This window comes from Anser brachyrhynchus (genome assembly GCF_964034855.1).
Source record: "Anser brachyrhynchus genome assembly, chromosome: 2".
NCBI classification, from domain to species: Eukaryota; Metazoa; Chordata; class Aves; order Anseriformes; family Anatidae; genus Anser; species Anser brachyrhynchus.
In genome coordinates, this window is record NC_137695.1 from 122,900,467 (window position 1) to 122,972,555 (window position 72,089).

General features: G+C 41.6%; 1 long non-coding RNA gene across 1 annotated transcript; it reads left to right on the forward strand.

Annotated features, from left to right (window-relative positions):
- The first annotated feature begins 8,481 nt into the window (after positions 1–8,481).
- Positions 8,482–39,091, forward strand: LOC308188694. The gene is made up of 3 exons (XR_013945702.1): positions 8,482–8,957; positions 11,129–11,263; positions 34,973–39,091. It is a non-coding gene; the product is annotated as an uncharacterized lncRNA (long non-coding RNA).
- Positions 39,092–72,089: the final 32,998 nt, after the last annotated feature.

Genomic DNA, 72,089 nt, shown 5'->3' on the forward strand with positions numbered 1-72,089 from the left:
AAAACGATTTTGGTATATAGCTGATATGTAATAGGGTTCGTTGCTGAAGAGAAAAATTAGTTGAGATATCTTTATGGATAATGACCTGCCAATGATTGTAAATACAAGGTGGCATCTTTAAAGATAAGGACATTCACAAATCGATTAGACAAATCAGTTAAGCAAGGCCACACAGATATATAGCTGTATTAGGACTAAAATGTCCTACTGTATGAACACATAGATGATTGCAAATATTGTAATGTCTTCTTTCTTGTGTCCATAAATAATAATAATAATCATAATAAACGTGCTCCTGCCGACAGCCTAAGCATCCCAGTAATGTGAATTGATTGTTAGCATTTTGCTTTAAAGATAGATTAATTAAGGCTGAATCATATGGCAATCCTTACAAAAGTACAGTACATATGACATCTAAATTAATACCAAATGAATTCATCACAAGTAGGGTAATTACACTGAATATCTAATGAATTAATAATGATAGATCATTTATGATTCATGCATATATATACACATATATATAACATACACACACGCAGAAGATAGCAAATTTTCTGCTACCATATATAAGAGTGAGATCTGTGGTTTTTAGCTCTCTGTGACAGACTTCCTACTGCTTTTCAGTTTGCTTAGCACTGTAGTATGCCTACTGCTGGGCAAAATGGAGGCAGAGAAACTAGCTGAAATAATATCCAGGTACGGGTGGTGAGTCACTGTCATAAAGCTGTGATCCTTCCTTCCTGTGTAACAAAAGATACTGGCTTAGAAGCAGGAACACCATTTTCATGTAGTTTCAAAGTCACCCCAGATGGACTTTGGATGCTTTTTTGAAGGTGTGCAGATGGGATGTAGAGGCTGGATACCTCAACATCCTCTAGCAGCAGAGAGAGGTCTGGTGTGATTGCTTGGTTGTGCCAGGAGCCTCCTTTCAATACTAAAATGCAGCAATAACCCTGTATTTTGCTGTCATCTGTCCATTAGCCTCTACAACTTATCTCTACTTAGTGTGAGTGGGTTTTCAGTTTTAGAAATGCTAATAGCACACATGGGCATGAACAAAGACCTGAAAGTGTTGGCCTCCTCCCTATCTTCCAGATCACTGATACTTTACTTTCCCAACATTTAGATTTCTTTTCCCTGTTATCTGACCCACACCTTATCTCTCCAGTCTCCTCAGTCTTTTAGAATCTAGACTTTTCCTTTCTCAACAACTTCTTCCTACCTTTGCCTTCAAACTGCGAAAGTGCCTCATACTGCCGCTGCTTGACTTCCATTGAATCTTCCATCCATTACTCTGTCACAGGGCCGAAATAAGGCACCTTCACCCACTAAAAAGGTGTTTGTCAAGGCCATCATGACCTTTTCCTGGCTGCTGCCCAAGGCATCTTTCTATTTTCATCTTCCCCAGTGTCTGTGACTACCGAGTTACCAATGATAACTACAATAATTAATCTCTCATTGATTATTCTCTCCTCAGACATCTTTGATCGTGCTTTACCCAAGTCTCAGCCTTTCCTTTAGGACTAGTCCTTCAGGGATCCCTTGTTATTTTGGCTCTGTCTTTAGCCTATTCTATATTTCACCATCTGGTAATCCCTTGGTAGCCCACTCTCCTGTCCATGCATATAGGTCACAAGACTATGTGAGCTTGTCTCCTTGTCCACACCCTCTGCCTAGCTGTTATGTCTCTAGTCGTCTTCCATGGCCCTGACATTACTACAATGTCCTCATCAAACTCTGCTTTGTAGCATCTGGATCATATTTTTACCTTTTAATTTTCTTCCTTCTCCATTGCCAGTATGAATTCCCTGGGCTCCTTGGGAGAGAACTGGTCAAATGCACGTGACATGGACTCTCAGCAGAGGGTCATGATAGTGTCAGGACTCTGGAGCCTATAAATCTTTATCTTACTGGATCTGAGGATAGGATAGACCCTGTTCATGGCTTTCGGTGTCTACCCTGCACGTCAGGAGCAAGCCTCATGCCTGATAGCAGAGTAAACAGGAGGGATTCCTCAGCGTAACAGTCCAGCTCTGCAACTGGTACCTTCCCTGCCCAAGTCTTCTCTGCAGTTGTTAAGTCTCCTCATAACTCACCGAAGGAATATCAGCCTTCATCTGGTTTGCATTTCATTTCTTCAAGGGTGCATGATGCAGGTAAAAAAATCTCTGTGTATGCACACACACAGTTCACTTAAGTGCCTGAAACTTGACCGATCTTGTCTAAATAATACAGAAAGCATATGAATTGGGGTAAGGTTAATAAAGCCATGAAGCTTTCATTTCCACTATCTTGATTTTCTCCTTATTTTGGATGCAGTCTTTGGGCTCTACTCAGAGCCATTTAAGAACACAAAAAATATTTTTCCTGTAACTCTGAATTATCTTTTAAACCAAAAGTTTCATTCAGTTCAGTTTAGTATAGTTGGTCCAGTCAATAAAGAGGGTCTTCTTAGTACAAAGGCATATCTTCTTGTTCCCTTCTCTTACTTTAGGCCCTCTGTCTTTGCCATCTCAGTGAGTATCTTCAGTGTATATCTTCCAATACCCGATTCCTTTGTTTTGCTGCTGGCTCTTCTTTCCTTTCCACTTCACCCGCAGACTAGCTGGAGTAAAGTGCTTCTCCTTGCTTCTGCTGACCCCCTTGGCATTGTCTGTATAGAGTAGAGACATGAAGATCTCTATTATATACAGTCTGGGAAAGACATACTTATGGCCTTGTGAGTGAATACACAGTGCCATTCAATGATACAATAGTTTTCATAGGAACAGTTTCATCATATCGAACACAACTGTGAATTTACGCTGGCAATCTTTGACCCATTTTTCATCTCCTCTTTCTCTTATTTCCCTTCCATCAATATACTTGGCTGATGCTCAGCAGAAAAGACAGTACAGTAACCTAATTCTTTCTCCCCCTTTTTAGCTTCAATGTGCACTCCCAGTTGCTGCGATACCTTTGCGTAGTTGTACAGCCTGGGACCCTGCCGTACCTTGAATCAGTACTTGTCATGTGACTTCAATCCAGGCAAAAAATGTGTTTACCATCTGGCAAATTATCTTCCTCGACTACCACACCCACATAGAAATCGGGAAGGGAGCTCAAAAGGTCATCGGGCCCATCACTTGCCCCAGGGCAGGATCAGCTACATCTACAACATTCCCAACAGATGTTTATCTGGCTTGTTCTTAAAACCTTAAAATGTGGAGATTTTCCAAGCTCCTCATGCAGCGCTCAATTCTCCTTGCAAATTCTTAATGATCCTTGGTATCCTGAGCTCTTCAATTACAACCTCTCACATTCCCCCATTAAATTCAACCTGCTTATCTGCTCATTCAAAGGCTCTGCACAGCTCTGGCTCCATCTGTCCCTGGTTCTTTATGAGAGTGTCTTCACAGGGTGTCTGGGTGCCTTTGCCCTCTTACTGATTAGCCACTTAAGCCATGTATCTCTCCTCACTTACATTCTGTACCCACCCATCTCCCTATCTCCATCTGTCTGGCGTCCCTTTGCCCCAAAATCTCTTCGTCAGGCTTTCATTTTCACTCTCAGGAACTTTCCCTTTCTCTTTTTTGAATAAGTGGACTCTAGTTCACTCAAAATGTGCTTTTTTAAGGAAGCCAACCCCCCTCTCCCTTCCAAACCCAGAAGTTACCATTCAGTCTGCCACCCCTGTTCACCCAGCCAAGTTTATGGTTTTGTTTGCCTTCATTAGCCTGTAAACTCATTTTGGGTGGGGCTCTTTTCTGCCCTTTGTTCTCCACTGTGTTGAATGTGCTGACAGTGCTGAACTCTCAATAATTAATAGCACCAACAAAGCTTATAAAGGGATGGATCAAAGGAAGGAGAAAGGGAAGGCAGAGGGAATATAAGGTTTTGTTTAAAGCAGCAAGGAAGCTGCAGGATAAATGTATCCCACTGGGATGTGTTGAACACCTGTTAAGGAGAGGTTCGGTGTAAGATTGTTGAATAATCTGAATGAAGGCAGTCTCTGTCTCTCTTTAGAGAGAAAATGCTCAGAAAAAAAGTCTCTTCAGTGTTACAGGTAGACACTTTGTGTAAATTCATTTAAGCAAGGGAGACAGCTAGAAAATAAATGAAACTTGGAAAGCTGGCAAGAGGCAAATATGAGGCAGGAAAAGCACCACTGACCATCGGATTTACCTTGGGCTTGGACGTTCAGGCTTGCTTGCATGTGTCCACTCAACTGTACCTCTCTTACACCCCATTAGTGATGTCCCCACTGTCTCAACACTGAGACTTCTGAGATGCTGAAGCAGATCTAAGTGTTTCACACTGTAGTCCTAAAGGTGGCTGTCTATTCTCCTGTGTGGCACTGCTGAGGAAACACACGCAGTGCTGATCCTAAAGGGAGAAAAACACCTCTCATCTCTCTGCCTTCAGGAGACCCAAAGAAGGTGTGAGACAGAGGTGACCAAAATTGGTGCAAGGTTGGAGACTGAAAGACAGCATGGGACATAGTATAGAGCTCCCTGGTGGTGTTCAGAGGATGCTCACACCCTGGTGAGTGGATCACACAGACTGCTTGCCACCATCAGAGCTTGGACACCTCTGGCTGCAGCCGTGAGGGTTTCCAAGTCCATCAGCGCTGACCACTGACTACAGAGCAGGAACACAAACACAAAAGGACTCGGAAAGACCCACCCTATGTATTCAGGAGGGCCAGAACCTCCAAGGAACACTGTCAGGAGTTTGCTTAACTTCTTCAGTGTTAAGACACTTCAAACCCAGTGTCTTCAGGAAGTCCAGAGGTAGATTTCCATCCTCCTCTGTCAGCAATTTGCTCCACACCACTGCAAATCCGTCGCTGGCTGATATACTGTTGGCAAGCCAGATGTCAGTGCTGTGGTGATAGAAGAACATGAAGTCTATTATCGCTGCTTTTCCCACCAAAATCATGGTTAGTTTGAGGAAGTAAAGCACCCAAATTCTGCTGGGAATATCAACAGCAGAAATATATTAATTGCCTGCCTCTCTCTTCTGTGTGGATTGAAACCTGAGAAAATACTGCCTGGTTGTTATCCATTCTTTGGACAATCGTCAGCATCAATGTGGGAAATGCCAATTAGTTACAGCCAACAGAGTGGTGAGGACTTCTGGAGTTAACCTGTCTGGTCATGAAGAACTGTATTATCTTGCAGTAACGCTAATATCAACGGCATGTCTGCCTTGTTGTTACTAAAGACAGCAAGATGACCATATTTTGCGTCAGCTCCTGGAGGTGGACCTGGATGGAAGAGCACCCGGGAAGAAGTGGCTGCACAAACCTCAGTGGCTGGGGACCCTGCACCTGGCTGACTGCTGGTGAGAGTGCTGGCTGCAGACCTAACTTTTACCCCGATGTTTCTAATGTTGTTTGTACTGTGAGACTTGGATCAAGAAGGGAAGGGGGCCTCCACCAGGAATAGGAGGATTTAGATGGTGCTGGCTCACAGGCTTGGTGTAGGCAATCAGGGAGTGCACCTGTCATCACAGGAGCTGGGTCAGGAAAGCAAGGATGTTGCTTTGGAAAAAGCAATTCAGGGAAGTGCTGTAGTACACTTATCAATCTGTCTATTCACTATTATTATTATGAGAATTTATTAAAAGTTTTAGTTTAAACTTCCTGCCTCTATTTTTGTAAAGAATCACATAATCGGTAGATTGTGTAACCTAGCGGGTTGTATAAACACAGACATCCCTGCCATTGCGATACAAGGAGTGTGCATGTTAATAAAAGCAAAAGGTTCAATGGGCAAGGACAAATGACAGAAAATGCCAAAGAGGCCAGACCGCTGAGTTCCCCTGGGCTCTGGCATCCATGCAAGCACGAGAAAGGCATGAGCAGGGGCTGTCTGGCCATGCTTGCCTCCATCCCAGGAGTTCCCTGACCCACCAGTCCAGGTAAAAGCACCCTGTGCTTGCTTTGGCTATGGCACATGATAGCAGCAATCCAGAGCTAAAGGACTGTTTTGCCCATAGTTCTAGGGGAGATCATTTGGAAGACATTTTTCCAATAGGATCTCTCTGTTTATGTTAACTAAAATTACATTTCAGACACTGTTTTACCAGTCAACATTTTCACCTCAGTATTTTCTAGGGAAAACAAACAAACAAACCAACAAACCAAACACTAATATTCTTTGGTTGAAAATATTTTGTTTTGAGATTAAATTCAACACGATATTAAAAAATGTGGTAAGGGATGATTTTGAACTTCAGATGATTCATATGACTCAAAGTAAGCTACTTCTGAAAAGTTTTGTTTTGCTAGAAAAATGTCATCCTATATAAAATAATAATGGGTACCCCTCCAGGAAGAATGGAAAATCTGTGAACAAGCCTTCATTTACATCCATGCTGCTAAGTGGACACATTAGTACTAATGTTAGCGTGAAATCTAGGTTTAATTTATATCACCATCTGAGTAACCAAGCCCATATTCAGGGCACAGACACATCTGCATGAAGACTTCTGTGCCTAGGTAAAAGGAATTAATGAAAATCTGGCTCACAGGCTAACTGCAGAGAAAATGTGTTCCCAAAAGGCTGGGGAGGGGGAGATGCATAGCAGAGAGGAGTTGGAAGAGAAAGACAGAGAGAGGGAGAGGGAAGATGTGTGCATTAGGGAAATTGCCAATAGGGTGGTTGGAAAAAGATTAATTACAGCAGTAGCAGCATACCAAATACAAAAGGACCGAATACTTGATGGCCCTATACGATGGATTTGTGAAAAAAAATGAGATCAAATAGCAAATTCTGCTTTAAAACACAGCATTGGGAATCTGTGCTACTCAGCTGACATCAGTGGTGTTACTCCAGGTTTGCACCACTTTCAGTGAGAAGAATCTGTCTCTGAGTCTCTGACCTGTGCCTAATATGTCACACACTTTCACTCAGATACCCAGGTGGGTCTCAGGTGTCTCTTTGGAAAGTGGTGGAATTTTCCCAGTCGATACCAGCTGAGGATCACCTTCTGAAAAGGATGAGATTGTTTTAGTGACATTTGGCTCTGTATTTAATTTCAGCCTCTTGAAAGATGGATGCCTCCCTGGTTCTGGTGAATTATCTTTGAGGCTTTATCCTTTCCCACTGAATATTCCCCTGTAGTTTCCCAAGCATGTGTTCCTGGAGAATCTATGCGGAAATGTTGAGGGCCTGGTGTAAGTCTGAGAGCAGCAAGTATCCTGATCAGTGAGCCACATGCCAAGTAAGTTTCATGAAGCTAAATGAAAAAGGAGCTCAGAATTCAAAGGATGGCTGCTCTTCTAATTAACGGTATCTGTGATGTTGCAGTGCACCTTCAAATTACGTGTATGCCTACAGTTCACCAGAGCATCCACCCTTCCTTCACACGGCTGATTAATGATTCTTTTGCACATGCATTTGAAGCTTGAAGAGTTTCATTTCCTGATGATAATTTTCTTTATCTCTGCTGTCAGTGGGGGAGTACTTCTTTGTCCGGGGCAGAACCTGGCAAGAGAGGAGTCAGGGCTGTGCCTGGTTGCTTACACCTCCCAAACGTGGTAGGGAAGTCCCAAGGGACACCCTACCTGGTACTGCAGCAGCCTCTAAAACTGGATTTCAGCAAGGGCTAGTGCTCCTGCCTGGGGACACACTTGGATGGAGGTAGGAAGGAAGGGGACAACAAGGATGGTGTTGTTGTCTCCAGGTTCCTATACACTGAAGAACTTTTAGGATTACTGGACCTCCTTTTGGGGTGAATTGGTGTGTGTAAGGCACTCGGGGCATGCTCCAAGCATGCACTGCTTCTCCATTTTTATGGCTTGAACCTTTCGAAGGGAACAGGATCTTCAAGCACAAGGGCATTTCCCTGAATGCTACCCCATCTTCAGAGACCAAGTCTCCAGGTTGCACCTTGTGAAGACTGTGTTCAGTGTTCTCAGACCACTTGGCTCTTCCCAGGGTTTAACATTTCTGTAGGCTTCAAACCTCTGTGCAAATCTGAATTTAACCTGCAAGCACATAACTTTGCTTAAAGTCCACCAGAGGCTGAACCCTGAGCACAGGCAGCCTCTGGCACATCCATGGGCATCTGCAAGATTTCAGAGGGAGGACCCAGTTCTGCCCAAAGGGCAGAAAAAGTCAGAAAAAGTCAGAGAGTGAAAGATGAGATCTTTTCTCTTTTATTCCTTAGGACACAAAGAGTTATTTATTTAAAAGACTGGCTTAGCATTATTGTAATTTGTTTCACAATGGGTGCCTGGATGTTCCAGACTGGATCAGGGATCTCTTGTTCTAAGCACTAATCTTAACAGTATGACTGTAAGTTCATTTAATACCTGGGTTTATCTGCCTGACTGCCTGATGTTTTTTTTTTTTTTCTTATAAGATAAATTTACATTTCAGAGTCCATTCACATGTGCTAACCTAGTTATGAGCCAGTTTCGCTCTTCATGAACTTCCTGCCTACAGGCATTTTTTGTAAATTGCTGTAATATGATAACTGGAAATCCTTTTTACTATCTCAAAACAGGAAATAAACATCCTGTTGTGAGAAGAGAATTAGAATTATGCATGATACTTCTTTTGTAATTTACTCAACTTGATAGCATATATTATGTAGGAAAGACTTTCAGGGCATTAAAGCAAAGATGACCAGCCATAAATCAACTTCTAAGAGAAAGTATGCTGAATCCCTGTTGACTAGCACTTAGATCATTCTTGTTCAGTTTGAGTGTTGGTAATCTTTTGCTTTAAGGCTAAAGGAGAATTAATGAGAAAACATTTAGAAATTCAGCAGATTTTTGGGTCTGCATTTTGCTGATCTTCAGGTGAATGCTTGAATGGTTTGGACTTTTTGTCACATACTGCTTTATGTTTAGAAGGTGTTTCTTTAAATGTCACAAGTGTCTGCCTGCAGAATGCACCTGGGGTAGTCTTTTGTGAGATGATGTCCCTTTTCAGCAGTGGGCAGAAATCTGAGGTCTTGAGGTATGTATTCTGCTTTTCTTCCTTGCGTTCTGTGACTGATGTAAATAGAGTTCCTCTTCTCGGTTTTCCTAAATCTGTATTTTTTTTTCTCTGTTGGAATAATTGATATGTAATGTCTCTTTCTCAAGAGAACCTTTTCCTTTTCACTTAAATTATTCTTAGTTGCATATATTAATGCAAGATATTGCTGGAGATCTTATGAAGGTTTTATTTTAGTTGTCAATAAGAATTTTAAAGAATTGCTTCTCATTTTACACATCTCACTGATCAAGTTAGTGATGAATTTCCATTTAAAAGAGTAAAAAGCCAGGCACCTTAGTATAATTTCTGAAAAGTATCTTGATGATGATTTGTGACAGAGGAATGTTACGATATCTCTAAGTTACGTAACATCAGAGAAACTATACTAATGTCAATGTTTGGATTTCTGCTGTCATTACTGAGATATCTTTGATATCTCCTCCAAAACATTAGGGCAAATAATCTTTTATGATATTCATTCTGGAGTGATGCTATATGATTATTTATGAATTTGGAGTTCCTTGCTATACTAATCATAATATTATGAGAGAAATAATTCCAGTTTTGGCATCCATTTATAAACACTGTTCAAATGTTTAAGTGCTTGCAACAGCTGTAGGATGGATTTTTTGGACTCCTTCTTTCTATGCGTGGTCTTGTTTTTATGTTTTAGATAGTTTAGTATAAATGGTTTTTAGAACAATGACAGTGCACTTAAACAAGGTGATCTTTAAACCTGAAAAGGGGATTATTGGTCTGACTTTATTCAGATGGTGCTGGCCAAATCAGATCGGAGCTTTTTTTTTTTTTCAGGTAAAAGCTGAGGTTTTTCTTAAAATCGACTTTTTTTTTTTTTTTTTTTTTTTTTCTTTTTCATTTTAAGAATACAATTTCAGTGTTTCACTCAGGCTCATTTTCTGAGAAGTGGCTGGTGGTTAAAGGATAGGTCTATGAGTCAGATATGGTACTTTGATCCGATGTCTCCTTTTGAGTCATTCAACTTTGTATGCCCTGACAGGCAATCACATCTCTGCTCCACCACACACCAAGCTGGCCCCACAGTGCTGGGGCAGATGTGTGAATTTGGTGCTAAACCCGTACAACTCTATCCTGCCTCTTAGCATGGCTGATTACAAACTTATAACCACAGCTCTGATTACACAAGCCATGTACTAAAAGCTTCTCTCTCCAAAATTTGCAAGACACATCCTACATACCTCAGGGAGCTGGAGCTCTGGGAATGAATGCTTCACAGGAAGGAGATAATGATGAGTTATCTCCCCACTCTATTACCAAAGGGAGTGGGTCTGGGCATTCATATGGTTCCCAAGGCAACCAAGCAATATTGACTTTATCATCCTTTGATGATTTGCCTATTGCCACAGCTGGGAACCCAGATTACTCCACAGTCCCCATGGCAGTAGGGTCTCACTGCTGCACATGAGTGCAAAACACACTTGAACTGATCAAGAACCACAGCTGGGCCACTTTGGGCTTATTACCTTGGACTTGTGCCTACAGAGCTCCTGGGCTGGGGTTGGTTCCTGTCTATCCAGCTCAGGAGACAAGCAAAGCAGATGTATAACTGTCAGCACCTGTAGGTCCCTAGCTCTGAAATCAGGCAAGCTACCAACATCTTCCTTCCTGCACTCACTTGTGAAAGAGGTTTCTTACACATTAGGAAGCTGTGATTCCTAGTCTTTATTTGCTTAATCTGTGCTTTGACGTATTTTTCAATCATATTCAGAAATGACTGCAATCACTACATGCTGGCATCTTTAAAAGTGGTTAAAGAAGAAGTGTCTCTGCCTTGAGAGTTTTCTGATAAGGCCCCAGTTCTGCATCTTGATGCAAGAGGGCATGCCCTAACGTCTCTCTGGAACGTCAGACTTGTTCTTCCTTGCGTATGTTTGTCATTTTAAATAACAAAGTATTGTCAGCAGAAGTTTGTTTTGCTCTTTGTATAAGCATATAAATGAACACTCCCTTTGAGCTCAGTGGGGTTGAGGTTTCGTTTGTGTAGTTAAGAACTCTAAGGAGGTTCTGTATCTTAGCTAGCATGCGTAATGTCACTCTAGAGGTGTAATTGAGTTTTGGTATTTTCTTGATATTAAAAATGTTCTGGTGTGCTTTGGATTTATTGGTTACAGCTATTTACACAGTGGCCATTTTTGTCACCACAATCAGCTCGGTCTGAGATGAGCTTTTGCAGTGTGGAGGCTGCTGAAATCAGTTGCTGATCGGAAATCCCTGTAGCTTCTGCACACATCTGGATAGACAAAGGGGTGAGCTTTCTCTCTTACTCTGAATTTCTCTGAATTAATGCTATTTCATTTTCACTTTTGTACCCTTTTGCAGATGTTGGAACCTTTTTTCCTCCATCTCTCACACCCATTGTTAATGGGATGTATGTTCACACTGTCCACCTCATCTTTTCTAGCTTTAATGCTGAGAAAGAAATGACATCCTCCACCATCACCATAAGTACTAGCAGGAGAAAGTGCTGGTTTCTTTCCATGGAAGTACAGAGCAATCCTAGTCATTCAGCAAGCTGATTATGCAGAGAATCAGTTTTATTTCTTGAAAATAGTTAGTGTGACATCTCAGCGATGTAAATGAGTGTGGCAACATTGACTCAAAAGGAGCAATGCGGTTTGATTCCATCTTAGGGTCTGGTCCTTGTACTCGGTTGGTAAAGGCTATTCAAATACTTACATAGTAATAACGTTAAGGGATGTGCACAAAGTCTAATACAGAATTTGTTGACTTCCCCTAGGAAGCCCCCTTTTTTTCCCAACTCACAACAAGTTTCAACGCTCATTTTGTCTCAAATACTGGATTGAGAAAACAAATGTCATTTCATTTTTTTTCTTCTTGTGAAGTGCTTAAAAAAGGCTTGTCTGCGTAAGCACTGCTACTCACTGTTGCGTGAGATCAAAGCTGCTCATCTGCATGGCACATGTCCTGCAATGTAGGAGGCTGCTGGATGTTAGTTTGCTCACTGAATAGAAAAGCCCTGAGATTTTGCAAGAGGAGGGCGTGAGTCTCCTTGGTGGAATCAGAAAGGGGATCTGCTGCTGCTGGTTCCAAGCAGCTATTACATGCATCAGCGGTATGACTGAAGTTTTAGGAAGGACCCAGCTTCACCTCATTTCTTCTATAAGGACAGAAAATGCTTCACTAACATACATAATCCACATTGTGGATCACAGGCTAAATACTGATTGATTCACTTAACAAAATATTCTTTAATTCCAAGAATGCAAAGAAATGCAGATTTGGGTACAATGGACAGTCAAGAGGCCAAGTTTCAGTTGGCTTTATATGAGGAAAGGCATAGACAAATCCATAATTCTGTTTTCCATATAATGGACTCAAACATACATGTATCAGCTTCCAAAGGGTCAGTTTCACAAAGCAAAGAACTGTTATGAGTCCCTAGACCAGAGGAATAAACAAGTAAGCAGTAAAATGAGAAAGGGTGCAGATAGCTAGCACCACAATTTTAAGGCAAAAAAAAAAAAAAGTGGTGGAAAATTGATTAGGGAAGGAAAATGATACAAGTAGAAATGTGTAGGCAGAACAAAAGGAATTTTACAGGGATTCAGGTATAAAGCCTATCCTAGACATGGTATTAATCCATTTATTAGCTGGTAGAAATCTCAATAATAATGCAGAAAAAGCAGAATTGTCCAATCAATATTTCTGTTCAGTATTTGGGGAAAAGCCAGATGACTCCAGACAGGAAGATGATGAAATGCTCTCCATTCTACCAGTAGCTAAGGGAATGTGTTAAACAGCAGATACTAAAGTTAGATACATTAAAATTAGTGGGTCTGGATAATTTGCATCCAAGATTTTAAGATCGATAGTCAAGGAGCACTACAGACCATTAATTTTGATTTTTAACAAGCCATGGAGCATTGGGGATGTTCCAGAGGACTACAAGAAAGCTAATGTTGTGCCAATATTTAAAAAAGGTAAATGCAGTGACCCGAGTAATTATAGGCCTGTCAGCCTGCCTTCGATCCCAGGCAAAATAATGGAACGGCTGATATGGTGCTTGAGTAATAAGGAATTAAAAGAAGGTGATAGAATTAATGACAGTCAGGATGGTTCTTGTCAAACTAACTTGATATCATTTTAAATCAGATTTCAGATGGGGTGATTTAATTTACAGTTTTGATGCAATAGATTTGGCTTTCTGTAAGATGTTTGTGAGGCTTGACATTTTGATTATTCATATAGAGGCCAGCTCTGCAAATAGTGATTAAAGAGAGAAGTTAGGAGGAGCCTAGACATCTGAATCTAAAACTGCAATCCTGAAGGTTCAGCTCCGTGGCTGCCCAGAACTGCTTAATCTCCTTGGTTTTCAGCTGGACAAGTTTCCTAGGCAACTGAGGTTCTGCTTATGTGCACTCCCAGAAGACACCTCAATCCTGACAGGGTTGAGTGGTTCGGTATCAATGTCATAACTATACATTTGTCTGCCTGTTTCCCATATAGAGCTTGGTCCAAAGAGCATGCTCATGGCACACTTGAAGGATCAGCCTGTGCACAAAATGCAAAAGCAGATGTAGCCTTGTTTTAACACATGACCATGGAAAAGGCTTTTTATTCAATTACTTGGTGGTTAGAACACTCACTTGCCCAGATTAGAAAAACTGTTGAACAGATTTCAAATCCACTTATCTCACTGGATCTCACCAATCTACGGTGATGATAGAGCAATGAGGGCCTGAATACACATTAACAGGAGCAACAGTCCTGGCCAGAGTTGAGTTACAGTCACAATGGCTCTCATTGTGAAGTGCAATGAATCTTGAATATAAATTCTGAAAAGAAAAAAAGAAAAAAAAAAAAGCAAGCTGTGTCAAGAAGGAAAGCGAAGAACATCATGTAACTGCTCCAGGATTATCCTAGAAGTGCAAATAAGGATAAGAAGTTTATCCAGGGTCCATTTATAGTCAATATGGGCACCGTCGGGGCTGTTTTATCCTATCCCAAGACAGATATCCAGGACCTTTGGGATGAATTCCTGTATTTATTTTCCCCTTTCTCTCTGTTATAGATGGATAGGTTAGGTTACATGCAGAGTTAAAGTCAGGAAAAAGAAGTCCCACCTTAAATATATACAAACAGATCAGAGAGGGCTCTTGAGTTCAGCAAGGATAACAGCCAAAGTTGGAAGCATCATTATAGCAGTGAGAAAAAAAAAATCTAGAAAATATCAAGCAAGAAATACAGCCCCATCTTTTATCAGTGAATGGTACTGATCAGTTTTTTACCAAAAACTACACTGGATTTGTGGTTGTTTTTGTTTTTGTTTAGGTTTTGTTTTTACATTCAGTGTATATATATACATATATATTCAGTATATATATATATATTTCTTCTAAAATCTGTCTGTGTGTCTATTGCAGCTGCTTAAACAGGAATTAATTCTGGGAGCTCCCAGGACTTGTCTTGTCTAAGGGGTCATGACCAGATGATCACTGTGGTTCCCTCTGGTCTTAAAAGATCCAGCAAAAAGCGCTGAGGACAAACAGACTGAAAACCCAAGCCCATGCAGTAAGATGCTTTCTGTGCCCAGAAAAGCAGATAATCTAAATAGACAAGACAGACTGGAGTGAGAAAAAGGATGTGTTATCTCTCTTTCACAGATGGGAAACAGAGGCACAGGGAGATTAAATGATTTACACAAGGTTTGTGTCAGAGCCAGGAATGGGAGCCAGATCTCCTGAATTTTGTGTCACTACCTTAACAAGAAGGTCATCTTTTTTTTTCTTTTTTTTTTTTCTCTTACTACAGCATTGAGATGAAAAGGCCTGTACATAAAATTGTACCATTGCTTACAGAGTAATCTCATAAATGATGGAAATCCTATACAAGTAGTGTACATCTGGTATTCCAATTTGTCTTCTTCTCTCAGACTGACTCCTCTTTCCTTCAGCTTTCCTTTTATCCTCCCTTTCCTTTGTCTTCACTGTCTGTTGCAAAGGACACTGGTGTCAATTATAATAGAAGAAAGCACCACTGTCTGATTGCTGGGCACAAAAACAGCATATTCTGACCATCTAACCTTTCAAAGTACAATAAAAAATGTACCAGGCATACCTGGGCATGTATCTTTTAAGACTGGGTTTGTAAACACAGAGGAAAAAAAAAAAAAAAAAAAGAAACAGAAAGGATGTTTGAGATTTGCCTGTCTTATTACAGCCAAATCTGAGTATGTTTTCAAGGGAGTCAGAGTTGACCTCTATGGGGTCTGCTTAGCTGAGTTGGCTAGGTTCAATGATGTCTAAATCCTTAAGCCTTTCTTTCCTCTATCTTCTCATTTCACATGTGATTTTGGCCTCCTTTTCTAAGCCCCTTTGGGTAAAACCATTCCCTTTTTCATACTGATAGCCAGATCCTGAGATGGGACAGTACCTTGGGCAAAGCCTGTAAACACCCATCCTGTTTCTGTGGCAACTCTGAAAGTATTGGTTCCTCTCTTGGTCTATGAAATTATTGCAATAAGGTCTTTCACCAACACCTCAAAATCTTGCCAGTTTGCAAGAGGCAGAAAGTTAAGCATGTAATAACATTGCCCATGCACAGAAGAGAAGAATATCCAAGAGTGTGTCAAAACACTTGCGTTGTGCCTACACACCACGGAGGGTCAGCCATGGCTGGACAGGGGAGGACAGTTTGCCCAGGGCCCAGTGCTTGGAGAGGTTAGAGAGGGCCCCAGCTAACTGCCTAATGATACACAAAAGGTCACAACCTCCACCTTTGCCCTTGGCCCCCTGGAGCCACCTCTGTGGCACGGGAGACAATGCTCAGCCAACATCAGTGCTTGGCGCTTCATTTTGGACAGGCAAGCAAAGGCCGTGGCAGCAGGAATTCGTGTCGAGCATGCCACAGACAGCACGGTGGAGCCTTGTGTGTGTGTGTATGGCAAAGGTGACCCCGGATGAATGTAGCTTTGGGCTCTGATGTTTCATAAAAAAATTCTGGGCAAAGCTCAGAGCACCCGAACCTCTTTCCAGCCAGCTGTGTGCTGGGAATAGGTTCCCAGAATCAGGTTATCCTGCTGGCCTCTCTATTAAGGGAGGCATAAAGGATAGTGCTGGGAGAATTACAATGCCATTTTATGGAAAGATCAATGGCATGTCCGCAGCTAGAATGCTGTTTTTAGGTAAGGGTAGTTTCACCTCATAAAAGATTATATGGCTGACATATTTTTAAGTCCGGAGAAGAGTAACAAAATGCGTGATGAAGAGGTGCGGAAACACTTTGAGATAAAGATATGAACGATTGAGTAGTGGAAGGTGGCAAGTAAGAGATGTCAGCGCAGTATATAAAATAATAGATGGTACAGAGGGGTCATCTGGTCACTCCTGTGTACCCTCTCTTGTAATAAATATCGGGCAGACACTTGGAAATAAAAGCAACAGGTTTAAATCTGAAACAGTAAATGCTTTTTTAACACAGTGTCTCTGCCGTGGCCTTGAGAAAATACGGAGGCAAAGAGCGGAGCAGGATTAACAAATGTTGGACATTGCAATCAATATCAGCTACATCTACAGTTAAACTACCCAGGGTAAAAGTTAATCTATTAATTCATATTTTAATGTAATATTATGTTAATGACTCAAACCTATGCTTCAGGGCTTGCGAAAATGAGTGCTTCCTGCTTGTAGGGAAATCTGGCTGCCGGGCACATTTCTGGATGGGCATTTGTCCTTTGCAGGGGGGGGTCTTCTGCATTTGTTCCTGGCGAGTGGCAGAGGCAGGATTTCAAGCTAGCTGGACGTCTGATCTGATCCACTCTGGCATCTGACGCTGGCTCAGCCGAGCTCCCGGGGCGCTGCCCGAGGCCGGCCCCGCTGGTATTTCTGCTGCCAAACTGGAACTTGCAAAACCTGGGCTCGGCTTGGCGGTGGCGAGCGTGGCGTGTTCAGGCAGCTTTGAGGTTTCACCCAAATTGCCCGCCCTGCCCTGGAAGACACCACCTGTGCTAAACTAGCCCTAGGCAGGAAATGGAAGAACAAATCAGACCTAATTCAATTAAAAAAAAAAAAAAAGGCCTTAAAACAAACTGTGCATAGTCTTCTCTGCACGCCATCTGCATAGGAACAGGGGGGATGTGCTGGATGCATACTGTGATTCAAATGGAAGTGAGAGTAAATTGAAGGCTGATATATATCAGTGCTGAGGGCAGGATTTAGACAAGTGAACAGTTGTTCCTACAACAAAAACAGATAATGTTGTCAAGTTTGTTCCCTAACCAAAGGATTCAATCAAACGCTCACCAGACTCTAGCTAAATCTCCACAACCTTTATTGCTTCCTGTACACTCACTTAAATCTTGCCTAACCCCTTCCTGTCCCAGTGCTGGTTTCCTTCTTCCTCCCTGGGGTGGTATTAGCGTCTGCCCACTAAACCATGTCAGCAGGTGAAATTTATAGATGGGCTACAGCCAGCTATTTATCATCATTTTTGTAATTTCCGTCCTCATTTCTTATTAAATGCAATAACCTTTTGGGCACTTTAAACATGAAATCCATTGCCATATCCAAGATTGTTTCTCCTTCTAGCACGTGAACAACATGGCAACTCACTGCCACATGGCACTGCTGCAGGCACTTAAAGGTGCTTAGGAACCTTTTTTTAGAAAAAATAAAATAATAAAATTCACCACAGACTTGACTGAGGGCTTTTACAGGCTTTGAAAATAGGTCATTCCCCTTAACAAGTCCCTTTATTGAGATAAGCATTCACAGTCACAAGGAGAAATAGTAATGAGCATTTCCTCCAAGCACTTGGAAACCACAGAGAGCTTGTGCCATCCATCATCAAGCGTGGATCTCCAGGAAGTAGCACGCACACTGCATTGCTTCCTTATGCTTGGTGTCCCAATCCTCATGTCCTCCATTCACATTTTCTTTCTAGCAAGCAACAAACACAGCTTTTTAAAAAAGATTTCTTAGGAAGACAAGCAAATGTTCACTCAGAAAGGTGTTGCCTTATGCTCACACACCTTAGCAAGCAAAATGATCACGTGTGGGGTGCATTTTCCCTGTTCCCAAGCACACCAAGGCCCTGTGCCAGCAAGGAGCAAGCACATCATTGCTGGTGAGCAGCTCCACCCGTGACTGCAGGGCAGAGTCACCTCTGTGAGACTGATGGCTTGGAAAGTCCACTCCCTGTGGATATCTCCATTGCTTACTCTGACTCTGCGGCTCTCTTCTAGAGTGGATAACATAAGCTGACACCTGGGTGTGACAGGAAGATTGATTTGTATGTAAGAGATTACTCGTGAATAAATAAAATTAAAAAAAAAAAAAAAGAAACAACTCTGAGGATAATAGAAGGAATTTACTGGGGAATTACATGGGAGGTACACTTAGCTCACCAGGTGGCAACATTATTTTTTCTCTGTTTTTCACTTCTTAATGTTAGCCTTTAACTGGCAGAAAGAACGAAAGAAATGGGAACTATCCCAGGTGTTACAAGCAGAAAAAGGGCAGTTTCAGAGAGAGTTTGCTCTTGCTTCATTGACAAGATAGACTAGAAGAAAGGGCTGCAGGGACTGTGCAAGAGATAAATACGTTGGGTGAGTTTTATTTCAAAGATTCTTGCAGCCAAATGAGGAGTCTAAGAGTGAAAAGCACACATTGATATCAATATATGAGACGGTGTGCCCTTAAACACGAAGCAATGCCAGTGTGTTGGTTTGCTAGCAGGCCTCAGAAAAATCGAGCAAAAGCACTCCGCTTCCCCAGTGTAGACATGTTCTTGTCTTTGGACACACTTCTCATTTCCCTTGGCAAACCCAGGGAGGCTTGAACTTTCAGTGCCAGTTTATGCCCCCTCCCCAGCACATGCCATGTTACTGGAGCCAGCAGAGCCTTCAGTTTAAGCCAGATTGTATCCTGCCTGTTCGCTCTGCCAGCACACAGGGTCTGGAGACCATACAGGACTGCACGCTGGCTGGTGGCTGTCTTCACAGGGCACATAGCTTGCAAGGAAGCTGGGCAAACCTGTCCAAGCAGCCAGCTCCGCACTGTCCTTTAAACATGGAATTTAAATATTTCAACAAAAGAACTACTATGAGCCTTAAACCTGGCTCAACTTTTGATTCATTTCCTTCTTTGCTTCAGTCACTTCCAAACCCTGCGTTCTCTGGCCTTAAAGTCAAATGGGGCTGCAGTGAACAGGAACTGTAAAATTTATCCCCTCAGCAACTGCTTAAATCTCATTTCTAATCCTCTAAACTCCTTGGTTCAAGGTAGTTTAAATTGTTATAAATATCTTGGTGGTGGATTATACTGCTTAATTGCTACTAAGGGAATAATAATATTATGTGTATGTGCATACATAATATAATGTACATACAGAGACAGAGGCACAGACAGAAAATCATCCTGGCAAAGAAGGTATTAAATAATAGTTTAAACTACTCAGGATTTGGGAAAGCCTGTTAAAGGGATTAGAAACTAAATCCAAAACTGGACAAGGGGTAAAGGCAATAATTTCCACTGATGGCAATGGTAGAAATACCCTATTTCCTTCTCTTTCTATACCTATATTTTCTTTATATGGGAGAACATGATCTTTCCTATTAAGTTAACCTCATTAATGTAAAGAATACTTACATTTGAGGAAGCATACACACTACTCTCCCAAGAAGGGAGGCAGAATGTCCATTGGTAGTATATCTTTCTTTAGGAGGAAATAGTTTCCCTTCATCAAAACATCAGAGTTGTAAGTCCAGCTGTCATAAACAAAATAATAGAAACCCGAGAAAAAGTACATAAATATTGACTAAATATAACCTCTTAAATGTGAGTAGTCCTGCTGAGTTGCTTGTGACCAATGCACTTGTGCAGATGCTGAGACAACTGGTGCCAAAGTCTTTGTCCTGGAAATGTGGTGTCAAATATAAAGCCTCTAGAGAAAGTAGTTGTGATAGTAACCCTTCCTGAGAGTGGGAGAGAAGGAGTTTATTAAGATTTTAATTTTTAAAACATTCATAATAAGAAATATTATGACAGGTGTTCCTATAAACTTGATTCTCCTGTGCATGTTTGTCATAGCAAATGTCTGCACTTCATTTTTGCTCTTCTTCTGCTCTGTCCTGCTCATGAAATGCTGCAAATGCATTCTCCTGCAAGCAGCTCTGGTTGCTTGTGTTGACCTCAGACATGGGCTGGTGTCTGCCAGAGTTCAAGGAACCAGCTCCAGAACACAAATACAAAGTGTTCTAAGGAACTGATTTCAAAATAACTTTACTGAAATGTTAATTACTGAATATAATAGCTCAAGCCAAACACATATTGCATAAAAGAAGTAAATACTTATAGAAAGTAATAGAAATAAAAATACTTAATGGAAAGAAAGTAATCTCAATATTGAACATTTCAAAATGGTAAGAAAATGCAATAGTTGTATGTGCTTTAAGAAATAGCCCATGTGAGAGCTAGTTCTTACTCAAATTTCATTCACCATGCAGAAGCAAGGGTCTCATTGCACCTGTAAGTTTGAACTCAAGAACACAGCTTCAGTTCAAGAAGAACTGTGCCCTAGGCTATCTCCTGCCTTTTATCATCTAAAATAAAGCTGCATTATTACAAATACTATAATTGGGTGTACTTAGTCTATTACACTCTTTCTAGGCACATGAGATCTGTTTTTTAGCTTAGTGTTTATACTCTGTGATTAAACCAGTTTGGTCTTGTTCTGTGGTAAGAACAAGGATCTTCTGTCTGGAAGGTAAAATACACAATCCTTGTACCACCTCTTGCCTGTTGTTTTGGTTCATCTTCACTCGATATCTCTTGATCCCAGCCTGACTAAAAGCCTTAATCTATTAAACACTGTATGGAAAGGTCTATAGAGCATTAATGTAATTGAAACCATTTAGCTTTCTTGGTATACATTTCCTATGTATTCTTCAGACTTGAAGTACTCTTTCTATCCTGTGTTTGTACTACACCCTGGAGACTGGCTTTGGTGCATGTTTTGTTCTGCTTGGATCTGGCCAAAGATCCACACCTGTGTGTAGCAAAGCCAGCGTAACACACATAGAGCCACATGTGCTTGTGAGCATGCTAAGGCCAAGGTTGGATGTTGTCTGGTGTGATCTGTGAATGTGGCAGTGTGGACTGTGGTCCAGTTGCTCCTAATGTAGCTGAGAGAAACAAATCTGACTGCTGTACTTGAGATCAGTTTTTAAAGAGCTTGCAATAAAAACAAGCACCTCTCTGCAAAGCTAAAAGTTCACCTTGTACACAGAATCTCTTGAGACTGTTATTTGGCTTAGATATACTAAGATTTTTAATATTTTATGCCTTAATTCAACAAAATGAGCTTAAACACAGCTGGGAATTACTTATGTAGCTTGCTGAACAGGAATCTGCAAGTACTTTAGAGCAGGTCCGTGGAATAACTGGGTGTCCTGCAAGCAAGGGGAAGCAGGTGCCCACCTCCCCAGAAGTAGCGCCGCCCAGGCCCTTGTCTCAATGGCTATGTTGTTTCCATCATGCATGAAGAGACTTGCACTCTTAGCATGACTCTCTAACCATATACACTAAAGTAAAGAAGAGCCTGAAGGGCAGCCACCATGTAAAATAAAGCAGTTTTAGATAGCTACCAAGCTGAGGGAAATTGGTTCGACTGGCTTACTAGGTGCTCATTAGGAAAGGGAGGAGACAAGGCTTACAGTACTGGACCTTTTTCCCTATTGCTTAATTGCACTTATTGATAAAATGCAAATGGTTTGAATGCTTTGTACTTTTTTATGGGGAGCGGATTTTTTCCTTGTTTTCTGCCAACCTCTGGCCTTGACCGTGCATGAGACATTTGAAGGAAGAAACATTTAGTTTAGCTGTTTCATCATTACAATCTTGTTCTATTGATCTCTTCCCATTGCTGTGTTTACTAATTTCTTGACATACACAAAGTGTGTTCCTTTTTTTTTTTTTTTTTTTTTTTTTTAATAAGGGAAGCTAGCAGTTCTTCCCATTCTAGAGGGAGGAAAACTGAGGCACAGATGTGGGAACTGGCCAAGAGTTTGAAGAGTTTGTTGGAAGAACTGGAACATAAATCTAGTAGTTACTATATGCCATCATAAAGCCTAGAAGAATTTAAAGCAGTTTCCAACCTTTCCTCTCCCCTAAATAAAACACAAGTAAATAATGTCCTCAATGAGTATAATTGAACCTAAGATAAGGACAGATCAGAATATTGTCCCTGAAAAAAATGACTGACTCATGTGTTATCAAACTGTGTATTAAAAAAAAGAAAGACAAAAAAAAAAAAAAAAAGAACACAACCAAATTTGTGATATGCACTACAGAAGCAATATCTTCAGTGGGGCTGCTTGAAGATGCTTGAAGAGCCCATCCTGCTGCTTGGAGAGGTCTGGCTATGTAGAAAGCAAGTGCACATCAATTTATATCCAAACAGAGCATAGATGGAGTCTGTCTATGCTCCAGCTTGGGATTTTGGGCTGAAAGGAGGGAAAAAAAGGAGAAACACCGACGGTTGTGCAAAGAAGAAATAATGTTTGTGTGGAAGAAGTGATCTCCAGAGGAAGATACAAGGTAGAAAAAATCATTAGAAGAAAATAAGCTGTATAGGAGGCCAGATGCAATAGTTGTGGTAAGGACCACACAGGCAAAGCAGAAAAATTGGCACATGAAGAGTCAGAGCAGACATTGCCCAGTGTTGCTTCTGTAGTTAAGACTGCTGAAAGGTTATCAAGATGTTTTCAAAGGACTGGGATATCTTCCAAGCCCATTTCACCTTGAAATAGAGACAGTGATTCAGCCAGGATGGCATCTGCATCACTGCGTAACCACTGCACCAGGAGAGAAAAAGAAGACAGCCAAAGAAGTGAATGGAAAGAAATGGCACCAGCACTGCGGTCACAGCATCCCCGGGCAGGTACCTGGCCTGGGAGCCAGCCTCGACACGGACAAACACTTTATTCTCATAAGCCTGAGCAACCTCATCAAAGTACAACAAACTGCTCGTTACCAAGTGCCTGCAATGAAAGACACGTTACCTGACTTGGCAGAAGCAAAAATAGCCTCAACACTTGGTGCCAAAGATAAATATTGGCTAAAGCTATTGGATAAAGAAAGCAACTCACTACATCTTGGACACCAGCAGGTAGCTACAGATGGTGGAATATGCTGTTTTGGATGAAGCCTGCAGTGGAAGAATACCTCTGCTGCCAACAAGATGCGCTAACAGGACTCACAGGGATCAGAGGTGTGGATGATGGCATTCTGCAGCATAGACGCAGAGACACCAAAACGGAAACAGTCATAGATCACAATCTCATTTGTTTGCTGTGAACAGCCAAGAAAATAAATCCGTATTTAAATACTAATAACAGTCTTATCCACAATAAAAACAATATTGTAGGTAGCTGCAGCATCAGACCCAGGACACTCAGATCATGGCAATGCAAGTGACATGCAGGCTGAACACGCCTGTCCGGGCTGGCCAGCAGTTGTGTGGCATGGCAGAAATAGAAGTGATGCTATAAGGTGGTGAGAATGTGTTGGGTGGTGAGAATGTGTTGTCCTTCCATGGGAGTGGAGCAAAGTCGGAAAGGACTTCCCAAAGCAGCCCACCTAAACTGCCCCATACTGGTACCACTTAGATGGAGGGCCTGTGGAACTACTGCGTGCCACCAGAATTAAACAGTTCGTCTCAGCAGCTGAGTAGTTTCAAGTCCAAAATTTATTTTCAGGGATTTTTTTTTTTTTTAATTTTACCTAGGGATGAAATCTCAGTCATACCAGGCCATACCAGGTCACATTGGGTCTTCCCGAATCACAAACCAGAGCAGCTAGGAAACCTATTAAAATTCCCAACTGTGGCTTTAAGAAGGTTCAAGAAGCAAAAAGCGCAGTAAGCCAGCCTTGAACTCTAAAGGAACTCTGTCTCTAGTATCAGTCCCTATAACACTCAGTGTCAAGATGCATCTCCATGCCATTGCCTGTGGCTAGCAGCAGTAGACAGAGGAAAGGAGAAGAAAGAAAAGATGTGCACAAACAATGTGGTCCATCACAACAGACAAACCAAAGACCTTCCGCATCAGTATCCACAGATGCATTTACAGGTACAGCGTCCCTTGGGACACATGAGGCACTTGGAGGCAAGCTGCATGGATCAGGCTGTGAAGGCCTGCTTTGGGGAAGATAGTGGGGAATGGGCTTCTCTGTCACTGCCACCAAAATTCTGTGAAGTTTTATAGATAGGCTGGATTCAGTGCTATGTGCACTCTGCTGAGTTTTGATCAGCCAAACGTCAAAAGCATGCAGGCTGTTAAGTGATCAACTACAGTTCCAAGGCATAAACCGTTCACCCCACTCTTTCCCCATACCGAAGGGAAGAATCATTTTAGGCATGGTTGTTTGGTTACAGTTCTCACATACAGACTTCAGAGGGGTATACTGGTGAGCTAAATCCATAAGCAAGTAAAGACAGTGATGTTTAATTTTCTACTGGGACGTGGGAGATCAGTGACTCACTAGGTGGTCAAAGAAAGTCTTTTTACCCCTCCAAGCCTTCATTTCCCATTTGGGGAAGAACTGCTGCAATATTTGCTGATGTAAAATGTGCTACTTGCAACTGGGCATTATCATCATCTCAAATTAATGTGACAAATGGAATGCTGTGATAAACAGCTTCATCGTCCCCGAGTAGGGAGCACAACAGCGTGATTGTGTGGGAACTGTGAGAACGCAGCACATGACCAGAATCATGTATAGGCAACTGCAGTATAGGCAAAGGGAAGAAGAAAGCCTGAATGTCACCCTGTTTTGGAGTTCTCTCCCCTTACGCATGAACACCGAATAATAAGGTTGGCTGTGATTTAAACCAACCCAAAGAACAATTCCTTATCTCTTTCCATCTGGAATTTCATTTCCTGGGCATCTCACATCACGTTATATGCGTTTTTCAGGATCAAAAGTCACATTGAGACAACTCTAATTCCTATCACACAGTAATTGTTTTTATCTGGGATAGCGCTCAGGTATCCACATTAAATTATTTGCATTTTTCGTTAATCGCTGATGTTTTCCAGCAGGAAACGTGCCAGCTGCTTACGTGACTGGGCGAGCTCAGGGGCCGTGCACGCAGCACGGCAGCGTGCCAGTTGTCTGGGTGGCTACTTTCCACAAGGGAATGAGTCACTGCAGCAGTTACCACTGCTCCACCCCTGATATTGGTTTCTAATATCCTACGCTGGAAGGAGGCCAAGAATCCTGCAGGACTCAGGTTTGGGTCTGGGCTCCTCTCCCGTTTCCTTCCTTTGATGGCAGCTATGTATTTCCTGCGCTACACTCCCTTTCCTCCCCAGTTCTGTATGGAGGCTGCCATTACGCAGCTCTGACAGAATGGGTCACCAAGCAATGCTCAGCATTACCACTGTCATGCCACTCATTTGTGTGTTTGCAGAACCAGACTCATTACACAGTGATTTTTAATTGCTGTGGTGCTGTTTTACAAACATCACGCAAGACCATAGCACGTCAAAGCTACAGCAGGCCAGAGAGGCCTTGCTCTTGTCAGTGTGCCCTGTCTGCAGCAAATCCTTGACTGACACACAGCGGCAGGAAGACTCCGGGCTGCCTTTTGCAAGTTCTGTGTCTGCTGTGAGTCAGCGCTCCCTTGAAGCCTTCCTCACACCCATCGGCAGTGCCTCCCCCTCAGCGCGGCAGCTTCAACGTGAAGCAAGCACTTTGGTGGAGGCGTCCCCACTGGTGCCATGTCAGCGGGGCAGGGAGCCACCGCAGGCCTTGTGGGGCAGGCTGGCACTTGCTGCTGGTGCACACCAGCGTCGCAGTGCTTCTCCTGGCCCACGTGCATGCTCAGCAGCCTGTGACGGGACCAAAAGTCTAAACGGATGCATTAGGAAAGTGAACGGGAACCTGAGTTCTCCAAGGGTTGCTGTTTCATTATTTCTGCTCATAAAGCTTCCTGAGAAGTGTGAACATTTCCTGCTTTTAGACAGGCTCTTAATTCACGCCACATTAGGCTTGACCTTAGCTCCCACCAGCCACTTTCCCTCTGCCTCCCTCCTTCCCCAAACCTGCTCCTGCACTCTGCATGGCCCCTATTAGTATGGCACCAGGTGGCTGTGCCCTGCACCAGCCCCCCAAATCCATCTGTTGATGGCACACGGTGATGGCTCATTGCCCCTGCACACATGGTAGTAGGTGTCCCACATCTGCAGCTGAAGGAGAAACTCAAGTAGCTCCATTGCATGGAGCAGTGGGAGGTGTTCATAGATCCTCAACCTCTCATCCAAGATGTGCTTCAGCCTGTTCATCCCCTCCCTCCTCAGATATAGGTCCTTCCCTGACCCATCAAGGTCTGACCCATCCTTGCTGCTCCTGCTTATCCCCATTTCTGAGATCCTGGGCTAAGAGTTCTCCATGGCCATAGTTCCTCTCACACACAAGAAGTCCAACAAACCATTTTAGTTTTTATTTCTTTATTTTCTGTTTTGCAGTGTGTTGCCCAAATCCTTTATGAGTGACAAATTTGTAATATTGATAGCAAGTTTTTCAGGATATCATACAAGCATCACACGCTGGCGATTACAATCTGGTTCCCTGAAAGGCTGTCATTACATATATTGCCAATTTGATTTTTTTAACAACAAATTTACATGAAGGAGTATTTTTAGTTTAAAGAAATTGTATTTCTATTTACAGTCTAGGAAACAGATGTCTTTAAAAATCTAACAGAATTATTTGCAACAGCTGGTTTAGCTTATGAAGCTGCTAGCTGTAGAGAGAGTGCTCTCTGAGACAGTGATTTTATACTTCAGAGCACTAGTAATCTGTTTGTCCTTGCTTAACTTCTTCTATGCCATGCCCTGGTTCACATTTGGAGCTATATTTTATCTCCGAGTTCCTATTATTTCTTATAGGTTAGCAAAACATACGACCTATGACATCGCAGCAGTAAAGAAAGTAGGCACATGTGATTTTTCTCTTTAGTTTTCATATCTCAGTTCTCTGGCCATTCAATTTAGTTTCCCAGGTGCTGACAGCTGGTAATGCTCTTAACTGCTCTCCCCTGTTGGTAAGTTATGGATATTTCCTAACTGACGTTTAATTGTATAACTTTACTTCACTCGAAATGCCAAAGGTCTCAGGAACCCATTCCTCCTCTAGGCTGATTATGGCACTGAAGATAATACTGTTTGCGGACGGTGAACCTAAACCACTGCTGAGTGTCTTCTAAGACAGACTGACATTTATTGCATTCCTTATTACAACATGACTGTCCAGAGCTGGCCTGGAGGACACGAAACTCTGATTTTTAGGTTACTTCTTCCATGTTTATAAAAGCAAGTGTCAAAAAAAAGATGTTTGAGTTTATCACTGATGCTCAAAGAAAGGACTGTAGGAATGAGAAGTTCAACTGAAGTTGTGCAGGTACCTACAGTCCATGTACCCCAGCTGTCCTGCTGCCCTGGTGAACGGTGACATCGGTGATACCACATCTCCTCAGGCTCCCAACCTCTGGAAGTAACCTGGCCAATGGACCCACTGGCCCCAGGACTCCTTTGTGAGAAGGTGCCAGGTCCATGCACACCGCCTGCAGGACCTCAGTTAGGCTATGCACCAGTGTTATTCAGCACCAACCTTTCAGACCCTTGTTGGGAACTAGGAGCCCAAATGCCTTTTGAAGCTGCCACGAAACCTGTCCATGGCTTTGCTCAATGGGTGAAATGTGCTTTCTCTTCCTCCCCCAGGGGTAAACTGAGGGTAAACAATGGGGGTGATAAACTGAGGGTAATGAACACTAAAATAATGGTGAAATGTTCCCATGCTGTTGCAACAGAGGCTGCAGTGGGGAGGGCAGGACTGACTGATGTCCTCATAGAAGGATGAACTCACTTTGCCTAATTCTGTGACTATTGAATAATTCTGCAGTCACAGCAAGCAGGAGTAAGACAGAGGGAGAAAACTCAACAAAAAAACTAATACAACATCCCTTTTATTGTGTCCCCACCCTCTATTCATAACTTTTGTCAACCTGGGAATATCTAACCTGTGCCTGGCAGTGCCAGTTTGGGTGGATGAGGCTGCTTTTCCCTAGCAGAGACTGGAGGGAAGTTTGTTATGGGAACCACTCTAAACAGAGTCCACCAGTTTCACTGCAAAAGAAAAAAATGTTTGTCAAAACTTGACCTCATTTTATAAATCCTCAGCAAGTTGGCCAGGATTCATCTTCTTTATTGTTGTTACTTTTCAGCCTTCACAAGGCTCCTCAGTCCCCTGCAGCTGCCAACTGACTGCTGCCTATTCAGCAGCCGATGGGAAAAGAGTCGGGCCGTTTCAGCCCAAGGGGAGAAGGTGCTGCAAACCTCCCCGAGCAGCTGGCGCAGCTTTGCTGCTTGCTAGAGAAGCCCAGAGGGGAAAGGGCCAGGGAGGATGAACCTCCCCAGCTGCCTTACATGAGGCTGCTGTAATGCACAGGAAGAGCAGTGATGTGAAGGCTGCAGACGTGCTGTGGTGGAAGAGAGGACCCCCGTGCATTGGGGACCTGAATCCTTTGCATGCACCGAATCCCCTGCCTTCTTACAGACAGCCTCCTGGACAGATGAAAAACTGAACTGGTGTAATGCAGAGCCAGTCGTGAGGCACTAGGAAGAAGCAGGCAAGTTTTTCTGGCCCGCTTGGACAGTATAGACAGCTGGCTGCTAGTTACCATTAGCATTTCTGTAGGAACAATGCAGTTTGAAGAGGTCCTTGTCCTTCCCAGTGCATTCCCTCCCTCCTTTCCCTGCTGCAGTTGACTGTCCCCTCCCCCAGTGATGCTAAGGCAGCTGTTTCTGAAGTCTCAAACAGATCAGTGGGTTTTTTCTCTTGTTGCTAATACCGGCCATTTCACTAATTTAGTTTAAAGGGAATCAGCACACTTAGGAGTGATAAATGGAAGGGAGGAGAGAGAGTAACAAATAGCTGTGAGTGAGAAAAGGCAGGGACCTCCTTTGGCAGCTTTGCCATTAGATAATTGTAGTGTGGAACAGCACCTTCAGATGACCACTAAGAAATGCAACTGCATTTGGGCCCTGGCTCCAAAAACCATGTAGGAATGTGATTCACTGTTGATCTGTTGCTTAATTCTCAGTAAATAGTCAAGCAAGCACATGTCCGAGACAGCCACTGGCTGGTGATGTGCTGCCAAACTGGGGCTTAGAGAGGAGAAAAGCAAATATACCTAGCTCTGGAGTGATGAGAAACCTATTTAAAATAGGCAATGCAATACTTTCAGCAGAACCAAGATATACACCCCACGCATCCCTTCTGCAGGTAATGTTGTGGTGCAGTGTTTTGCTGAATTTCCTGTGGTTTGTGCTCTAACACTCATCTCTAGTATTGAGTATACACACGTAGTTAGTCTTCTTGCTTCTGTTTAGCTGCCAAACTCTCACTCTTGCAAGAGCTTTGTGGGCCTGTTTCTGATTTATTCCACTGAGTCGTTTCACTTTCTTTAGTGAGGTTTCTCTTGATTTCTGCTGGTGAAGTGGAACTGAACTATAGATCTAGGTGCACAGGAAAATGTATACTGGAATTGCTTCAGATACTACACGGTGCTAACGTACTTTTGCTGAATATCCTGATTGCTTAAGGATTACCTGATTAAACTTATGATTTAAATAATGTGTGTCTTGATAGACAGGGTCACATTTATGTAGCCTGAAGTGCCACCTAGAGTCTTCCTTCATGTATCTTTTATAACATTGCTTCTAGTGCTGTTTGAAGGTCACAAGCTGGATAGTGGGGGCAAGATGAGCAAGCGATCATGAGTGGTTTAAGAGAAAATGAGGTAACTGGGATGAATACAATGTCTTCACTGGAAAAGCCCCATTTTCTGTTCCCTCTCCCTTGCCAAAACCTTTCTCTCAAACAGATGTGGGCAGGCATTGGGGTCAAATGGAAAGGACCATGGGGCACAACAGCTGTGGGGACTCCTTTGGGCACTCAGGTCAGCAACTGGATCCAGCCATGGCCAGTGCCTGGGTCCAGCCTGTGCCTCTAGGCGCTCTATTTTTTCCCCTCCAAAAGACCTGTGTCCTGGAATAAAATTAGCCAGCTAAGAAAGCTGAAGCGACATTTAAATCCCCTCTCTGGGGACACCATGTGCTGTGCAAGCTTTTCCACCCCTGACACCTCCTCCCCACCTGGTCTCACTAGATGCAGACAGGAGGTGTGTTCATAGCCCTCCCTTTCCCACCCATCCCCATGCAAAGCCAACCTCAGGTCTCTGTCCTTGCTCAGGGCAAGCACATGGGACTAGCTGAGGTAGGGCTTCTTATCCTGATTTGTTTTTCCTGCTGGTGTAGGTAGCTTCCCCCTGTGTGCTTCTGGACATCAGGCATTTCACAGAACCACAGAATGGCTGAGGTTAGGAGGGACCTTCTGGAGGTCATCTGGTCCAATTCCAGCGGAGGCACCTATAGCAGGTTACCCAGGACCAAGTCCAGATGGCTTCTGAAGATCTCTCCCTTTTCCTTTTCCTTTCCTTTTTCCTCTCTTCCTTCCTTTCCTTTTTCCTCCCTTCCCTTTTCCTTTCTCCTGTGTCTACTGAATTTGCATGTTAAATTTGACAGATCTTTCTGAGACCTGCAAATCCTGCCACTGAAAGTGAGCGCCTGTGGTTCTTGAAAGGGAAAATGCCCCCTCTTTTATGGTTTTCTAAGACATGGTAATCGTGATATCACTCTGTGGGAATACTTGAATTCATAGGAGGAATGAATATGTCCATAGCTGTGTGAAAAAAGACATATACCCCCAAATTTCCCATATATAATATGGGAATCTGATTTAGTTTGTAGCTATATTGAGAATAAAAGCTTTCTCTTCACCTAACAGAATCAATCGGCCCATAGTGGGTCTTTATTCTCATTTAAATTAAGGGCTATTCCATACCGAAAATGCACTAATGTAACTAAATTGATTTCTAACTTGATTTTAGTTAAATGGGTGTAGTTCCCTATGGGGATACACTTAAATCAGTCGAAGAGAGGATAAATTATGCATCTTTGTATATTTCTTTGTGATTTATCTCAATTAGGTTGTAAAGGGGTCTCACAGTGCCCAAAGCTCCAACCGCACCTAAAAACAAACACGAACCTCGCATCTTATCGTGGAAATAAGCTGAGTGGCAGCACACAGGTCTGATTCTCCGGGGCGCTTAGCAACTCTTGGGAAGGGCTGGATGCTCTTAACTCCTGTCATTGAGCACTGAAGGTGTTTGGTGCCTCACAAGTGTTCAGTACTTCTCGAGATCAGGCCCCGCATTGTGTGTGCTTCCCCCTCCCCATATTTCCTCGCCTATAATTACCTCCCCCCACCAGGCACAGCCTTGGCTCTGAAGCACCCTCATTGCTCTGAGAGCCGAGGCTAAGTGCAACCCTCTGTGCATTGAGGATCCCAGCTGATTCGGAGGGAGGCTTTTTTCTTATTGGGCTCCTCCACCGTCGCAGGGGAGCTTGTCTTCCCTGAAGGGAGAAAAGAGCAGAAAAATGAAAGAGAGAGATTTCCCTAGCAAAGGAAAAGAAGCCATGCTGGGCTTGGAAACAGAATGATTTACAACCTAGCGTGCAGCCGGCACTGGGGAATGCCTCCCGGCTCAGCCCGCTTTCGGCTGGGTTTCGCTGCCTCTCTGAGCATCCTGGGCACAGCGCTTGGTTTTGCGGTTTTTCTTTGCTCCCAAGCAGAAAGCTGCTGCCTGTTCCCTTCCCAGTGCCTGCTGCTGAAAAGGACAAGAAAAGGGGGAAACCTTCAAACCAGAGGCTCTGGCCTCTACATGCCGGGGTTCTTACCTCCAGGGGGTACTACATGCTGCGTTATAGGGGCAGCAGCTCTTCAATCCATTCACACTCAGCATTCCTGCAAACCGCGGTGCTTAAAAATAAATCAATGTTATATTATTTTAATTGTTTTTAAAATGGATGGATTGTAAAGCCACACAGGCCAAACTGCGTGTAACCTCTTGAAAAGAAGCAGAAAGGGGGGGGATGACATTCGCCATCACTCAAGGATATGGATTCTGAAATTTCTTTGTCTAATTTATGGGAGAATATATGCCAATATCTAAGTTTGGTAGACTTCTGACCTTTTGCCATTGACAAAGGCTGTAGACAGGTCTGACATACAGTGGGGTAATGGAAATATAAGCAATGGGTTCCAGGGTAGAGGCCAGAAAGCTTTGAGGCTGTGGTCATTCTTCCAGGAATGACATGCAGGCTTGATTGACCAGAAATGTCTCTGAGAAAGTGAGAGACCCGAAGAGGTCAATTCCCTCTCTTCAATGGCTCTGGCTATTTTCTCTAAATTAAAAAGAAAAATGGGACACTCTAGTCCTTTGTGTAATTTTATAGCCTAAGGAATATTTCCTAGGCTTACTCTGCTGTGTGCGTTATAAAGCAGGATGGGGTATAAGCTCCTGAATTTTCACTCTGGTGGTTTTTTTCCTCCTGTTCATTTCTATTTACTGTATGATATTGACTTCTAACTGTTCTTCATATTTTAGGCTTTTTATAAATTGAGGATTTTATAATAAACCAATGGAATCTTAATGTCAGTGTTTGCTAGCACTGTAGGCACATGTACTATTATAGGCACATGTACTATCATACAGATGCATTTCCTTCCTTCCTTCCTTCCTTCCTTCCTTCCTTCCTTCCTTCCTTCCTTCCTTCCTTCCTTCCTTCCTTCCTTCCTTCCTTCCTTCCTTCCTTCCTTCCTTCCTTCCTTCCTTCCTTCCTTCCTTCCTTCCTTCCTTCCTTCCCTCCTTCCTTCCTTCCACTCTCCCTTCCTCCCTTCCTTCTTTCACACAGCCAGTTACAATTTTTTGTATATATTTTTCCACGCTTTCTTTAAACCTTTGAACACAGGGAGGTTCCCAATCACCTCCATGTAACATCAGAGTAAATGTACCCAGTGAAAGATGCTGCAGAACTAAATGCCAGTGGAAACACCAGAAAGGTGCTTTTGGCTCTGGGTGTAGAGGACACCATTGTATTGACTCATATGGTGACTGCAGTCCTCTCCTCTCCTCCTCTCCTCTCCTCTCCTCTCCTCTCCTCTCCTCTCCTCCTCTCCTCTCCTCTCCTCTCCTCTCCTCTCCTCTCCTCTCCTCTCCTCTCCTCTCCTCTCCTCTCCTCTCCTCTCCTCTCCTCTCCTCTCCTCTCCTCTCCTCTCCTCTCCTCTCCTCTCCTCTCCTCTCCTCTCCTCTCCTCTCCTCTCCTCTCCTCTCCTCTCCTCTCCTCTCCTCTCCTCTCCTCTCCTCTCCTCTCCTCTCCTCTCCTCTCCTCTCCTCTCCTCTCCTCTCCTCTCCTCTCCTCTCCTCTCCTCTCCTCTCCTCTCCTCTCCTCTCCTCTCCTCTCCTCTCCTCTCCTCTCCTCTCCTCTCCTCTCCTCTCCTCTCCTCTCCTCTCCTCTCCTCTCCCTCACCAAGTCCACTTTTGTTTCTATCTGCATACCACAGCTCTTTCATGCCACTACCTTTCTTCAGTGAACTACCCCCTGTTAAAGACACCCTTTCTTGTGGGGTGACCATCAGGCGGGATGGTCAGGAGCGCTGTGGGCCCAACTCCTTAAGTTGATCTTTTCACCAAAGCCTTCATATCATGAAGCTACACCCTAAGGAGAAGAACTTAACTGCAGCAATGATGTTATAGCCAGTGAAACATCCCTGGCCTTGTGCATTCAGCCATTTGTGGGAGTTTGCAGGAGGGAGTTGCACCTCGTTGCTCCCCAAAAGGCTGCCCATCACAAGGTGCCCATTTGTAAAGGCACATTTTGGTAAAAAGACAGCTCTGGCTTCCATTTTTTATTTTTTTAATGGTAGTGACAATGTACCTCATTATAATCTAGACAGTAATAAAAAATCATCATTTTTATGTCATTCAGCAGAAACGTATGGTAAATGAGATTCAAAGGATTAATTTACAAAGGAAATGTCAATGTTAATCTATAGACAGTTCCTTTTGTCCTGCTTGTCATAAATTCAGAGGAAGAGAGTTTGCAAACTGGCTTGGGGAGGGTAAAGTTGAAGGATTAAACAACCATAAGTCAACCTTTCTGTGCCTTGAATTTTTACTTTTGGGGCATTTTCCTCTGTACTTTCTATTAAAAGAACATATAGCTTCATCAACATGGAGAAATTGCAAACATTAGACCACAAAAGTTGGGCTCTCTTGTAGCCATGCTCTCACAGGCGGGCTCTAACTCAAATCAGCTGTGCTGGTTTAAAGCCGTGCTAGTATCCTTTATTGCTAACGCTGAGCTACTTGGGTTACTCACTGTTGTGTCTTCTATGGGAACCTAGGAAGAAACAGGCTGGCTTTGTCTGCCTTCTGACAGGGAGGCTCTGTATCTACATGTCCTCAGCAATCAGATTATAAAATTAGAGCTTCATGATTTTTTTTTTCCCAGATGAATGTTAAATTTGTTTTGCTTCCCAGTATTCCAGTTCAGCCTTAGAGGAGGGTGTGAATCTCTGGATAATGTGATGGACAGCTGAGGCCTGATTTGCTCTGGCTGAAGGGCTTAATCTTGCAATGGGACTCACAAGGGCAGTATTTTCTTCTCATTCATTGCAGTCTGCATGGTGCCAGGCCCTGCCCAACTTCTTAGCGTAGGATCAGAACCTCAATGCATAAAATGTTCATTCAATTGCATGTCTAATTTGTTCACAAATTTTCTGTGAGTGCTGAACCAGATCACACTGCAAACACTATGCCTAGTTATGTGCCTAACTCAGCATTTGCACACAAAATTGCCTAATGAGCATGTGCAATTATGGCAATTAGACATGTGAATTAAGCATGCAAATACCCTAGCACTTGGGTTGGAGAATCATAGCCTATATCACTAGAAATAGCATAACCTGTTTTAGATATGGTGAAAAAGCACATCCATCTTTTCTCTTTGTTCTTTTTCTGTTTTCCAGTGTGACCACAATCATGAAAATAGAGTATTGTAAGACCTTCGGCTTGGAGAGGAAAGACTGCAAGCTCTGGGCAGAGACCATCAGGAATGTGCAAATGAAATCAGGCTTTAGGTGCTTCTGCTTCTCTGTCCCAGGTGTCTTTTGCTTGTAATGAAATACCAGTGCACTTTTACTGAGCATACCATGTCTTAATGGGGTTAGTTATTCTGCATGCAAGGCAGCCCACAACTCCATCAGCAAGAATTGTCGTAACAAGGTGGAAAACTTTCCTTCTGTTATAGTCCTTCCTCCTACATTCACCAATAGGACACAATGCACAACTACCCTATGATGTCCACACAAATATAATTTGAAGGCTCTATAAACAGGCAAATTTGTTGTTGTTGTTGTTTGTTCATATTTTTTTAACAGAATTCCACTTTGAGACATTCACGTCCTCCTGAGAGAAGACACTGCTGACTGGCTGGGACACAAATCAGGGCGTAAGGTGTGAATTTGGATGGTGGATGCCAGCAATGGGAGTTTTGCATCAGTTATTGCTGCTTTAGTGAAATAAGGTTAGCGAGCACAGAGGTGAGCAGGTGGTCAGAGATAAACAGGTGAGGGAGAATATTTCTGGAATAAAGAAAGGTCTTGGTAGGGAAACCATTCCCCCTTAAATTTCTGCTTCATTAAGGTGATTTCAAACTCGCTGTGAAATCAAGGACTCGGTAGCTGATCAGCGCAAACAAAAATAATCCAGGTGGCAAGTCTGATGAGATATGACCTTGTTCAAAATCAATAGACTGTTCCCCTTCCACCGAGCACAACTGACTCTCGAATGAGTTTACTTCAACGGAGGCATTTCCCTCACAACATTAACATTTTAATTGCTTGTGCAGGATTTTCTGGAAAATTAACCCGGCGATGGTTGAGCACAGACCGAGGATGCTCCCCAGAAGGTCTGGGAGCACAGCCGGTGCTGCGGGGAGCTGTAAACTCATACTGCCACCTAAAGGAAAGAAACCTGCACGGAAAAAGGAAAGAAAGCTTCTCCCTCTGCCTCTATCAGAGCTTGTTAAAACAAAGAGTCTTAATTTACTCTTTGCAGCCTGGCTCCATGGTGCCTTTGGAGCAGCCTCCTCACTAGGGAAGAAGGAAGGCTGCCATCAGGATTGCATAAACCTCTGTGTTTCTGAACGGGAAATGTGATGGTGAAGGGTCTGAGTGCTGGTGCTTGATAACTTCTGGAGGTTTCCCAACTTCTTTGTGGGTGTATGAGGTCCTGGAGCAGGGCTACACGTGGGGTTGTGTGGCCAAGGAGAGCTGTAGTGCCTGGGGAAGGCTCTGCTGGTGAGCACAGAGTAGGTGCTGCAGCGCCTGGGCTGCAGCAAGTAGGTGGTCTTCAGATCCTGCCTGATTTTACTTCATTATCTGATGTAGATTGCATAAATGCCAAGGGGACAGAGAAATCTGCTTCAGACCGACTGAGTACCTTAACTGCCGGGTGCTAAAGAGACAGGCCTCTTTTGAATAGACTTTTTCTGGCTGCATAAATCCCACATTCCTGGCTGCACAGCAGAGGCAGGCAGAAGAAGAAACTGTTTACAGAGCACATGTTCCCAGCGAGTATTCCCAACCAGTTCATGAGCAAAGCCTGTGAAAATAAAGGCATGGGGGAGGGGAGAGAAATCTTCCCCCTGACTTCAGTGAGGGTTTGGAGCACACAGGGAGGAACGTCTCCAAAGCGCATACGCAGGCAGTGCCGGGCCACAGATCCGTGTCCTCTAGCTGTGGCTGAAGTGTCAGCCAGCAGCCGCTCACTCAGCAGCCACTGTGCCAAAACACCGGCAATAAAAAAGGGCGAGTTTAGGTACTTTCTGCATTTGGGAGTGCCGGCTGATTCCCAGCGAGTGGCTGCCAATATTGTGTGGTGAGCGCCACAGCTGGCAATGAGGCGGTGTTACTGACAGGCTGAGCCACGGGGCGCAGGCCCAAGGGGTACAAAGGCACGTGAAGCTGCACCCTAAAAGCAACCTGTATAGGAAACAGCTGGGGTGAGGGGAGCTTGTGTGCACAGCAAGCCTTTTTGGTGGTTTGAAGGCAAAGCATTGGTGTTTTGAGGCACTTCTGAAGGGCAGGAATGTTTCCTTACGTGCACACCCACCATTATGCACACATAGTGCCTACCGCCTAAACAGTGGCAGCAGCCCATCATCTGAGGGCTGACTCCAAGTCATGGCTGGCACCCAGATGTTTGGCATCACACATTTATGTCCCGGATGGTGTTCCCGGCAGGCAGGAGGTTGCTTACAGAAAGCACCACCCTGCTGAGTGGCTGTAACCAGCGCATTCCTGGGATTCCTGCAGGGCTCTCCTGAATCCGCTACACCAGGCTTCACCAGCAAGAGGACTTGGTTTGGTGGGACACTGGGCCTCTCTTCTCCGAGGTCAGCTCTCCAATAAAGCTGAAAGGTCATGGACGGGCAGAATAGATACTGTTTTCTCTTATGCTAGGTGTGTTTTCTTTCTACAACTGATCATGGTCTCAGCAGCCCTCTTCAGTGTGCCCATGAAGTGCATTTAGGAACTGTCTTTCATTGCTCATGCTGTTTCACAGCTTACTGACTCAGCTGCGATATGAAAAGTGCTCGGTGGGAAGCAACTTTCTTAGAATGAAAGGAAAATTAATTAGCATGGCTTTTCTTTGTACAGAACTTTAATTTTACTTGTGATACGCTCTTCAAGATTATGTAGCTGTGTTTGGGGATTTTTTTTTAATATTGTCTTGCTTTGAATGTTGTTACTGAAATGTATTTTTTCCTGTTGATGTATGCATATATTCAATTTTATGAGCCAATGAACATCTGTGTGCAAGTAGGGATTTCAATCCCATGCAGCATCTGCATTTCCAGTGGAAGGCACTAGCATCTTGCTCTCTTCTGTGTCTATAATATTGCTTAATGGGTTGGAGGTAGGTGGAACTGGGTAGGGATGAAAATAAAACATGGATTCTCAAATGAGTTAAGGGACTGTAAGGCACTATCCGAAAATCTGAATACTGCTTCTCATTAATTAACACTATCGTTGTATGGATGTGGTTATTAGTGCTGGAAGGGGCACTGTCCTGCAGGGAGAGCATTTCATGATTCTTCAAATAGCTCTCTGTGTAGTCTTGAACAAAAAGATTTATTTATTTATTTATTTTTCCTGCATGACTTATTTTTTACATCTGATAAGAGACATTATGATTAAAGCTGATGAAACATTTCAGTTCAATGATTGGAGAAGTTGATTCTGGTAAAAGGAAATGAAGTTAAATGAAAATTACTCAGCTTTTCCTCTGTGTGGATCACGCCAAGTTCTTCATTTTTATAACACAAAAATATTTATTTGAACTTTATCTTTTAATTTCATGTTACACTCATGTACAAATTACCATATTATTCTACTGAATTATTGAATATAGGCTATATACACTATATGCATTTAAGTATTTTCATATCACGCCTCAACATTTATATGTGAATTCAGTGATGTACTTTTCTTTTTGCTAATGAAATATTTGAAATTTCTCAGAGATAATTTTTTGTTTGTTTGATTTTTTGTTTATTTTCTTCAAAATTACTGGAAGTTTCCTTTCTGCCCTTTACATTCTGATTTTGAATAATCTTTGGAAATATTCGATCCCCATTTGCTGACATTTCTGCTACTTGCAAGGGCGTTGGAGCCAAGAATTAGGTGCTTTTTATATATTTGAGGGCTATGAAGAAGTGCACCCAATGAATGTCCTTCAAGCAAGAAGTTGGTACCTCTCTGGCACCATTTGCAACAGTAATGGTTCAGGCTGAATGGTTGAGGTTGAAGGGACCTCTGGAGATCATCTAGTCCAACCCCCATGCCGAGCAGGGTCACCTAGTGCATGTTGCATAGGATCCCATCCACGTGGGTTCTGAATATCTCCAGAGTAGGAGACTCCGCAGCCTCTCTGGGCAACCTGTTCCAGCGCTTTTTCACCTCCACAGTAAATAAGTGTTTTCTCGTATTCATCTGGAACTTGCTGTGTTTCAGTTTGTGCCCATTGCCTCTTATCCTGTTGCTGAGCACCACTGGAAAGAGTCTGGACCCATCCTATGACACCCTCCCTTCAGATATTTAAACGCATTGATAAGATCCCCTCTCGGTCTTCTGTTCTCCAAGCTAAGCAGGCCCAGAAGGATTACTCCTTTACATGCCAGCCACCATCCATTTTTTCTGTCATCACTTCTGCCAGTACAAGTCATGGTCAAGTTCAGAGACAAAAGGCTTGATGTGACTTTTCATAAGACCGCTGGTCCTAACATTATGAGTTTCTTGGAATGGGGACAGGATTTATGAACTCAGGTGCAGCCCTTCTCTGAGCAGGTGATACATGCAGGGGCACAGCTGGTATGTCTGCATGGTGCTGAAAAACATCATGTGGGTGCTGTGGCCTCCTGGCAGTCAGCACAGGGCTCCTCATCCCATGCATGTTGGTGATGTTTGTCCCAGCTGGTGAATTCCATGGAGTGACTTCAATGGGCCCTGGCAGAGATGAGAGACAGCCACAGCCTGGATTTTCCTTCTCGTTTCTCACCATAACTACTTCACAGCCATGACTAGATAGCCAAGAGGTGGAAAGCTGTGTAAGAGCACCACATACACCTCAGAGGAAAAATCGTCTTTGAAGAACAGAAAAGGTGGGCTCCAGGGAATATGTATCTGTGATTAATCTGTTCAGCCACTGGGTGCCAATGTTGGCTCATATTTGATAATCGGAGACATTTTTCTATGGGAAGAGGAATTTTTGAAATCCAAAAGAATATAGTTTCAGAAGGCTGCGGAGTCTGAAATAATATCCCCAAGAGTGTGAGACTATTCGAAACAACCTGGAAATGGGGCACCAGAAAGGCGCCTGTGAAGGGTGGGGAGATAGGGAAGTCCTGGGTTAACAAAAGAAAGAGTGGAACCCTTAATGAAATTGGCTTGCTGAGAATTATGAATCTGTGAGCCTATGTCTTGTAGTGATTAATGATGAACCACTGTTTTAACTTTGGATCAAATAATGGGTTGCCTCTGAAAAGCTTCATTAATCACCGTTAGAAATAGGCCTGCCAATTCATTACTTCAGGGTAGACATCAGCTGAACAGTTCAGCAAATTCAGAATTGAGTGAACTCGAGGCAGGGGCTGGTTAAAAAGAAAGCAGGGGACTAATCTGTGTTTCAATGTGTTGGGATTTAAGAGCTAGGAATATCCTCCAATTGGCAGTTTCCCCTTCTTTCCCCTCCTCTCCCTCAAAATCTTTTTGCTAATTGTGATACGGACACAATGGGCAGAAAAAGCATGGCATTCAGACCTGTGCTTGGCCAGATTCTTCCTCCAGGTACACAGATGTAGCTCCCATCCAAATCACCAGAAATCACATTGTGTGTCTGAGGGCAGTCTGGATGTTTTGAGCAGCTGTTTCTCACTTTGCAGCTTCATCTGAGACCAGCGCTTTGCCTCTGTGGATTCAAGTGCAAGAGAACACTGGCAAGAAAAACATTTGCCCCCTTTTCAAGAATTTGCTGTTGATAGTGAGAATCTTCCATGCTTTGTAACCCAAGATTACATTGTCAATCCAACAGGGATACATTTTAATTGCTCTTCCAGGAAGCAAAGGACTGGGATACCCAAGAAAGTGCAGCTGATGCTCCCTGCTTGGGAAGAGATAGGGCAAGAAAAAAAATTAGCCAAACATGTTTTTCTCCCAAAACATTAATTTTCATCAACGTAAATATACTTCAAAGATGTAGTGGGACCTGTCTGAATTAATTTGGCTAGATATCCTCCCTTTACTCCTGCCAGAAAAGAAGAGGAAAGCTACTTCCCCTACCCTCATCTCCACCCCTAAAATCTGAAATGCTTTGGTTATGGTTTTTTTTTTTTTTAAGTCACTCTAGCATTTGATTTACAAATTTACTTCACCTTTTATTTTCTAAAAAAATTTACAGGATTAAACTCATCCATTTTTCAGTTTGTGCAACATGAAACACTCACCCAAAAAGATAATTTACGCAGTTTTGGTTTCCTGGAAAATATGTTCAAGATTGACTGAACTTCCTTGAAACAAACAAAAAAGTCATTTATTCGCACAGCTGGAGATAGAGAGGGAAAAACATCTGGATGTGAGAAGGGGGAAAAAATGTGCATGGGAAGGGAAAAAGTAGTAAAAGGACAAAAGGTTATAAGTAGAAAGAGAAAAGGATTGATATGGGGGTTGCAAAGTGTGTCCAGGGATTAAGTGAGGAGGGCTATAGAAAGTGGGCTTTGAAAGAGAAATGTAAATATGTTGATGGAAAGGAGGAAGGGAAGACTGAGATGAAACAAGAAAAGACAATGAATAAATGACAACTGAATAAAATACAATAAAAAAATGGAAAGCAAAAATAATGAAAAAAAAAAACCACCAGCAAATTATATTTGAATGAAACAAAAAGAAGGAATAAATGTGAGAAGGATATGCGTAGTCCAAGAAGAACAAAGCTAAGAAAACTTACAAGAGTAAGGGATATGCTGAAAAAGGCCCAGAAATTGAAGAAATACACTGTAGAAAAGGAAAACGAGAATCGTTTTTAGCAGTACTGTTGAAAACTGTCAAAATCTGAGCAAAGAAATAGGCCTGTTAAGGTGTAAAAATGGTCGCGTGTCCTTTTTTGTCACAACATTTTGAACTTTGACTACTTCTCACTCAGCTCCAGCCACAGCGAATGTGTTGTTGGCACAGCAGTAGCTCCCAGCCCCGAGACAGCAGTGTCCTCGTTGCCTAAATCCACGTGTGGGAAAGGCAAAGGCTGACAGAGAGCTGGAAGTAACATGTCAGCACCTGGGTGCCGCGTTAATTTGGTGCATCAGCACCTCGGTCTCTACCCGCTCATTGCTTCCAGATGGTGCCTGAGCTCTGAACTGGTATTTGAGGCATTTAAGGTAGCCTTCATTGAGTTTTCTCGGGGACAGGAATGCAGAGCTCAGCAGCAAACTCTTTGGTATGTTGCAGTACTGCCAAACTGCTTTGCAAAATTCAGATGGCTTTTAAGCAAAACGATCTGGTATTTATTTACTCACCAGCATCTTGCCTGAAGTTGTGTGGAGAAGGGAGGACACTGTTTGGTGCTGGGCTCCTCTGCCTTTGCAGGATTATACCCTTGCCCTGTTTTCCATCTGCTTGTGTTCACGAGCTGAGATCTCCTCTCTGTGATGACAACCCCAGCTTGGACCTGCAGGGATGAGATTCAGGGATAAGCCAATCTTCCCTCCTCATTCATTCTGAGATGCAGCCAGAGGGCAAGCCAAACATACGTAATCCAGCTGTATAAATGGCCATGCGATTTCAGGTGGCAGCCCAGACACTTAGAGAAGGATAGACCTCAGGGTATGTCTATGTATCTCCCAAGGCCATGGGGAGATCCAGCACAAATAATTTAGCACTTTGAACTGAACTCCCTCCTTCCCTCCAAAGTCATGATGACACCTCAAGGCCATATGTGGCCCAGAGGGCGTCATGCAGGACACAGTTGCAGGTGGCTCTAGAGCAGACCAGCCCTGAGCCTGCAGCAGTATGGGCAGCAGCCACCCCAGACAGTCTGGCTCCTTGCAGCACAGGCCTTTTGCAGAGAAGATATGGTCTGAAGTTACATTTATGGCAGCAACTATTTGAACAGCTTTTTGTATTTCTCCTTACCCCCATCACACGCCTTTGTTCTGCATGGCTGAAATTTTAAACACTTTTTTGTTAAAAAAAAATAAATATTGTTATATGTTCAGGTTTGCTTCATGAACATTTATAGCCTTAAACTTAAAAAACTGAAATTCTGAAAGAAAAATAAGGATGTGAAGTAGAGAATAGGAAGAAGCATGAAGGCAGAGAGATGTCTTTAGGTGAGGTGGAAAAAAGACGAGACAATAAGCACTGCATCTTACGGGGATGACTTGTTCCTTTTGACTGGCTGTAAATAACCCAAGTGACCAGAGCTGTGATTCAGTGTCAAATCCTAGCTGCCTTCCTGGCAGTTAATGCCATGATGTTATCAAAACATCAGGCGGAGAAGTGAAAACAATCATCTTGCTTTTCTCTTATATTGTTTTATCTTCACCATTATGCATTGATTACAACCCTGTTCTCATCAAAGGCTTTTGTCATTAATTTCAGTGTGTCTCCAATTGTTCACAGACTTTAAAGATAATGCTATTTTCTTGTACTGTCTAAGTTAAGGGATAATCAGGAAGAGGTCTAAATTCTTAAAGTTTTTGAGGGCAGTATGTTCTCAAAGGGAATGAGAAACCTATATTTAGCCCTTAGAATTTAAGTGTTAGTCAAACATGTATATTTTTGATTTCCAGACAAAGCCTGGATCACTAACATATCCTGGCTGTCTGTTTTTTTAGTGAAGAAATTAGTTTGTAACCAAAGATTTTGTCAGTTCTTTGTTGCAACTTATCTTACAATTAAAGGTGTTGGTCATAAGAATCAGCACATACATGATTAGATCACTCCAGATTTAATGGTCACACTGTGAGAAACTGCTGGTAGTTTGTGGAAGCCTGTATTTCTATATAGCATTCAGGCTCTGAAAGTATCACCCACATATTTGTCATCTTTAAGAGCAGCATGTGGGAAATCTTCACCTAACATATATAGTAACTCATAGTAATGTGAAAACGTGTTATGACCCTTTCATCTGCAGGGTATGGAGACAGCCACCTAGTGGGAACAGGTATCTACACCTCCCTGTTTTCAGGGTTTTCATAATTAAATATCTCAGTAATTCTAAAACTTTCTGACATCTGAAGAAATCTGATTGAAAATGTGCCGCAATTGATGATATGTTGTCAAAATTCAGAACATTAGATTAAAGCTTACAATTAAATTCTTAAAATATTCTTAATTAAGTTCTATTAATTTAATGAAAACAGGCAAACAAGGAGCTATTCTCTTTGCAGTTGTAAAGTAATATATATCTATCAGAAACAGCTTGCAATCAATGGACACAGAAATTAGTCTTTTTAAAATCAAATCTTTCCTTGTTTTCTGAATTGGAAAAGAATCTGTAACATTACTGATATTGCAGAAAATTTTTGTCCTACTCAGTTCACATGATATAATTTTGAAATACATAATTTCTGTCATATTGCTGTATACATGTAGCTTTGAGCAATACGAGAGCAGACTGGTTAGTAGTCAAAAAACTTGGTGTTTTCAAACTAGAGGGCCCTGATGATCTGCAAACAAGAGTACCTGACTCATGACATTTCCAACTGAGGACTACTTGAGAATTTGTGAAGGGTGGCTATGATACTATAGCCCTAGAACACAGAGCCTTAAAAAAGGAGAAAAGGATATCCATTATCCTAATTTTGATTGATTTGAATCATGGAATCATTTAAGTGGGAAAAGACCCTTAAGATCATCAGGTCCAACCATCCACCTAACTACCAAGTTCACCACTAAACCGTGTCCCTAAGCACCACATCCACATACTGGAACAAATATTCAGAGTATTTACTAGTGCTTGGAACATAAAAAAAAAAAAAAAAAAAAGAGCAATCGAAATGGATTTGTCGCTAATGAAGCACATTAAAGCATTAAACCCATCTCATTGTCTCAGACTGTAGCACACTAGGCCTTACCAGTAAAAGGAAACTGTATTTCACACAGTCACTGAATTGTAGGGGTTGGAAGGGACCTCAAGAGATCATTGGGTCCAACCCCTAAACTCCAATATCATATACAGTGACTTTAGCAAAGGTTTTGACATTGTTTCTCATATCTTAAGGTAACAGGATATATACATCTATGTAGTATAGAGTAAATAAAACACTGTCCAGAAAACATACTAGTTAGAGTTTAGTTGGCTGTGCAATTCCCAGCCAAAATCTAAGGATATGTAAAGTACAACTTTTGCAAGAGCCTCATATTATTCAATACTTTCATTAATCATTGTGTAATCCAATAAAGTATAATATGCTTTTTTAAGGTTTCAGATATTGTCAAGATGGGAAGCACCAGGGATCTCTCACCCCTTAAACACATATACAAAAACACCTGTTGGAATAAAATGTTTTAAAAGATTGGAGAAGTGAAAACAGAATAAAAGCAATAGAAAAAGAGCATAATACCATGTTTAGGCAGAAGTAGTTTAAAAGATGTGTATAGGGTACGATTAAGTACCTTAACTTTGATTGGTTAAGTATCAGTTTTCTAGAAAGGGTCTGGGGTTTTGTGAGCTATGATTCAGCAATGGTACATTACCACAGAAAAGACAAAAGCACGGCATACAAGAGAGAAGTCTACAAGTTCTAGGAACAAAGATTTTTTTCTTTTTCTGTTCTAGGACCTCATTTGTAGCACTGTGTCCAGTTTCAGATATGGCACTTCAAAAAAAAAAAAAAAATCTGGACTAATTGGAGAAAGCTGAGAAAGCAACAAAAGCTCAGAAATCTGTCAAAAATTGACAGATAAGGTGAAATGAGACTGATAGTCTAAAGAAGAGAAGATGATGAGGTGTAGGAAAGAAAAGAGACGGGACATTATAACAGTTTTGAAAATATAAAAAACTGGTTCAAAAAAAAAAAAAGTCTGATCTGAGTATTGTGTAGGGAGAAGAAGTAGTATGCCTGAATATAGCAAGGGAGCTTTAGAGATTGTAGGGAAACCTTTATATTGCTAAAGCCCTAGAATAGATGTAATGGTTATGGAGCATGTATCACTGAATATTTTTTCCAATGGATTTGATGGACATCTGTCAGGAATAACTGTGTGTTTACTCCAGTCTTAAGGCAGAACAACAGACATCCACTTCTTCAGATGCTTTGGCTTTGATTTTATGGAACTTCTTTGTTACTTGCACAGCAGTCACCTTGCTGTTTTCTCTGTTGTCACATTTCTTAGAAACAAGAATTATTATTCTGATTCAGTTCATTTGCTTGTGGTCCTACATTTGAAAATCAACCACCAACAAACATTTCCACGAACTGTTATAAACTGTTATAAACCTGTCAGTAATTATTACTACCTTTACTGAGCCATGAAAAATCATTTCCTCTCTAATTCCAGAAAGCAAATGAGCGTAAAGACCATTCTTGCTTCTACTGTGTATCATGACTTGATGATGAACACTACTGGTTAAATATAAGCTTGTCCCACCTAAAAGTACAGAAATAATATTCACACTTGGCTGTAGATTATAGTATCATGACCAGTCTGTATACTCCATCCCCTCTGTGATTTGGGCCAATGGATTCAGGTACATATGGTATTTAGCCCCTGGTAACTACACAGGTGAAAATTATGATCAGATATCAGTAAATAGAGAAGTATTTTTTGAAGTTTACTAAAGCAGCTCTCAGTATGCATTCTAAGAACATAACTTTTTGCATTTCCTCGGCAGCTAAAGTAAGTCCTACATTCAGACTGCAAGAACTTGAGACTTCGTTATTGTTGTTTCAAATGTAAACTGCTGTTGCTTGAGTTCAAGTTCATGATTTAAGGGAGATTTAAGCCCAACAAAATCTTGAGGAAGATAGCACAAATTCAGCAACTTGAAAGTGCTTCTGGGCAAGGGAATACTGTTCAAGGTATTCCTCTCAGTTGCTTTCTGGTCTTTTTTTCTGGATAAATTTCTAATCCTCAAACACTGAGTTCAGTGTGGTAATCAAAGAAGTTTCCTATTTTTTTGAAAAAGTTTTTCATCTCATTTCTTGTCTCAAACTCCCTTCCTTTAGCTATAGGCTCCATTTCTGTTTCCCATCCTCCCACATGTCAACAATGTCTTCAGTTGTTCAGCACTCTCTAACAGAAAAGTCCTCTTTACATTATTCTTTTCGAGTGATATTTCTCAGGATCGAGCAAAGTTTCTTACCAGGAATCTGGTAAGGAGCTGTCTTGCTACCATTTTCCAGACCTGGACCTTTAGTATACACTAAACCATTGTAATAAAACATTAGTGCACAGCTGTGACAAAGGTTTGCTATTTACATAACCATTAATTAACCTTTCTAGAAGTTTTCTTCTTTCTTGCCCTTTCCTTACCCTTGCACTAAATTACAAGTATAAAACCAGAAGTCTGTGGTAGTATCATATTTTAACAGGCAAACCTCAAAAGTGAGGCTACAGAAATGGCTTTTATTGCAGCTCTTCAGTTTGATACAGAATAAGGGCAATATGAAATGAAAAAAAAGTGTTGTTGTTTTTTTTTTTTTTAGCCTCAAGGTAAGATTTTGTAGAAAGAAAACACTACTTTAGAATTTCTAAGGCTGAATTCTGCATTGAAAGCAAGGTTTAACCAACCATTACATTGCTCTGCAAGCCTTTGATTAATTGATTCAGCCTTTTCCTTACTCATATGACAAATGAATGAAGGGATGGCCACTTAAAACAAGGGATGGGGGGAAAGATCATTCTTTCTGGGAAACTGAAATGAAAGAGCAATTGTACAGGCAAAAGACAAACAAGGTTATAATTTAGGAACAGATCATTATACAAGTGCTATTTGATAATTATTGGTGTTTGGGCTGTAATTCTACTTTTATCCTATCATTAATGACCAAAAAGAAAAAAAAAAAATTAAGGTCTTTTCTTTCTTTGGAGAAACTAACATGCTAATAACACTCCTTGTTTCCTTGTGAAGAAAGGCCCAAAGAGAATAACCAAAAATAAAGCAGAACACTCTAAGGTAACAGCAAAGGACAATGATGTTAATTAGAGGTCAAGTCCTGAAGCAATAAATTCATTAAAAAATGTGGGCATTACCTAATGTAGAACCACTAGATTACAAGATACTGCTTTGTTTTGCACAGTGAATCTTGAATTCTTCTTTGTGCTGCTGAACAACCTTGACCAAAAAGGTGCTGAGAGCTGGCACCCACCTCCTCGCTGGGCTGACAGAAGGGAGAAGAGGATTTGTTTCCCTGGTAGGAAGGAACTGAGTTTGGTTTCAGGGGAGGAGAGTTTGGTTTCACCTGCAGGAGATGTGTCCAAAATAGTGAGTTAGTGAGAGAGGGGTGTGAGACAACACATGTTCCTGCCTTCAGAGCTTTTGCTGAACTATCTGTATGCTGATCCCTGCCCTGTGCTCTACCCTATATAGGGTCACTTCTGTAGGCACCAGACTAGGTCCCTGTAGAGGTCTCTAAATCCTTCCGGGGTTAGCTTACTGTCCTTGTTCTGGCTTCCTCCAAGCCTTATGAATGCAGAATTCCCAGTGAAACATCAGGAGTTATTCTGCAGAAAATGAGAGGAAATTTTTTGTGTACCTGGAGAGAAAAAGACAGGAATTTAACCAAAAATGGACCCTGGAAAATGCCTGACATGCTGACTGTACCTATGCAGAGCTTTGGAATATTTTGCTAGTCAGGAACCCTTAGCCAGGGATGAATCTTGTTCTTTTGAACATTTGAACTTTTGCATGCATGAAAAGGTCAGGTTAAACAGTAACCCTAGCCAAGCGAATAAAGCTGCTCCAATAACAATAGGAAGGGTAATACTGGAGTGACTGGACAAGTCGAGACTGTCACGATACAGATGACCAAATCATTATGTAGCAAGCATAACTCCCCAAGTTAAAAATAGCGTGAAATAGCATATTTTGAGTAGGAATGGATGTGAGCGTAGGGAGGGAGATGCTCCCATGCCTCAAGGTGTCACAGAGCATAAGGGTTATGGCTTTGGGGGGAAAGGCAAGCAGGAAGCTTGCTCGCGTTCGGTCTGTGGTCGTGCAGCAAAGCAATGAAGAAGAGCAAAGACAGTGAGGATGGTCTTCTGCCCCTCAGAGCACACCAACAGCAGAAACTGGCTTCATCATTTCCTCACATCACGGAGCTACGGCCTTTCAAAAAACCTGCCTTTTACCTCAGTCACCGACACGTGTCCTCCTGTGCGACAACAGAAGGATTAGACGGATGTGCGAGAGGGAAAAAGAACAACAGAAGGGTCAGACGGATGTGCGAGAGGGAAAAAGAACAACAGAAGGGTCAGACGGATGTGCGAGAGGGAAAAAGAACAACAGAAGGGTCAGACGGATGTGCGAGAGGGAAAAAGAACAACAGAAGGGTCAGACGGATGTGCGAGAGGGAAAAAAAGCAGAGCTTTAGCGTGCTGCAGGAGGATGACGGACAAGGGGATGCCGTCCCTCCTCGGCGAAGCACCAGCAGAGGTCAGCACAGCCAGGCGAATGGAGCAGCGTGGGGATGCTCTGCCCGCACCGCCCCGCTGTGTTTTGGGATTTCCTGCCAGCAGCAGCACAGCTCTGGGACGAGGTGGCATTAGGCACAGGTAGTGCCTTTCTTCTGCCCTACTGTGTGCTTTCGGGACTCAAGAAACGGAGCTTAACGTAGCTCTTTGTGTGGGGGAGAGAGAGAGGAAAAAAAAACCCACAACACACTGAGTTATTTCACGGCAATAAAACTTAATCTACAATTCATATAATACGGAAGAAAATCTCATTTATCACTGTCTGTTAAGAAGCCCAGCTTGATACACCTTTTTCTTTCATGATGCCAGCTCTCACAGATCATTGTATAAAAGCCAAAACATCATTCATCAGACTTAATCAGTAAAACACTGCTTCTTGGAGCTATTTGTTCCAGGAAGACTCTGTTTCATGAATCATTTTATATATGGATTCCTTGATTTAAAGCTATTGCAGCAAGCTGGATTTCCTTAATGTAAGGTGATGTATCATGCCTGTTTCTCCTGAGAACAATGCTAAAACTTGGGTTCCTTCCAGAGCAAATGATGGTAAATGCCAAAATGCACAATGAAAATTGAGGTGTAAGGAAGTGAATTGCAGAAACACCCACAGAGTTTGCTTCTGAAGTAGAGCAGTGCAGGCAGGAGAACATTTGTATGTAGCAGAGTTTTATGAGTGAGGTTACTGGGTTTTGGAATGAATGAATAACCACAGTCATGCGTGGCTTACAGTAATGCACAGGACTAAAGTGATATGATGCCAGTGATTTCCTGGCCAAAGAGAATGGCAATTGATTGACTGCTTTGGTTAAAATCACGTGGATCCTTTTCCAGATCTAAAGAGAATGAGTTTCTCTAACATCCCATAACCACACTATAAATGGAAGCTTGACTCTCTGTTTCTCCAAGTTAAAGTGTGAGACACAGTTATTTTCCACAGTATACATAGACATGATTATAGAATTGTGCAAATTTACAGTGCTGAATATAACTGCTGGTCTTTGAGACAAAGACAATAAAGAGACACATAACCAGCATAAATTTTGTGCAAAAACAGCTGGGTTCAGTTTGAACATGCTGGCACACCAGTACGGCATGATGCAGCACAGGAAAGAGATACTAACATATCCTGGAGATACTTTATCTGTGCCATCCGTCTCCTTTGATATTAACCAGCTCTCAGTAGTGTTATTTAAGCATGCAATATCTCCATGACTAAATTGCTTGCTATTCCAGAACTAGCATGTCTGGGACTAACTTGGACAACTTTGCCAGCCACTGCATTACACAGTATAGGCATCTCCCTCACATGAGTCCCTGGGGAATAGATGTTACCAGCATTCAGAGAAAAAGATTCATTTCTTACAAGCTTGAGGTAACAGCAAAATGGACATCTACTCTGTGCACCCTTTTGAACTCAAAAGCTTCTTGTGGACTAACATAAAGTTGGTCAAAGGGAGGTGTTGGTTGGAGTTGTAACCGTAGTAGTCTGTTCGGAAACTTTTACTTTAGGCTAAATCCATAATAAACCCTAATAATTGTAAGAACCCAGTCATTAAGAATTAGGAATATTTATAAATATGTTTATAAATACCATGAGTATTACCATATATAAATCATAATATCAGCATGGGTTTACTGGGGAGAAATAATCTCATCATATACTGGGATTTACAAAGGGAAATCATGCTTCACCAGCCTGGTAAAATTCTACACCAAAATAATTAGCCTGGTGGATGAGGGAAGACCAGTGGACACCACCTACCTGTACTTCTGTCTTTCACGTTGTCTCCCATAAGATCCTCATAAAGAAGCTGTTGATGTATGAGCTGGATGAGCAGACAATAAGGTGGTTCAAAAACTGGCTGAACAGCTGGGCCCAGAGGGTGGAAGCTGGTGGTGCAAAGCCTACTTGTGGCCAGTAAGGAGCAGAGTACCCCAGGGGTCAGTACTGTTCAACATCTCTATTAATGATCTGTACAATTGGGCAGAGTGCACCCTCAGCAAGTTTGCAGATGATACGAAAGAGGGAGAAGTGGCTGCTACATCAGAGGGCCATGCTGCCATCCAGAGGGACCTTGGCAGGCTGGAGAAATGGGCTGACAGGAACCTTGTGAATTTCAATAAGCAGAAATGTAAAGTCCTGCACCTGAGGAGGAACAACCCCAAACATAAATATATGTCAGGGACAGCCACCTGGAAAGCAGATTTTACAAAAAGGACCTGGGTGTCCTAGTGGACACCAAGTTGAACATGAGCCAGCAATGTACCCTTGCACCAAAGAAGGTGAAGGGTATCCTGGGCTGCGTTAAAAGGAGCATTGCGAGGTGTTGGGAAAAGTGATCCTGCCCCTCTTCTCAGTACTGGTGAGGCCACAAGCGGAGCATTGTGTTCGGTTCTGGGCTCCCTTGTATCAGAGAAATTGACATACTGGAGAGAGTCCAACAAATGGCCATGAAGATGATGAAGGGCCTGGAGCACCTGTCACATGAGGAGAGGCTGAGAGCTGGGACTGCTCAGCCTGGACAAGAGGAGGGTCGGGGGGATTTCATCAATGTCTCTAGATACCTGAAGGGAGGGTGCAAAGAGGACGGAGCCAGGCTCTGTTCGGAGATGCTCAGCGCCAGGACAAGAGGCAATGGGCACAAACTGGAATACAGGATGCTCCCACTGGACACCAGGCAGCACTTCTTCACTGTGTGGTTGACAGAGCACTGGCACAGGTTGCCCAGAGAGGTTGTGGTGTCTCCTTGGACTTCAAAAGCCATCTGGACATTCTGTGATTACCCAGACACAGAAATGTGTACTACTTAACTTTTGCTCACTTTTACTTTTCCACAATTTTCCTTTAAAAATTCCATTATTCAATGTAATTATTAGCAGACCCACAGAGCAGAGGTCACAACAGCTGAAACTGAACTGCAACACCCTTATGTGTGTAAAATGTGTTGCCTTTCCCTTTATGTGGAAAGAAGCACATGGATCTGGATTTCTCTGATATTCAATGATGTTTAAGGCTTTGATTCCCTGATAGGAGTTGAACAAAGCAAACTGCATTTTGAAGAAGTGATTTATGTGTGAGATGGGAATAAACATTGCAGCTTATTGCCAAGGGTTTTCTTTTTGTCTGAAACCTGTACAGTGCAATGTTTTTTTTTCTGTGATATAAAAATAATCAGTATTTATTTTATAACATAAAACATCCTGAATGACAGAGATATACCAGCAGCAAGTGATGGGTAAGAATGAGGTCTGCAGAGCATAACTGCTATATAATGGCAGGTATCCCCATCTAAGCTAAGAAGAAACCTATATTATTTCTGGATATTCAAAAAAGCTGCTAACGTGCAGGAAAATGATTAATAAAATGACCTTTACCTCTGTTATTTAGCCCTGCATGAGACTGGCCTGCTTGACAAAAGACGTTGCTTGTGAGCTGGTGTTACTGACGTAAATGATGGAACAACCTCATTTTTGCTGATAGCTACTTATCCATGTAGCAGGGTTTTAATGTAGTACAAAAACCTTACAAGCCTGTAATAGATAGCGATGCATGAGAATGAGTTTCTCTGAAACTTAGAGAACACAGAGAAATACACCATCACTTATCACTGAACAGCTAAAAAGAGGTGTCTGTGTATTACCCTTATGTCCAAAAAGGAAAAACCCTGTCTCATATATCAGAGTCAAGGATGCTTCTTGACATGGATTAGTTTATATTGAAGAACTGTAGCATCATGCATCAGAGAACATCAGCGAAACCTAACCTCATCTATCACTCTCTCTCACGGAAATGTAGTCATATCCATTAGTTTCATGAAAATACGGGCCAGAGCATCAATTTATATCAGGTAATGCTTGCATTACATCATGTTACGCTAGAGACAAAATCTGTGCGATAAGTTACTATAATTTACTTTTTCCAAAATCAACACAACCATCACGTACCACTCAGGTAATCCCATTACATAAACTAGTGTCAACCAAAAAAAAAACCAAAAAACCCAACCCCCAAACCACAAAATAACTGTCAGACAGTGTATATTTATGAATTGTGGAGTTAGACTTCACTGGTGTTTCTCATCAGGGAATACGACATAGACTGAATATGTTTCTGATGATACCAATGCACTGTCATGGCATGACAAAGGCACGGAGCTGAACTTTCCAGCAGTGATTACATTGCTGGCTCTTCAATATCATCACTGGCTCTGTTCCATCACTGTCCATGAGAACTGTCCTCAGTTGTGTTAATATTTGTGGCTCATGCCATTTTAAACCTTCAGAGTCCTGGCAGGGCCAGCACTGGACCCATGGGCCTGCAGACTTCTGGGGCTGCAACTGGAGGCCGTATAGGACAGGTAAGTGTCTCTAAAATTATGCTGTATTTAGTCATTCAAGCCCCACCATTTAAGTCTTTCCTGATTTCAGAGAACTTCTGGGCATCACCCCATTACTGAGCAAAGGGTTAACAGATTAACAATGCAAACTGTCTTGGACCTAAAATTTGGTGGTGCTGTAAGTAAAATATTTCATATAAACACATCTGCCAGTTTTGGAAAAGTACAGGGTCACATATCAAGGAAAAGGCCTGGGAAGTTTTATTCCTGAATTTCTCAGGTGGATTATATTTTTGGATCCAGGCACTTGTTTCATATTCTCAACATCCAGCTGTTTCATAAAAATCCATTCTTACCTGGAGGTGCATTGAGGAGGAGGGCCAGCGTGGCAGTCTGCCTTGTGTTTCTGTCATGAAAGAAACTTGTTTATCTTTTACACTATGGTACATCCTGCTATGTAAATCATCTGCCTGAAGTTTTGCCTTTGGGCCTTCTGGAACCTCTTTGTGTCCCTGAGTCAAGTAACTCGGCTTCAATCATCAAGGTACCTCAGAGAAAATTATAATAGGGCATCATTTTATAATTAAGAATGGAAATTCAGCCTCCCAAATGGTCATGAAATTAATCCCTTTTCATCTAACGTCTTCAGGATGAGAAACCTAGTCTAATGCATCTCTTGACAGTAGCAACAAAATCATCATCCATCACTTTGCACCAGGGAAGTCCCTTCATTTGCTTCATTTTCAGTCTGGGAATACCACCTTCACACAAATGAATGAACACCAGAAAAACGGCCCTTCAGATAAATTGTCTCCTGGGGATATATATCTTTAGATACTGTATTGCATTCACATATTAGTGTTATATGCATTAGCTTTCCCATAAGATGAATAAAGTCTCCACACAGCAGAAATCACCCTGTGTATATTCAGTTTATGATCAGAATAAACCTGCTATATTACATTTAGTGTGGGAATTCTGATTGGAGACCTAGGAAATCACTGGAGGACAGGAAAATCTACTTTATTGCACTGCAAAGTAAATGTAATGGAATATGCAATTGGCAGCTTTAAGTAGACAAAAAGCTACACTAACAATACCACACAAACTCTGAGCATACAAAACCTTTTAAATAACCTTGATGTGTCTCCATACTCTGAGTACAATGATGCAGTGATAAATGATAGGGAGGTTGGGAACCTTTCAGAGAAACAAAAGCAAATATACACATTCTCCAGCACAGAGATCCTTTGCTTTCATTAAGCAAAGTAATTTTGCCTCATTTTTATGTTTGTGGGTGAAAAAGACCCAAACTACTACTTACCTGATACTTGTTTTTGTAATCTAAGATGAATATTTGCATTTATATCAGTAAGACCTTTGAAATACAAAAAATATTGCTGTTCCTCCAAACAACAGTATGTAACAGATTACTGTAATCATAATTGTAATTGTGTCAGTTAGTCTTGGAAATATTTTTAAGGCAAAATTATAGATGACGTTCAACACAGTTATGTAAATAAAGGCCGCAAATGTTGCCTAATACAATATTGTCCATTAGGGGAGCTTGAGCTTGTTTATATCACATCGTTACAGTAAAAATGCACCAAGCTGGATCACTTAATTTAGAGGTATGCAGATACAGACAATAGTTTAGATCAAAGAGAATTCTATACCCTACCCTCAGTATATACCAAGGGATTTCTCTTCCCCTTTTGTAATTTAACAAATGTTTTGCTGCTAGAAAGGAGAGTCTTTCTTTCACATTTCACCTAGAAACAAGATGTTTCACCATGTGGATCATACTACACCACAAGATTCATTTTGCTTGGCACAAAACCTCTAAAAGTACATGTATCTAACTGCATCCTTCGTGGTTTGAACAGAGGCAGGAGAACTCATTCTTAGTTAGCACTTGCCGTCAAAGAATTTCAGTCTTAAATTTTATGTTGGAGACATTCAACTCAGTCACCTTACAGAAAAGCAGAAGCATGTAGAAACTGATGTTAAAACATCTGACAGACCTTGCTCAAGCTATGAATAGGGTTTCAGAGCTCAAATGACTGCCTGCAACAGATGGATCAGCATAGTCCTGGAGAAAAACAGATGAGGGAAGATATTGTAATTGGGAAGAATATCATATTAGGGCAAAAATTTATTTGTTTATTTATTTTCCCTCATTCTTCAGTGTGTTTCATTAAATGCATATTTAGTGAACACATATACTGAGCTGAATAAAAGACTCTCCAGTGGAAGAATTTCCCAAACATGGAAGAGAAAAACAGCATGTAGTCCCACTCCAAAATGAGACCAACTTCTTATAATTCAATGAGATGTTGATTCCTTTAGTTTCCACTGCTTTCTTAGGTAGCTCTTACAAGGGCTATCAATCTAAGGGGTGCAATAGTCACTTCTTACACTCTGACAGATAACTAAAATGCAAACTGGAAATGTTTTCCAGCTGTTTTTTTACATGGGTAGATACCTATGTAGCTACATTTCACATTATATTGAGGGAAGTTGGTTTCATGCATTAGCGGGCAATTCAGCAAGCACGGATATAACACAGTATGGAGTTCGGGGCCTAAGCCTGTGCACCCACGGGTGAAGTGCAAGAGTGGAATGGGCTCTCCAAGGTCCAATCCCTCCATCAGACACTGATTTTGCTTTGGAGTTCAGTTCAAATATGGTGGATTACATTCTTTCTAAAACCTGAAGTATATGAATGAATTCCTCCACTCCTGTATAAAATAAATAAATAAAATAAAATAAAATAAAATAAAAAATGTCCTCTTGTATTGAGAAAAATGTTGCCTCTTCAAAGCCTTTAAGCAAGACATTACCGGCACCAGCAATAAAACTCTGCTTCGTCAGACAGTTTGTGTCATGGCAACGATCTTTGGTCTCTCTTGCCTAAACGTATCTAAGTAAATGGCAGCACTGTTGACATTTCATATCAGGGAATTCTGTCTTCAGGTTTCTCATTCTGAGGGTGGGAAATGGATATTAAGTATCTCTAGACCTCTGAAAAACTAAATCTTAGTTAAATTTACATAAGGAAAATATAACTCCATGCTTCACTGGCTATTCGAGAAACTGTCTCATGTATCACTATCAATGGGGAGAGGCTAGGAATAGCTTTTTATGCTCTTTATTCTGGGGAAATGTTTCTCCAGGCATCACTTTTCATTGAAGATACTTGGCAACATGCATCATTTTATGAAATGTAGAGTGGGTATAATGAATCACAGTACCAGAGGGAGATGCCACCACACATTACAATAAAGAAATGCTACCTCATGATTTTGTTAATATTGAGCAAAAGTAAATCTTTGACATCATTTAACATCATGGGAACATAGCCTGGCAGTGAGCAGCCTGGACTGGGGGAAATAAGAGCATTTAAAATCTTTAACTAATATAGCAATGGAATAAAAAGCAAATCATTTTTGTTTTTTTTTTTCAGTTCAAAATGTTGTTTAAAAAATTTATTATTTTTTACCGTCTCAGTCTGAACTCTTAACAGAATTGAATGCTCTTGGTTACTTCTACTGGTGATGTATGCATTTCTGTTCTACGATGTAATTTTGTGATCCTGAAAGGGCGTAAGATAAAGTCCTGTTTCCCAGAACATGGGAACATTTTTTTTTCAGCTTTCTGTTTTTAGCTTCTTTCCATTCAGCACATTATGATTTCTTTCTTTAAAAAAACAATTTGCAACCCAGGTTGCTTACAGCTGAAGTCTCCATCTCTGGTTTGCAAAACGAGTAACCTGCTCTATGAGAGATAAATGTTCCCAAAGCTCACCAAAGCTTTCTTTGCAATAATTGAATCTCATGACCTATGGAAAAGATTGAAATGTCTGGGGTTATTTACCCTATGAAAAAAAATGGAAAAAAGGAAAAAAAATTGTAGAGGCTAATGACAACAGCCCTAAAGTATGCTAAAGATTCAAGTGAAGATGAGAATAATCTGATGTCCATCAGATGTCTTGTCTGCGGTAAGCATGTAATACACTGACTCTGCAGAAAGAGAAAGTCAATGTTATCACTAGGGAAAGCTTTCTAGAGGTAAAGATAATGACACAGGTAGAGTGTGTTCATGAGAAAATGTGTCTATAATAAGATTTTTTTTTTTTTTTAAGAAAAATGACTTAAGGCATGAGGTTTGGACTACGTGACCACTCAAATTTTATTTTTTCTAGTTTTGTTTTTCTCTGCAATTCAACAGAAAATCTTTACATGGTCCTCACTAAGTTCAAATTCTACTTGCAATTCATCCAATATATACTTTCTTTTAGGCCTTCTTTTAACTCGAAAAGTTGGTAATTTGAATGTTCTGTTTGACTGGGTTTCAAATCCTCCCAGGATTTCACTTTAAATAACTACAAGAAGCCTCTTCCTCATCTGCTGTTTTACACAATGAAACCTGTTGTAAGAAGTAAAAGCCATAATATTGATGTATTAATGCCTGCATCACAGCAAACTACTTTCTGTAACAGCTGTCAGGCTCAGTGCTGAAACAGATTTTTCACTGGTGTTTACAATTTACTTTTCTTCCAAGAGATTTCAAAGGAATATGGACAAGAATTTGTAACAATCCAGTTTTTGCTTTTCTTTCCATTGTGTTTCAAAATATCAGTGACTTTTCCATTTGTGGGCTTTTTTTTTTTTTTTTTTTTGACATATAGATCACTTATGAATACCATTGTCTCACTGAATAGGAACAGTCCAAAGAAAGAGAAATCAACCTAACCACTGTTATTACTAGGGGTAGTAAGCTACCAAATACCCTTAAAATCCTGGCTGTGCTTCAACAGTGTACATCTCTGATAGAAAGCAACACATGCTAATACTCTGCTTTTAAATGTCACAAGGGTCTAGATTTTCATAATCTCAAATCATCATTGTGACAGAGTCTCATTTCTATATTTATGATGTTTAATTTTTCTGTTTTGCAGGGATGCATACATTTTGATATGACAGTTACATAAAGTAACGGAGTTAATTCAGAACTTTAATGAAGTATGAAGTGGGATTTCTCTGACATAAAACAATGAATGGAATCCAAATTTCCCTTTTTGTTTTCAAATGTAAGCTATGGAGTTGGGTTCCAATAAGATAGCTTTGTGAGCACAGCTTTTTTGTATCTTTTCTGACCACGTGTATTCTTTCAAACAATAAGACTTTCATTTATTACTTCAAAATGAAGCTTATATTTTTTTTCTAACGTCAGAGTTTTAAATTCATATTAAATTCAGATTTTTAAATTCATAAGGTGTTTTTTCCTGATTTTATATGATCTTTATCTATATTTCTTCTAATCTAAATTACAATTTAGGTATTCTGACTCCTAAATAAAGGACTTATATTATTACCTAAGACTAGGTTCTGTTTTTAGGCATATGACTTCAAACTGATTAAGGTGATACCTACAAATGATCTTTGGAAAGATTCCCAGGGTTTCCAAGAAACCTGAGGATTTGTCAGTCCAGGAGGTATCCAAGAAAATATGACAGCCAGATCACAAGATAAAAAGACTTCATTAAAGCAATAGTTTACATTAAGGCAATAATACTAAAAAACTGTAATTTGGTATGTCTGTCCCAATGAGCTGCATTTGAGAGATTTGTCTTAAGCCTTTACAGTTTTCCACTACTCCCAGCCAGAGAGTAAAGAAAATCTTCCACAAACTTTCAGAACTGCTTGGAGATAAGCCGTGATGTGATATGGTCCCCTGTGGAACAGCTAGAAGAAATGCGGTGACATGGTGTATTCACATATTGACTGGAAGTTTGTGACAAATGACAGGAAATTCCTCCAGTCTTACACAAGGTGTAGCTTGGCTTCAATTTTCCAGCAACATAAAAACCCAAAACTCAGTTGATGGGTTCCTCGACTGTCCAGCAAGAAAGAGGTCACACAGAACGTGCACTCAGTAATTGAGCCTTACAAGTAGTGATGGATGATTCGGACAACACCTAAACCTTTTCCTAAGAGGGATAGACCACAACAATTTCTTGATTCTGTTCCTTTGCTTACACCTACTCCTTTGTATAACTTTGACCTCACTATGAAGCTGCTGAGGAGGAGTATTCAGTGAAGAAACGTTTGTTCTCCCTGCGGTACACTTCAGGCCTCAACAGTTATTCAGAAATACCTGATGGCCCACATTTATGGCCATCTGGGAGATGGTCATAGATGTCTGTTAATGAGTTTATGATTTCAGATTTAGTTTCCATCTCTTACCTCTTTATCTGCTGTTCATAATAATGAGCTCTGGGACATGATTCACTGGAAGGGGGGTGGGGAGCTCTTCACATTTTTTGCTCATTCCCACTAACTGAAGTAGTACTGGGACATAATTCTGTTTGTAGTCTCAGAGGTGCTTCTGCTGCATCCTTTCAAAACAGTAAAGAGCAGATTTCCAGAGATATGGGGAAGTCTCTGTTTGTTTCACACTCTGAAAGAGGCAGAATAATCTGAAGTCAAAAAGTTTTTACATCATCCCTTTTGGGGACACTTAAAGTAAATCTGAAACCTCTTTGAAGTTATACAAGTGTCTTTCAAAGGAAGAGGTCAGAAACAGCAGAGAGCATGAACACACCACAAAAGTGTAAATTAGACACAACTTTTGCTAAGGCTTTACAGGGGAAACACACAGCTTTAAAAAATGGCCTTAATTACTTCTTGCTTCAGCTGAGATCACTTGTATCCCTAGAGGGAAGAATGCCTCATATAAAGAGGAGGGCTTGTTGTATTTGTAAAGATTGCCATTGTTTGGAGTGATTCAAAAGATGAAAAGGAGCCCAGTGTGAGAAAAACAAGAAAGATCACGCAGACCAACACCATAGAAAAGGCTTAGAGAGGCAAAGATGTGATCTCTGGGCATCGTGCAATTTCTGAAATAACATCTGTTCCAATTAACCTCTTGTCCCTGAAAGTCTGAGCTCTCCATGAGGTAGAAACACAAGGTAGTTACCAAACCATCCCCTGGCTCACAGTCTGTGAAGTGCACAACACCAGTAGCCAGCTTTCTAGGCACCGGCAAGGTGAGATCCAAGGCTTGACATCAGTGAAGAAAGACTAGAAGGCAAATAACAGCAACCCCCAAATCAACAAGCCATTCTGAAACACAAATAATCTGAAAGCATGCCTTCTTTAGCAAGGGCTCAGTACACGTCATGAGAGCTTATCTGAGACAAGGCAGGACTAGACTTCAAATTATTATTTATTTTTTTAAAGAATGAACATTCTCCATTGTAGGAGTAAAAGAAGAACTGAAATTGCTGGAATTAATTGTAAGACCCTGAACACTTTTTGAAATATGAGTTTCAAAGGTAAAAAATCCAAGGAGGAAGAAATGGCAAGTAAGAGGTAACTCTAGATTATTTAGTATTTGAGACAGAGAAGGCATTTAAAGGTCACCAGCAAACATGGAGGACTGCAAGAATGTGAGAATTAAGAGGGAAAAAAAGTATGTATAGAGATTGATGTTGCAGGTCATTATCACCATCAAGAATATCTGATTCAGCAAAGAGACAGCTTCTTACAAGGAGATAGTGAAAGGACATCTAAGCCAATCCAGCATATTATCCAGGATATATTCCTTTGAAACACTTTAGAGCTTCTCATGTATTTACTTGGGTAGGACTTTTCTTTTATAAATACAGGCTCTTGGCATGTACAAACACTGCAAGCAAAACACCTGAAAAAGGAAACTACAATATCCAGGTAGAAGCTACAGTATCCAGTGGAAAGCTTCACATGGATGTTAGCAGAAAAGAGGCCTTCCAGTCTGGTCTAATAAGTCTTGAGTTTATAAAATCTACAGATGTTCATTAAAGACCTTGCACCACACTTCCAGAAAAAATATTTTACTTCTGTTTGCACTGAATTCATTGTGAGTTAGGTCCATAGATACAGGAGTAGGAACACACAACCACACAGCATCCAATATCTGCAGAAACTAGGGCTGTATGCAGGAGATAGGTATTCTTCATAAGTACAAAACATGGAAAAATACAAGTCACTTTATGATACATAATACTTTACCATCCACTAACACTGAGTCCCCTACACAGTGTGACAACATATGGATACTCTGTTTATGTTCTCCTGCATGTGGATACTCTATGTTCTCCTGCATGCTCTACCCTTATATGGTTTCTGGTGTTTTGTCAAGACCCAGGGAGTTTCTTTCAGATGTCCATCTCCAGGCCCTTGAAGAAGGATTACAGGGATTCTGTGAAGGAAAACCTTGCCATTACTGTCTGTGTTCATTGAACATGTTGTTTCTTCCAAACACTGCTTCCAAACAATACGGTTTGAAAACATCACCCCTATGATTTTGGCTACCTGGGTGCTAGGCAAAGCATTCCTCAGGGGAGTCTATCTGTTGTATAGCAGTAAATGCAAAAAAAACACCAAAAAACTGCTCCTTGCTGAATGATCACTTTCAGTCATGAACTTCCATATGGTGGTCAACTTTGTTTGATAAGGAAAAGCTCTGTTAACTGCCCTTGTCAAATCAGAAAGGACTCCCTGTCCCCCTCCACTGACATGTTATGTGCAGGATCTCACCTCTTCTTATATTCTGTGGAGAGAGCTAATGACTTCCAACAACTCCAAATGACACTTAAGTTAGTAAATCTTCTTTCACTCAGGCTTGTGTCCAATCTTGCTGCCTGGAATATGCAGCTATGCTGCTGACCAGACAAACCCCTCACTCAAAACATATTAGAATGAGATGTATCAAACTTCAGTTATACAATGAGAATAATTTTTATTGTGCTGCTGCAATATTATTTTCCCTTTAACTGAAATGATAATATTTGCCCTGGGGATGTTCCCAGGCAGGGGATGACTGCTCATTCAGTCTCTTCCTCCAATTCATACATAGCAACAAAGAACTTTTCCCCAAACCACAGCATTACATCTGCCCACAAAGAGCGCTTAAAACACTACCTTCACTCAACACTCTGTTATTTCCTTCAGTTTAATACACACATGACATTTTTCTGTTGATTTTCTTTTTCCAAGAAGGACAGGAGGGATTTTGCTATTTTTATTTTTTTCCCTACTGGAATCGCAGGAAGAAGAAGATGCACGTTTTAAGAACAATAGTAACTTACCGTGGGGACACCTTGCCACAGCATTAGAACAATCATTGAAAATTCTTCTGTTTCCTATTTTTAATCACTTTAATCCAGTTAGATATCTGTATCTAATCTGATGGTTTAGATCCACTGAAAGTGTTGCATCTCAAGAGCAGGAGTTCTTGAAATTGCCATTGCAGCAATATACATTTCTAATGAGTCACAATGAATTGTTCTTGGTATGTTAATTTACAAATCTTCCTAAAATTTACCATGTCCACTTGTAAAGATTTGGTATTGATTATGTGACTCATTTCTCTGAATGAAAAAATTGAATGGACTATGTTAAATTGCTATGATTGCTACTGCTGTTATTTTTACAAGTGCTAGTGAACCATTGGATGATGATAGGCAATAGATTATGCACCACAAAAAGATTTCTGGGAACTGATTATATTCCTCAGGAAATTGTATTTCGATATTGACAGAATCTAAGTGGGAAAGGTTTCTGTGCAATGTTGAGCTGTAGGAAAAGCCTAAGGCAGATTTTGGCACCCTGATTGACCTTTGATAGCTTCAGGGTAAGTAACCACTGCATGAAAGCAGTAAAAGCCAGCTCTCTCAGCAGTGGGTAAGTAGCTTGTTGCTTAGCCTGAAGAGGTTAGAGTGCCCGAAGCTCAAATCTTGCCTACTTCTGTGGAGACTTGAACATCAGATTGAAACATTCCCTCCCCCACTCCTCTAGGTACCCATTAAAATTGCCAGGTTGCAGGCTGCCCAGAAAGTGATGCTCTCACCTTCCTTCTTGGCAACAGTTCAGTATTTTGCCTACAACATGTAAATATTCACTGAAGCAGGGCTGCACATTTAGAACTTCTCCTTCCCAGGTGAGTGCTCCAGACAGTGGAATATTTCCACTGGCTTCAGTTCCATCAGAAATATATTTATATTTATGCTGTTCAGACTGGAAGGACTTCAACCGAAAGACAGAGTCACATTCACAAGTGTGTTATATATTCTGCTGATCACACCATTTGCTTAGGAGAGAAGTATCAGATAGCTGCAGGCAAAAAGAAGGAGTTGAAAGTGAGTGTCCTTTAACCTACATGTCCAGTGTCTGGGTAACTTGCTCTCTACTGAAGTACATGGATGAAGAGGACTTCCATCAGCTCTGGCCCTTTCTTCATCATCTGTAAGAGCAGATCTGAGAATTCCTATCAATCTCGGTCTGCAAGTTTTGCTATCACTTTGTGACTGCTGTCACTTGGGTATGAGTTAGGTAAGTTAGCAGTGAAGCCTCCCCCCACTAATTTTTCAAAGTTTCTGAGGATGTGGTAACTCAGCTTTGTGAATTCTGCACCTGAGATGAGTGCTGAAGCTTTAGGCACTGCAGCACTAGACATCACAGTACTCAGGCCTTTTGCTGTTTGTCACCCTCTAAATTAGGTAGTTCTTCATGTCTAGCAGCAGGAAATGTCTTTGGCAGAAGCATAGGTGCTAGGCAACTGAGAGGTATTTTTCAGACTTCAGATCTTAAAAAGGCAGTTAGAAGCCCATGTCCCTTTGTGGCATTAGATTCTGCTCTTCAAACAACCAAGGAATGCACAGCATGAGGAAAGTGTCATGATCTAGGTTCATGCAAAATATGTTTCTGAACAGATGTCTGATACATTCATCCGAAGTCAGAAAGTGTGAATAAAATCACAGCATCTTTTGCTAGGTGGAGAAAAGTCAATCTGGAGTGTGAGCAGTATGCAACACAACTATATTAGAATTGCCCAGTGTGAAAACATGAGGATGATTCAAGGGGGAAGGAAGAACCAGCCTTTAAGAGAAAGGACAAAAAGAAGTCAAAAGACACAAAAGGGGATGAAGTCAAAAAACAAAAAAAGGGGGGGAAGGGAGGGGGACGGAGTCCCTAAATGCACTTTAATAAATATACGTATTTAAGTCTGTCTTATTTCTGCATTTGAGTCACATACCAGGATCTGAATGCCCTTGAGCTATGATGCTGATGATTATTCTTCCTGCTGCTATCAGCACATCCAAGGTCACTTGCTCTGCTTCATCTCAGCTGGGTCAGGATGGCATTGCTGACTCACCGTGCTTCAAAAAAATGTGTGTGTATGGGGATTAGGAGCAGGTGAAGTCATAGTACCTGCTACAGCAGCTAAAGCAAGACCCTTCGGTGGATGGCCAGTCATTCTTCACAGCACCGCCTAAGGCTTTGCCAGATCCCCTGATGGATTTCCCCCAGTCACCCAATGCAGACATCCACCGGGAACAGAAATGGATGGGGATGCACAACCCACCTGTGTCACTGGTGCAGGACGGTCGTTAGAGCTGTGGTGGGTAGCCCAATGTGCTGTTGACTTCTGCTGGTGTGGGATGGGGTTATCTTTAGGAGTACAGCATGGAATGTGTTCTGGGAACAGAACTTACTGCTGACTGGTATGCCTGCTCAATATGCTGGGAAGAGGAAGGCTGACCTGATGCCTCTTGGGTTTGATGGGGAACTTTGTAGCTGGAAGCCCCATTGTAAAGCCTGGGCTCTTTGAGACCTTAAAGGAGGTCTGTGAGGGAGCCCTGGAGCACTGGTTTGCAGTGTTCTCAGGCAACACCAATGCTTTGGTGGGGAGCCTTTTTCTCCCTTATGTCCCTGCTCAAGTCTCATTTGGGGGCGGAGCACTGAAGATCCCTTTCTCTTTTGAGTCCGTTGGGTTTTCCAGATTATTTCACTTTCCCCTATAAAATAGTGTAGGACCCTGCACCAGGAAGAGTCATGAGCAGCTAGAACATTTCTGGTAATAAACTTCAAATTATTTCAGTTGATACAAGTAGTTCTGTAAACAAGGGACTTAAACAATTTAATTATTCCCTGTGGGATAATGTGTTAGCTCTCACTGAAGCTTTCCCCATCCACATGGCTCTTTTCTGAATGTGCTCTTAGTAGCTAATATCACACATTTGCACTGCAGCTTCTCCTTCACTGATGGCAATGATTTGTCTGTCTTGCCTTTACTGACCCCACTGATTTTCACAAAGCTTGTGAGAACATGAATAGCTTTGAGACTTCTACCCTTATTTCAAATTTGGTTGAAACTAGCCATGGGCTTCAACAGTCTTTAAGAGGGCAAAGGACAGACAGATAACAGAACTCCTAAATTTTACTGCCCTAGGAAGAAAGGATAAAGGAGACTTTTTTTTTTTTTTTTTTTCCTAGCAGTCCTTAGGGGGCTTTGCGATGAAAGGGCAGGTCTGTAAGTCTAGATAGTATGGAAGGCATCATAAAAAGCAGCAGCATTTTTAGAAAATAAAAGGTGAAAGAATTCCCTTTTTCAATTAGCTTCCATCTGATTGGTGATGTGTCATATTTATACAGGGAAACAGGCCTCTGAAAAATGTACTAACCACACATACAAGTGATTTTAAAAATGTCTTATTCCCTACAGCTTTTCTGATATGTTGATTAACTCTCTACATATCATAAACAAAAGCAGAACTTGGGGAGTCTCTCAGAGACAGAAAGGACCAGGAAACAAGACAAGCCCATCTGTGTAAATGGTCTCTGAGCCTTAAGCTCTGAAGATTCACCCCTGACTCAAAGAGTATAAGCACACAAGACAGACAAAAGTTTAAAACTTGGATCTATCAAATGGTTTTAAAAGACTTTTGACCAAACATTCTGTTTTCAGGTAATTACATTGCATATTACACGTTCCCTTCTCGGGGTGAAGGGAACAGTCAGACTCTTTTGTTTCTCTTCCTCCCTGCTATCATTCTGGTTGGAGGGCCTTGGTCTAAAGGATGTGTTCATAACCCACCATAAGTTTAATGGTGTTAGTGCCTCTGGCCTGAGGCTCTGCAAACAGACCAGCCCTACCATCCATTTTTATTGAGCAAGGAATTCAAAGTCAAGACCAGCATATTTTTTTTAATTTTTTTTATATATATAGCATGTTGTCTATATACAGAAGTGAGAATTTTTGCTTGCCCATTCATGTGTGTATCCATGCCCACTGACAAATCAATATAGTCAGAATAAGGGTACACTATCAAATTCTGGCACCACTCTGAGATTTCATGCCAACAAAAACTGCTCAGGAAAATTGAACTACCTACAGGTGAAGAAAGTAGACATGAATGAAAATGTAATGTTCTGCCATAGTAATTCAATATGACCCAGCTTTCTCTTTTGGGATTTCCAATCCCTTTCTGTGGCCCCAATATTGTCTGATAAAAAGTTTGGATTCACTAGCCAGTGTGCAATGAGCCAATCCATACACCAGGTTGAGATCACAGAATCACCAACATACTGCTTATTTCAGAGTTGAACCAGTCTGGATACCAAGTGGTTTCCCACAAAGCTAACACACCTAAGGATTTTCTGTACCACTCCATACAATCCCTTATCACCACATTTACACTTACCACCACTAGCCTCTGATTATTTACATAATTAGCATACCGCTGACATGACAGAATCATTCAATGCATCCTCAGAGAGGAAGGGTCTGTGTTGGGCCAGGGTCTCCCAGCCTAAGGGCATGATTTTTACTATTATAATGATAGTTCATGGATAGTTCACATTAGAATACTCCTAATCTTCATTTTTTCAGCCAACTTTATGTTGATTAGTGATGTATGCAATGGCACATCAGAATATTTCCCTCAAGAATGTCAACAGAATGGCCTTCTTAATTACCAGTTCCTCAGTTAATCATCCTTTAGACATCTCCAATGCCTGGGTCATCTTACCCTTTCCTCAAAGTACATATTTTGTCTCTTTCACACAAAACAGAGTTAACAGTACACTGGCATCACCAGGACTGCAGTTTTGGCTGCCTCTGGCTTTGAAATAAATACATTTTTGAATGATTTGACTTGGTAGGGATACTCTGATAATGTTCATAGGCAGAGCAGTGCTCCTGGGGCTGGTGGGTTTTGTCTACTAAATTATTTATAAACCAGAGGTGACAGAAGAGCTTCCAAGCTCCTAAACCTGGATATAACTTGATACTGGGATGAGACCAAAATAAAACACAGATCTCTTCTTTCTTTTGCTTCCTGATGGAGGGAGAAGGGGCTGGAAAAATCCAGAAGAATCTACAGTGTCTTCTGGCTGGACCCACTGGATCGTAGGGACCCACAGACCCCGTTTTCTTTCTCAAATATCTTGATGAAAGCTTGTTTAGCAAATGTCTTGGAGCATCGTTTATATCCCAAAGGGTCAGATTTGGCTCTGCATCCCATGTCAAGATACCAGTAACAGATCTGTGAGAGAAAGCCAGTGACTGAAGCAGAGATAGGGTGACCTGTTGTTCAAACCACACCTCATATTGGTCCCTGATACAAGGGATTTGCATAACTATAAATTTATAGCACAGATCTTTACAATAACTTGAAAAAGAGAGGAATTAGGATGGTACTGAGGACTTTGGATAATCCCACCTAGAGCATTGTTAGGAATTGACCAATCCAGTATGAATTAAAGTAAGATAGGATAACTCAAAATCTTATAATGTAGGTCCTTATGTAAGATATAAAAGCTCACTTTTCCTCTGTAGCCTGTGAAGATAAGAAAGGAAGACTGTAGATAGCAAAATATGTTTGTGTTTTGTACCTCCCTCTGTCAATGCCAGTTTAAGAGTTGTAGAGAGAAAGACCCAAGAAAAGCCTAAGGGAACAATCTTGACAGAACTTCAGCAAGTAATTCTTTTAAGCTTTGTCTTTCGGACTTACTCTCCAGTTTGTCATATTCACATAGAGGCTGGGGAATTATTCCTCTCACTTCAAGTTTTCTTTTCTCCATTTAGATGTATTGATTTTCTCTTCTGTTCTTCTATGTGGTTGAAATTACCATCACATTCTTATCCCAAAATCCCAGCAAGGATTTGACTTCTACACTTGCTAGAGGAGGGTTTATGGGCCCACACTGTTGAATGCTGCCAGAGGTTACAGAAATCCTGGAACAGCAGAACAGCAGTATCTGATCTATAAGTAGCCAGGCAGGTCTAGGGAAAGGGAAGAAAGTACGGAAGGCTATATCCTGGGTGAGGTGTAGCTAGGGCTCAGCTGTAGGGGCACCGTGTGACCTGCAGGGAGCTAGCGGCTCCTTTTGGGGGCTCACTGTCACACAGAGCACTCCACAAGAAACACGCCATAAAGCTGTGGTGGCTGATGAGCTGCAACCACTGTTTGTGACAATGCTCATTATTATCTTCCTCTTGCCATCAGCAAATTTTGCGGCTAGTTTGCCTTTTGCCTCCCACTTAGATTAGGAGTTTAAGGTCCCTAATTCTTCCTTGGATTTCTAGTTCTCTCTAGTACCAGTGGAGACGATGAATATTGATACTATTTCTGCAGAGGGGCACTCTCTGACTTCGGCTGGATCTTTGCCAGAGGACAAACACTACCATTTGGCTCCTCATCTTCAGGTCTGACCAGGGGTCTTAGAGTCAGCATGACTCTTGAGGAAGAACCTGACACCAGTGCAAGGCTCCAAGGTGGCAGGCACCAGACAGGCTGCCCTGCCAGGATGGCTCCTGTTCCCTGACAGCTGGAGAGCTGCAGGCAGTAGCAGTGCTGTGTAGTAGCGTGGTATTATATATAGCAAGCCTGATACAAAATGAATGAGTATTTCTCATGGAGTGAGCGAGTGAATTGTAATCCCAGACCCAGAAAATTTGGGGAGCATGCTGTGAAACTGTTAACAAAGAAATACTTTTGCTGTAAATGGCGTCGTAGCCTTTCTTTAAAATGAAATGTTTGATGGATTTGGGTCTTTATCTGATTTCACATACAGAATATATATATAACAGCTTATCCTGCAAAAGCAGCTGCTAAGCCTGGCCTCATGTACACACAGCTGCTGATTTTTACAACACATGTAGTGATAGGCACCTGAGAAACTGAGATCAGTGAAAAAGTGATAATGTGTTCTTGACACCACAGAGTGTGAAGAGAATTTGCAGTGAATAGAGATAGTTAAAGTATAGATGTGAGTGCAGGGCTCTGAGTTAATAGCCACAGCATCTTCAGTCCTTTATTCCTTCCAAAATAAGTAGGTAAGGAAACAACAATGCAACATTTTCTGGAGAGCTCATTAGCACTAATGGTATTATGATATCAAGCAGAACTGAAGGGTGAACATCAGAAAAGTCACCAGTGAAGGTTACTTACTGCTTAGAAGTAGAATGAAAGCTGAAAATTCAAAACTGTTCTCAGGCTAGAAATCCCAAGATATTCCCAATGGAAAGACAGAAAACTGTGGTTTCCAAAATAAAATGTGTTTCCTGGGATCTCAGCCAGTTCACCCATACAAGTGAAATAGAGCCAGGCAACCCACAGTAGTGGGACTGCTGCTCACAGTCTGCGTGATGCCTGCTATTTCAGTATCCCACCAGCCGTACCATGCGTGGAAAACAGGCACCCTTGCCTGCCCACTCCTTCTTCTATCAACCCAGCAGGAGACATGTGGGTTTCAGTACAAAACTGTCAGGCCTCCAGGCCTCCTAGGTCTGGGATTAGGGTACCAAATGTCTGCCGATGTGGAGGCCCAGTCAACTGGGTATCCTCTGTGAAAGCCTTCAGGCCCCCAGTGTCATGGACTCCCAAGATCTAGGCTCCGAGCTTGGGCTGCAGTGGGTAGCTAGACTTCTGGAAGAAAACAAGACAGCTCTCATCTATTGATTTTAGTGGACTAGCTAATTCCAGTGAATAAAAGAATTGATTTTGTCTGTTTGTTTGTTTGTTTGTTTGTTTGTTTTTCCAGCTCAGGTTGAAGGCTCTACATGTTGAAGGCCCTGGTAGTTCTGAGGACCTTTCAAGCAGAGAATATCAATGACATTTTTATCTGAGTTTTGATTAGGATAGACACATTCGGGGTAAAAATAGATCTTTCAAGATATTTATGATAAAAATTAGAAAACTATTTAGATTCACAGATCTATAGGTCTAGAGGTTCACTGTGTTTCAGGTTACTATGGAAAAAAAAAAGTCATCTTTTGTAAATCAACACGCTCATAGATAAATCAACAAAAACCTTAAATGATTATATACTACAGCTTCTAAAAGGCACTTTAAGTACCATAAAGGCACTGGAGTGTTGGTTAGTTAGGTATCGAAATACCTACAAAAACCCAGGCTTGAGAGACTATTGGAATTTTCAGTATCATTTTTTTATTTGTTTGTTTGGTTTTTGTTACCTAAAAAATGCAGCAGCAGAGACTAAAAATTTGACTGTTTTTTTTGTGGGGTGGATAGCTAGACTGAATTGTGTAAGGGCGCTGAACTGCAAAGAAGAATGAAAATTACTTTGGAGTAAAGGTGATCTAAATGGAGGACTTTAATTTTGAACCCTTTGAACTGCAGGAGTGGATTAAGGTCACGTTTGAAAGATTAGATTCTGCTGCCTCAGTTTTGGCTTTGTTTCAAATGACAAACCCAAGTGAGGATTACTTTTGTCTCTGTGGTCCTGAAGGAAAGACAAGTTTGAGTTCAAACTCCGGGTGACTGACCACTGCACTTGCTGTAAACAGGATGGTCTGGTCAGCTCACCTACCGCCCCAGAGAACAGATAGTCCCTGCAGCCAATCAGTCCACAATATGGTGATGAACCTTTTTTTTTTTTTTCCTATCAAGTTGTCTATAAAATATTAAATACCTCCTCAGGCATAACAAAAACTGTGAGGTAAAGCATAAGATGAAATCAAGAAAAGTATTTAGACAAGCCAAAGCAGCATACGCTTAATTTATTGAATAGAGAACAGCCCAGAATCATCCCTCACCCAAGCTTTTCTCAAGGAGACTACAAAAGGAAATTCACCCTTACATACTTGCCTATGGCTCTAGGAAATGAAACATCAGACCTTGTGTTTTCATCATCTTCCATAAATTCAGAGGATTTTTTGAGATAGCCGTGCTTGTGTGCTTCCAGTGGCATTTCCTGATATCAGGACTTATACACCAGTTTTTATGTTACAGCTAGTAACATGAACTCATTCTTCATGGAGTTATTTTCATTTAAATAATTGAAGATGTTGATTTTTATTCTGTTAAGGAATGTCCTGGACATTTTTAGCTCCTACTTTTACTACCTCTGATTTTCCCTTCAGCGGAGAGCTAACTTGGCTTATTCATGAAATTTCTGGGGTTACTCAGTCTGTCATTGTGAAGGAAGTGTTTTTAGATACGAGTTGATGTTTTGGTTCAAACACACATTAGTGGTTTTTTTTTGTTTGTTTGTTTGTTTTTTGGCACACCTTGGCTGAGCGGTTTAATCAACTTTGTTCTAACATATGATAACCCTTGTAAATAAACAGTTTTCTGTGAACTATGAAAAAAAAAGGGTCATCTTCAATCCCTTTGGATATATGAACTAATGCATTTGATAGCAGGAGTGGATTTTAGGTGCTAAGAATTTGCACAGTATATAGCACTCAAAACGAAACATATA